Below are 72,089 nucleotides of genomic sequence, written 5' to 3' on the forward strand. Positions count from 1 at the left end.
CTGAAAATCTAGGTACACTACATTCACTGGCTTACCCTCGTCTAACATCCTTGTTACACCCTCAAAAAACTCCAACAGATTAGTCAAGCAGGATTTGTCCTTGGTAAGTTCATGCTTGCTCGGCCTAATCCTATTACTGCCATCAAGATATGCCACTATTTCGTCCTTAATAATGGACTCAAGCATCTTCCCCACGACTGACGATAGGCTAACAGGGCGATAGTTCTCCGTTTTCTCCTTCCCTGCCTTCTTGAAAAGTGGGATAACATTAGCCACTCGCCAATCTTCAGGAACTGATCCTGAATCTAAGGAACATTGGAAAATGAATACCAATGCATCCGCAATTTCCTGAGCCACCTCTTTTAGAACCCTCGGATGCAGACCATCTGGACCCGGGGATTTATTAGCCTTCAGTCCTATCAGTCTACTCATCACAGTTTCTTTCTTAATGTCAATCCGTTTCAATTCCTCCGATATCTTATGACCCTGGCCCATCCGAACATCTGGGAGATTGCTTGTGTCCTCCCTGGTGAAGGCAGATCTAATGTACGCATTAAATTCTGTTGCCATTTCCCTGTTTCCCATAACAATTTCTCCCAATTTATTCTTCAAGGGGCCAACATTGTTCTTAACTATCTTCTTTCTCTTCACATAGCTAAAAAAGCTTTTGCTATCCCCTTTTATATTCCTGGCTAGACTGAGCTCGACCTGATTTTTTCTCTCCGTATTGTTTTTTTAGTTAAGATCTGCTGTTCCTTAAAACTTTCCCAAACATCTGTATTCCCACTCATCTTAGCCCTGTCATACTTCTTTTTCTTTAATGCTATACAATCTCTGACTTCCTTTGTCAACCACTGTGGACCCTTCCCCCTCTTTGAATCCCTTCTCATTGGAATGAACTGCTTTTGCATCTTTTGTATCATCCCCAAGAATATCTGCCACTGCTGATCCACTGTCTTTCCTGCCAGGGCATCCGCCCATTGAACTTTGGCCAGCTCTTCCCTCATGGCTCCGTAGTCTCCTTTATTTAATTGCAACACATAGGAAACACAGCATAGGAAAGGAATGCTGTACTTATATTCCAGATGAGGCTTCTATTATTACATATCTATCTCAGCTTATCACTCGGGAAATCCAGGAAATTAAGGGAATTGGAGAAAAGATGCATGGGCTTACCGATGGTCAGGCAACCTGGCCATGGTCTGTTAACATTTCGGCGACTTCTGGGGAATGGTTCTGTATATAGCTGTGATAATAATTCTAATTATAACCATAGTATTTCTTATAAGATATATTAATCCTCTTATAGTTTGTTGTATACCAAATAGATTACTTTATATTTTATCATCAAATAATAAAAAAGGAGGGAATGATAGTTTTAAACGAATTGGGGTATTCTCAGATTCCTGTAAATAATTGGTTAACGTTGAGTACCGACTGTGTATTCTGATTTCTGAATGGCGACTGCATGTTTACGATAATGTCTCTCAGCTGCTTCTTTGGAGCGAGATAAGGGTTGAAGCTCACACAGATCCACAAAACGCGTCTCCTGACTTTTCACACCTTTTGGGTTCGACAAAAGGTGGTTGCAGTTGGAGATAAGACAGGACGTTCCTTTCTTAGTTAAAGATTAAATTTGGTACAGTCTCTTATCTAAGTTATTAAGTTTTGCTCTATTTGAGTAGCTGGAATGTCTATCGAACTGATTGTTCTTTTTTATAAATTGTAACCATTCTGGATTTCGAGTAGTGAACTTGTTTGAACCGCCAGAGGGATGAGACGCTTCTCCCCTTGATGTCGGGCAAAGTTCCCTCGCCGGCGGAGCTCGACGAAATAAACTGGTGAAAAGATAAATAATGATCTGTTTTCTGCTGTGGTTATTTGGTCCGGTGAATTTAAGTTTACAACCTGGACCAAATGATGTAGACCTTAGAGTTCCGAAAGAGGTGGCTGAAGAGAGTGCACTTACTTTATTTACTTTACCTTATTGTCACCAAACAATTGATACTACAGCGTACAATCATCACAGCGATATCTGACTCAGTGCTTCGCGCTCCCTGAAGTACAAATCGAAGTAAATATAATAAAAAATTAAATTTTAAATCATAATTAGAAAATAGAAAAGGGAAAGTAAGGTAGTGCAAGCCAGGTCTGGATATTTGGAAGTTACGGCCCAGATCCGGGTGGAGATCAGATCAGTGTGGAGATTTAGTGATGATTTTTCAAGAATTAAAGCACTCTGGTATGGTTCTGGAAGACAGGAATGTTGGAAATACCACTTCACCCTTCAAGTAGGCAGAGAGGTAGAAGAAGCGAATTATAGGCCAGTTAGTCTGACCTCACTGGTTGGGAAGATATTGGAGTCAGATTTTGAGGACGTGTTTACAGTGTATTTGAGGCTCATGGTAAAATCCTCGAGGGAAATTCTTGTCTCACAAGTGTGTTGAAATCTTTTCAATGTACAGAAGAATTAACAAGCAAGATATACGAAGGACAATCGGTTGCTGATGTGCGCCTGGACCTTCAGAAGGTCGTTGACAAGGTGCCAGACATGAGCCAATAATATTACAGGGAAGATTTTTGCATGCATTAAGCAGTAGCTGTTTTGCCGGAGGCAAATAATAGTAATAAGGGGTACCTAACGGTGACCAGTGGAGTTCCACAGGGATCTGTGTTGAAACTATTTTTTTTATGTTGTATGGCAATGGCTTGATGACAGAATTGATTACATTGCTGCAAAGTTTGCGGATGATACCATGGTAATTGTAGGGTCAGGCAGTTTTGCGGAAGTAGCGAGGCTGCAAAAGCATCTCGACGTCTGGAGAAATGGGCAAAGTCTTGCAGATGGAATACAGTGGGGAAGTGTATAGTCATGCACTTCGGAAAAAAAAATAAAAGAGTAGAATATTTTCTAAACAGAGAGAAAATTACAAAAACACGATGTGCAAAAGGACTTGGGAGTCCCTGTGCAGGATTCTCTCTATCCAGACCAGCTCTATTGCAGCTTCCATGTTTTTTGCTCTGGACTTATCCCGTCCAAAGTTCATATTTAGATCCAGAAAATATTTCTGCTATTTAAATTAATTGTTCTGCCTTTGATGAAGGAGCGATCGTCTGCCTATAGAGAGTTTCTCAAAATATAATAATATTATTTTATCGTTTCTCAGCTCCAGCTGGTAAAACTTCACGTACGGGCATGGCGAAGCGCACTCATTTCTCAGTTTGCTAGGAACTTTTCTGCTCAAATCGCGGGGATGTCTTCTATATTGGGACATGAGTAGTTAATTTTATCTTTTATAGTGACTATTTCTTCAGATTTCTGGGTTGTACTTTCATTTAAGTTTAGTGGTGTGTACTTCTTATTAGTTTTACATATTCCGGCATGGAGTGCTGCATCCTGGCTTTGTTAAAGTAAGTATATCCTTAGGAGATTGTTTTTATTTCACCTCTTCCACTCTCACTCTTTCACGAATGACTTACCAACTTGTAAAGCTTCTTTCTGTCTCTCCTACACTTCTTACTCTGAATTATCATCTTTGTTTCCCCCAAAAATGCCAAAACCGCCAGTGTGGGGACAGATGTGAGTATAGACGCTATGAATTAGGAGGGAATGTGCGACTCTATAGAAAACTCCAAATGAGGTGATCGCGCTCTTCATGTTTCTGTGTTAGTCTCATAGTCAATTAGCAAACCCATGCTCCACGTTCCCCTCCCTTTCTGCAGCGGCGATTCCACAACCCCTTGTGGAAGTGTTTTCTAATTTTATGTTACAGCTAAGGCTAATAAAATGTCTTCTTAGTTATGCTAAAAGTAAAAACGCTTCTTTGTTATGTTAACTGGTGAGAGAGTGGGTTCTCCCGCAGCTTGTTTGGATTATAGTTACTGATAACGAGAATTGGATTCATTTGTTAACCAATTGGGATAGGTGTTATTCTTTCTTGTGGGGCTGTAGGCTAGTGTTGATGGGCTTTTGGGGAGTCGGCGCGAGGGGTTTAGAGAGAGAAGACGCGATGCTGTAAGCTGGGCGACGGAACGGACCCCGAGCGGGAGTCGGAGGCCCGGCTTTTCGTCGAGCAGAGGAGATGAGGACTTATTCGTGTGGGGCTTCTGCTCGAGCACAGTTGTTGGTCCCAGGCGGCGGGTCGAGGAGGTTGGAGGGGATCGAATGGTGGCAAGAAGACGTCGTTAACTGAGCTCCAACGGTCGTGCAAGAAGTGGTTGGACTTGATAAGTTTGGCGCCTTTTACTTTTCCTTTTATATTGGATCTCTGTTTAGTACATAGTTCCAGTAAGATCTATAAAGTGCTATCATTTAATCGCACATGGTGTACTGTCTATGATTTGGGGGGGGGGAGTGGGGACATCACACAGCAACTATCCACGCTGATTAGCCAGATTGGCGGGGCCAAAGGCTGCTCCCCCTAAAAGGAAGCGATCTGAGCAAGCCTGAGGATAGCCAGCGGGCTACACCTGTTTGCCATCGCACTCCCTTTACACTCTGTTACCCATCCATGTCCATTTTGAAACATCTAAAACACGGAAGGTCCTGAAACCATTCCTGCCCTTGTCACAGTCGAGTGTCTGTGATAGTTCGGAACATACTTTAACCAATGTAACAATCACGCCAGCAGCATTGAGCGTTTTTATTGCTACCTACCTGAACTGTATGAAGTCAGCAATCCTCCGCAAATTCTACAATTCCCGGTTGACCAGGGATATGATTGTTTGAATTAATGACATATTTGCCAAGCCTGTTCATTGTCAAACGGCTTTATTTGAAAATTCGCTGAATTGCCATTAGAGGCGGGCGTTATCTACACAGATGGCCATTTAATGTAAAAACATATGTCATTCCATTCCTCAGCTCTTCTCTGAATTTCCTCTCTGTCAGTGTATAGATACAAGTATTGGTGCACACGCTGAGCATTTGCAACATGAACCCAAATTGCTGTAGGATGTATACCGGGGAACTCAAATATCTGTCCTTGTAAAAATAGTTTTCCGTTTGCCATTTCAGGGTATGGGCTACATTGGGCATCCAAAGTAATATGAAATTAGCTGATATAGAAAACAACAAAATTATCGATTTTCTGCGTTTTTCCACCTCAGCATCTTTCTGATTGTCGCCGCTGTGCCGAAGCTTTCTGCGGACTCTATTTGCCACAACGATATGTCTTACGGTTAACCCTTTAAACACCAGGATTAAGCTGATTGGTATCATTGGTGTTAAAATACTAGTAATTGGTATCCTCTCCACACGGGTTGTCAATGATGACGTAAGGTTCAAGGCCGAAGTATAACGGGACACATCTCTCGCAGCTCACTATAACCACGGTCACGATAACCACCGTCGCTGTTCTCTCGGTGCAGTATCGCTCCCGCAGCTTTCGGCAACATATTGCGATGAAGCGATCGAAGGTAAACATAACCGTGAACCAAACAGAACAGTCCGTCGCTGCGACCCGAAATACAAGTGTCAGAGCGCATACAGGAGTGATGAGCAGGGATCTGGAATACATGTAGATATTGTTGGTCTGTTCCACTAAAGCAACAACGATAACCACCATCAGATCCGCTCTTGCCATTCCAACCAGGTAACGGGTGATGCATTTGGAGAGTCGCATTTTCCCCGAGATAGGATCACAATCGCCGTTAAGTTAACTGCAAGAAATTTGGAAACAAAATAGAAATATGGTCAGCTCCCTGAATGCCCCCATTCTACCGATGCTGTGCAGGGTGTGGTATGTTTGGAAGTGGAAAGCGGGAATCCAGTGTGTGCTGTCTCGGTCGCTGCACTCCGGCTGGAGGACAATGACGGATGTGAGTGTCAGTGGATTGGCGACCTTCCCACAGTTTCGAGCGAGGCATCCGAGTTCCACGACTCACGTACCGGTGAGCAGTCGATCGCTCCTGTAAACAACACCATTTCCGTTATTAGAGGTGAAATAGCTGAAGGGATTGTTTGTAGCCTTGTTTGTAGTGCAGTCAAGGAGATATAAAGCACGAGTTCTCATTTATTAACTTACAGAAGAAAAGACCTACGTGTCGAAAATAGACTGGACCGTCATTTAAATAAGCTGCCGCGTTGTTATAATGTCGAAGTGTCTGTACTGATAGAGACACGGACCTAGAAAAGCAGAGACCGGCATCACTTCAGAAAGCCTAGCGAGGTGAAATTATGAAACAGTGACGATATCGACACTAACGTAATTAACAAGAGAAAAAAACACTGCGATCGAAGTACGAAAAATGAAAATAAAACAACCAGATGCCTGAATCCTCCATTCCGGAAGCACGTTTCAGCCGACGGTAGTATCTGTGCTCAGTAACAGTGCGGATCCCGCAGCAGAGTTACGACAGCACCATACATAAAGTGACCAGCTTCGGCATCTTACCGGGGTCACCAGCCGCGACAAGTGTGGGATAGAAAATTGCCGCGATGTAGTAAATCGCCGGATATCCCATATTCCTCAGAAGCAGCATTCGGTTGTACGGAGCGTTTCAGCTGCTCAGATGGAGTGGTGATCGGTTTAGCAGACTTTTATTGAGGTGAGAGCAATTCCACTGAGGCAATTAGCGTGGCTATCACGTCAGGGGCATTAGTGACAACCAAATGCACAAACACTTATCTTAAACTATTTATACTTACTCTGTCCCTGTGTCATGAATTTGACTCATCAAGGGAGTCTATTACTATAAAATAAAATATGATATATTTTTCACTGTTATTTTCCATGATACCTGGCTTCAGCTATTAAAACAGCATATTGTTATATCATTGTTCTTTTAAAACAGGCATTCATCTTGAAGTCAATCTACTTTGGAACCTTTGACCGTGCACATTCCCTTCTGAAATTGAGGGAAGGAGTTTGTTCTGGCGGGTGAAATAGAGAACACTTCTTTATTACAGGGGAACTTTCGTTCATCTTTTCATTCGTTCATACCAGTCATTCCGGGGTTTTGAGTGATGGAAATCACTGTGACAGCTGACATGTGTTACAATAAAATGCAGTGCACAAATTCTTGCAAACACTTTGAAGATTCACAGCGATATTTCGGAGACCTGTTATCAAAGAGGCAGAGTGTCTTCCGGAAATTAGCGAGGGCTGTGGACAGTTTGAAGAACAATGTTTTCCAGCGCACACATGGGCCGTTCGGCAGGAACCTGACCTCTGCCAGTGAAGGACTTGACCACCCCATTCCCGTGACTTGCCATGGAGGCGATTTAAATTTAAAGATATGCTCACACCTGCCAGAATTCTACCACTATTTCTCCATCCATTCTCTGTTTGAACAAAAGTGTTAAGTCAAATCTGAGAATCCTCCGCAGATTCCCGGGCTGTTCTATTATTTGCCACAAGTTGTCTTTTCTTCCTCCTGATTTACTGTCAGGTATATTGCCTTTTGAGCGTCACTGTGAGTATGTGCAGAATAGCGGATGTGTTCAAGCTGACCTGCCAATCACATTTCTTCCTGCTCCTGCAGCGCACCGCTCCGTGCCGATTGTGGTTCTGGTACCGATGAGCGGGCCTCGGCTTACTAGAGAATGTCTCATCACTCTGTTTCCATTGTGGAACTCGTACTAGTGAGCGGCCCTCGGTTGACTCGAGAATGTATCACCTCTCTGCCTCAAATTCATCCTTCCAAAGTGAATCACTAGTAATCTTCCGCATTGAACTCCGTCTGTAACTTCTCAGCTCTGCTCTGCGTCCTGTCACTGTCCTGTTGTAAACTCTGACTCTCTTCAGCACGAGCCATGATTCCACCAACTTCCACATTATTGCAAATACAATAATTCACCGTTCCACTTACTTATTCACATCATTTTTAAAGCACAAAAATCCGGGGGTCTCACAACAGATCTCACAGGACACCACTGGCACCAACATCCAGGGAGAAAAAGCTCGACCCACAACTACCCTCTGCCTGCTTGGGAGTCAGTTCTGAATCCACAAGCCAACTTTTACAGGGTACCAAGTTCTCTAACGTTCTCAAAGGTCCAACCATGGTTAACCGAAGGATGACCGTCAGATCCTCATAGAATTGAACCAAGGAGGTGAGAAATGATTTGCCCTTCACAAAGCCATACTGATTCTCCCAAATCAGTTACTGCTTCTGGAGGCTCTCGTAAATCCTGTGTCTAAGAATGTTCTCCAATAATTTGCCCGTCACTGAAGTAGGACTCACCGCTTCCCGCAGTCACCCAGGCTTTCTTCCGACCACACAAGAGGACTTACCTATCCTAATGCTTTTTTCAAAAGCTCTAGTACATTCTCTCTCTCTTAACCTCGACATGCTGTCGCATATCGGCCTGTTTAGCGCTCTCCTCACAAATGTCCCTCTCACTGGTGAACACTGAACTGAACAATTCATTCAGGACCTGCCCTTCTTCCCGCGAGTTCAGAGGTTTGTTTCACCTTCTGTCCTCGACCGGTCCTACACTCGCTCTAGTCATCTTTTTCTTCACATACATCTAGAAAGGCTTGTTTTCCTGAAAGTTACTTCAGACCTACCGTAGACGTCTCTAGTTCTCCTAATTCCGTTCTTCATTTTGTCCCCGGCCAATTTGTAAATCTACAGTCATGCCTGATCCCTGTTTTCTAATCCTGAGGTCAGCTTCCTGAAGCTTCTTTGTTTCTCTGGACCAGGTGTATCACGTCTCTTGTCAACCATGGTTCCTTCACCCTGCAGTCCTTCCCCTGTCTGAATGGGGTAAATTTTATATTAGTTTTACACATGCCGGCATGCAGTGCTCAATTCTGGTTTCGTTAAGAAAAAACATATCCTGAGAAGGTACTTTTTAATGAACACCTCCCCTTCTCCCAGTTTCACGGATGAAGTACTTCCCTGTTGTTCTTCCTCTTCTGCCCACTACACTTCTTACTCTGACATATCATCTTCTTTTTCAAAATAAAAAGCCAATAATTCAGGAGTATCGTGGACAGAAGTGAGTATAGATGCCATTACTAATGTGAAAATGTGCTTTGGCGGCTTGAACGCCTGGGGGTAGATAAGACTCCTGGACCAGATGATGTACACTCCAGGGTTCAGAAAGAGGTAGTTGAAGAGTTTGTGAAGTCATTAGAGACACGGAACATGACAACACAGGAAAATGCCTTTTGGCCAGTCTAGTCTGTGCCAAACCATTAGTCTGCCTAGTTCCAGCAACCTCTAACGGGACAACAGTCACCCATTCCCTCCCATCCATATACCGATCAGAACTTCTCTGAAATGTTGAAAATCGACCGTGCCACAAACTCAGGCGGCATATTCCACATTCTCACTGCCCCCTCATGTTTCTCTTAAAAAACCAGTAATCACCTTTCAAGATTGTCTCGATTTTGGAATCTTTTTGCCAAACTAGGAAGTTGCAAATGTCTCCCCAATCTTTAAGAATGAAGGGAGGCAGAAGAAAGGAAATTATAGAACAGTTAGCGAGGGTGCGATACCGTTTGTTTAACTTGAAAGATATTCACAAAACTGCCACAATTCAATCAAAACTGTCATAATTTTTCCATCCATTCTCTCTTTGAACAGAGATAGCAAGTGAAATCTGTGAACAATCCACAGGTTCCCATTCTGTTCTGTTATTTTCCATGAAGTTGTATTTTTTTTCCTGATTTACTGTCAGGTATATTGCCTTTCGAGCGTCACTATGAGTCTGGCACAACACCGGATGTGGTCAAGCTCACCTGTCAATCACACTTCCTTCTTCTCCTGCAGTGCACCGCTCCGTGCCGATTGTGGTTCTCGTAGCGATGAGCGGCCCTCGGCCTATTGGAGAGAGTCCCATCACTCTGTTTACATTGTGGAACTCGTACTAATGTGCGGCCCTCGGTTAACTCCAGAAATTATCACCTCAGCCTTCAAATTCATCCTTCCAACGTGAATCACTCCGTAACGTTCCGGGTTGAGCACCATCTGTAATTTCCCAGCGCTCTTCTGCGTCCTGTCACTGCCCTGTTGTAATCTGTGACTACCTTCTATACTATCCACGTCATTGCAAATATAATAAACCGCTTTTCCACTTCCTTAAACACCATTTTTAAAGCACAAAAATCCGGGGGTCTCAGAACAGATCTCTGCAGGATATCACAGGTTCCAGCATCCAGGGAGAAAATGCTCTATCCACAACTATCTTCTGCCTTCTTGGGCATCCGTCCTGAATCCACAAGCCAGCTTTTCCAGGATACCAAGTCTCCTAACGTTCTGAAGGATCCTACCATGTTTAACCGAAAGATGACCGTCACTTTCTCACAGAATTGAACCAGGCTCGTGAGAGACGATCTGCCTCTCACAAAGCCACAATGATTCTCCCAAATCAGTTACTGATTCTGGAAATTCTCGTAAATCCTGTTTTTAAGAATGTTCCCCAATAATTAGCCCGTCAGTGAAGTAGAACTCACCGCTTCCCGCAGTCACCGAGGAATTCTCCCGACCACACAAGAGTACTTATCTATCCTAATGTTTTATTCTTCAAACGTACGGTACATCCCCTGTCCTAACCTTGGTATGTTGTCGCACATCGACCCGTTTAACGCTTTTCACACAAATGTCCCTCTCACTGGTGAAAACTGAACTGAAGTCTTCTTTCAGGACCTGCACATCCCCCGGCCTCGGGGGCTTGTTTCATCATGTATCCCCGACCAGTCCTACAATCACTCTAGTCATCTTTTTCTTCACATACATCTCCAATGGCTTGGGGTTTTCCTTAAAGCCACTGATGACCTCCTGTAGATGTTTCTAGCCATCTTAATCCCATTCTTCAGTTTGTCCCCGGCTACTTTGTAAATCTACAGTCATGTCTGATCCTTGCTTTCTAATCCTGAGCTCAGCTTCCTAAAGCTTCTTTCTTCTTCTTGACCAGATGTTTCACATCTCTGCTCAACCATGGTTCCTTCATCCTACCATCCATTCCCTGTCTGAATGGGGCAAACTTGCCCAGAACCCCATGTAAGTGCAGCCGAAAATACTTTACACATTTTCGTTGTGCATTTTTCAGGACATATACATTTTCGATTTATGCTTTGATGTTTCAGCCTAATATCTTCATAATTCCATTTACACAGTTAATTACTTCTGAAACTGACACAGAGCTGTGGGACGAGAGCGTGTAGAGTGATTAACTTAGACGCTGACACGGGGTAGTGGACAGAGAGTGAGGCAATGGGATGGGTATGGGGAATGCACGAGCTTGTGGGGACACAGCGGGGCATTGAGATTACTTGGTAACTGACGCGGGCCTGTCTGATTAGTGTATGTAACCGTTTTACGAAAGGAGGGTGCTGGACCCCTTATGATTTGCCTACCGACACAACCGATCGACAGACGGCACAATAGACAATGCTCTACACACCGTCCTTACATATCTGGAGAAGAAGAATGCTTATGTGAGAATGCTATAATGCTATTCTTGGACGACAGTTAAGTATTCAACACCATAATTCCCCCCCCCCCCCCCAGGCTCGACAGGAAGCTCAGAGATCTCGTCCTGACCCTGTCTCTCAGATCGCCAGCAGGTTGTAAGAATGGGCTCCCTCTCCTCTACCCCACTGACTTTCATCACAGGAGCCCCTCAGGGCCATGTACTGAGACCCCTCCCTTACTCCCTATATATCTATGACTGTATCGCCACCCACAGCTCCAATCTGTTAATTAAATTTGCCGACGATACTATGTTGATTGGACTCATCTCAAAAAATAACGAAGTGTCCTACAGGGAAGAAGTTATCTCTCTGACGCACTGACGTCAGGTAAACAACCTCTCCCTCCGTGCCGTAAAAACAAAGGAGCTGATTGTTGATTACCAGAGGAATGGAGACGGGCTAATTCCTATTGACATGAATAAATCTGGGGCTTAGAGGGTAAATAGTTTTAATTTCCTCGGCATCCACTTCGCCGAGGACCTCACGTGGTCTGCAGACACCGGCTGTGAAGTTGAAAAGGCACAACAGCGCCTTTTTCACCTCAGACGGTTGTGGTATGGACACCGAAATCCTAAGAACTTGCTGCCGGGGCACAATTGAGAGCATCCTGACTGGCTGCATCACTGCCTGGTATGGGAACTGCACTTGCCTCAATCGCAGGACTCTGCAGAGAGTGGTGTGGACAGCCCAGCGCATCTGTGAACATCCCACGTTTCAGACATTTCCAAGGACAGTTGTATAGAAATGGCCCGTAGGATCACCCTAACCATAATCTATTCCAGCTGTTACCATCCGGGAAGTGCTTCGTCTGCGACCACTGACATCAGGTGGACTGCCACCCGAATGGCAATCCACTTGTTTGCAAAGGCTGCTGCGGAGAGTTTAAACTGGAATTGCTGGGGGTGGGAACGGAACTGAAGAGACGGGGGAAGAGGCTGATGGCTTACAAACAGAGAATGCTTGTAGACATTACGAGAGAGAAGATAAGCAGGTGATAGAGAAAGGACGCGCTCAGATGGTTTGAGATGTGTCTATTTTAATGCAGCCAGTATTACGTACTTAGTATTATGATCTCAGAGCTTGGAAATATGAGGTTGTGGCTATTACAGAGACTTGGATGGCTTAGGGGCAGGAATAGCTCTATCGAGTGCTAGCCGTTAGATGTTTCAGGACGGAATGGGAGGGAGGCAACAGAGGTGGGGGTTTGTCACTACTGATCAGAGATAGTGTCACGGCTGCAGAAAAGGAGGAAATCAGGAAGCTGCTGTCTACAGAGTCTCTGTGGGTGGAAGTTAGGAAAAGGAAGGGATCAATAACACCAATGGAGTTATCTTCTGGACCACCCAATAGTAAAAGGAAGATCACGGAGCAGATAGGGAGACAGATTCTGGAAATGTGTAAAAATAACAGGGTTGTCGTGGTGGGAGTTTTTAATTTCCCAAATGTTGATTGACACCTCCCTGGATCAAAGGTTTTAGATGGGGTGGAGTTTGTTAGCTGTGTTCAGGAAAATTTCTTGACATAATATGCAGATAAGCTTACAGAAGGAGATGGTGTACCTGATCTGGTATTGCAAAATGAACCTGGTTAGGTGTTAGATCTCTCAGAGAGGGAGATCATAATTTTATCTCCTTTACCATAGTAGTGGAGAGGGACAGGAACAGAGAAGTTAAGAGAGCGTTTAATTGGAATAAAGGGAGATATGAGGCTATCAGGCAGGAACAAGGAATCTTAAAATGGGAGCAGATGTTCTCAGGAAAATGTACGGAAGAAATTTGGCAGACGTTCAGGGTATATTTAGGTGGAGTTCTGCATATGAAAGTTCCAAAGAGACAGGGAATGTATGGTAGGGTACAGGAGCCATGGTGTATCAAGGCGGTTTAAATCTAGTCAAGAAGAAAATGAAACCATACAATAGACAATAAACAATAGACCATTCGACCCTGCGAGCCTGCACCGCCATTCTGACATCATGGCTGATCAACTACTCTCAATACCTGATTCCTGCCTTGTCCCCATATCCCTTGATTCCCCTATCCATAGGATATCTATCCAGCTCCTTCTTGAAAGCATCCAGAGAATTGGCCCTCACGGGCTTCCGAGGCAGTGCATTCTAGGTCCCCACGACTCTCTGGTAGAAGTTTTTTTCTTAACTCTATCGTAAATGACCTACCCCTTATTCTCAAAACATGCCCTCTGGTGCTGGACTCTCCAAACATCTGGAACATATTTCCTGCCTCTATCTTGTCCAATCCCTTAATAATCTATTATGTTGCAATCAGATCCCCTCTCATTCTCCTTAATTCCAGCCTGTACAAGCCCAGTCTCTCTAACCTCTCTGCGTAAGGCAGTCGGGACATCCCAGGAATTAACCTTGTGAATCAACGCTGCACTTCCTCTACAGACAGGATGTCCTTCCTTAACACTGGAGACCAAAACTGTTCACAATACTCCAGGTGTGGTCTCAGCAGGGCCCTGCACAAATGCAAGAGGATTTCCTTGCTCGTGTACTCAATTTCCTTTGTAATAAAGGCCAAAATTCCATTAGCCTTCTTCACTGCCTGCTGCACTTGCTCATTCACCTTCAATGACTGATGAACAAAGACTCCTTGATCTCTTTGTATTTCTCCCTTACCTAACTTTACACCACTCAGGCAATAATCTGCCTTCCTGTTCTTACTCCCAAAGTGGATAAATTCACACTTATTCACATTAAACGTGATCTGCCAAATATCTGCCCACTCACCCAGCCTATTCAGGTCGCCCTGAATTCTCCTAACATCCTCCTCATATGTCACACTGCCATCCAGCTTATTATCATCAGCAAATTTGCTAATATTACTCTGAATACAGTCATCTGAATCGTTGACGTAAATCGTAATCAGCTGTGGTCCCAATACCGAGCCCTATGGCACCCCAGTAGTCACCACCTGCCATTCCGAGAAACACCCATTCACCACTACCCTTTGCTTTTATCCGCCACCAGATTTTTTATCCATGTCAATATCGTCCCCCCAAAGCCCTGAGCTTTGCTTTGACCCACCAATCTCCTATGTGAGACCTTATCCAATGCCTTCTGAAAATCGAGGTACACTACATCCACTGGATCTCCCCCGTCTATCTTACTGGTTACATCCTCGAAAACTCCAACAGATTAGTCAAGCATGATTTATCCTTGTTAAGTCCATGCTGGCTCGGTCCATGCTATCTAGATATGTCACTATTTCATCGTTAATAATGGACTCTTGCATCTTCCCCACTACTGATGTTAGGCTGACAGGTCGATATTTCTCTGTTTTCACCCTCCCTCCGTTCTTAAAAAGCGGGGTAACATTAACCATTCTCCAATCCTCAGGAACTGATCCTGAATCTAAGGAATATTGAAAAATGATTACCAATGCATCCGCAATTTCCTCGGCCATCTCCTTCAGTACCCTAGGATGCAGACCATCTGGACCTAGAGATTTGTCAGCTTTCAGTCCCATCAGTCTACTCATCAACGTTTCCTTCCTAATGACAATCTGTTTCATTTCCTCTGTTACCCCATGTCCTTGGCCCAACCATACGTCTGGGAACAACATAAGAAATGTTGGGAAAAATATCTCGAAGAACTAGCAAGAAGGAGGTTAGGAAGGAAATTAGGAGAGTCAGAAGGGGACATGAGAAGGCCTTGGCGGACAGGCTTAAGGAGATTTCCAAGGCATTCTGTAACAATGTGAAGAGAAAGAGGATAGGACGTCAGAGAATATGACCAATCAAGTGTGACACTGCAGAAGTGTGTATAGAATCGGAGGAGACAGCAGAGGCATTTAACGAATACCTTGATTCAGCATTCACTACGGGAAAGGTTATTTTCTATTGTAGGGATGACTTACAGCGGACTGAAAGGCTTGAACCTATAGATATTAAGAAACAGGATGTGATGGAGCTTTTGAAAAGTATCGATTTGGATAAGTCACAGGGACCAGACGAGATGTACCCCAGGCTACTCAGGGAAGCGAGGGAAGAGATTGCATCGCTTTATCATATATTTTATCCATTATAACTGCGTTGCTATTATATTATTAACTGCACAACACATCCTCCTGGGTCCTGCACCCACAATCCTGAAGCGTTCAGATCCGTTCCTCATAGTCGGGCCACTTTCTTAATGTATAACTAAGAAAGTACTCCCTCCAATAATCCGACCCCACACCTCCGGTTCTTTTCCTCCTTTCGATTTCCGATTTCAATATATTATCTAGTTGGTGGTGCAACTCAAATCTGGAATGCAAAACAGAAATAGACTCTCAAACTTGCTCAAACTCTATCCGTTTCTCTGTCGTCCTACCCTCTGCACCGTTTTTTTTAAATCTCTTCTGCACTCATTTCTGTTCACAGATTAGCTTCAAGTATCACCAAAAACAAAAACACACACACGTCATATGATGATATATGTCGTTGGCATGAACGTTGGGCACAATCCGAAGAAGTGCTATTTTCAGTCCGCAAATGTCGCCATGTCGCAAATGACACCAAAACATCGAATGACCATTTGCTTCAACAAGAAGAGGATTTAACAATCGACCCGAGCTTATAGAATTGTGATATATAGACCACACGGCTAAACTTAAATTAAAGCGCAACTAACAGAAGTAATAAAATCATCACTGCAGAAGGAAGAGTTAACCAACAGAAGAGCAGGACCCTCCAGGGAAGACAATCCCCACCATCTGTGCAGAGTCGATGTCACCAAGGAAATGTCGAAAGCGTAGCGCAGAGTTGGAGACCTCTTGTGGCAAAACAACGCAATGTGGTTAACACAAAAACAACATAAAATACAGAAAAAAATCAACAAATTCAAGATAACAAATAGAGAAACTAACAAGCGACACCAGAGACAATCGAGCACATTACAGGATCTTGCAGCAGTTTAACTTAATCTGACTACTTACACGGGCAAGATCAAGCAGCAAGCATCATTCACCTTAGTCTTGTTTTAAAAAGCTGACTTATAAAAGGTTGCTATCAATGGAATCCTGATCCAGTTTTAGAATCGGAGTCCTACGATTACATTACGGTCAGTCCATTATGACAGAAAGACCAATCCGCGATGTCGGTCCGCGATGTCGGTCTCGAACATAAAAAGTAACAGAGAGTCATTGGAAACCTACACGACATCCATAAATCAATAAGTGAAAAACACCATAGATATGCTGATGAACGAGAAAATTATGCTACATGAACAGGGAACACATTGCCCCAGTATTAATGTCTAAATCTAGTTTCATCGCAATGTCACAACACTGTCGCATTAAACAATTAGGCCGACACTACTACATTTCTGTCAATCTCCTAAAAGCCACAATAATGAACACCACTAGAACAGTCCGAAAGTTCATAGCATTTCAGAAATGAGTGAGCTTGGCCATGCCCGTACCTGAGCTTTTATCAGCTTGAGCTGAGAAAAAGTGAAGATTTACTCAGTACTACCACCACTACCACTACCGCTACTACTACTACTACTAATAATGATAATCCGATAGTACTGTAGAGAACGCAAAGGGTGTTCCCCTTGCTGTTTGCCTGCGTGTACATTATTTTAGAAACCAGTAAGTGAATGACATTGTTTCCTTGAAGCAGTCTTGGCACTGGGGTTTTCCACAAAAGTGTGCACAACTATGAACTGATTGCACGAGTTCTGTTAATAGACAATAGACAATTGGTGCAGAAGTAGACCATTCGGCCCTTCGAGCCTGCACCTCCATTTTGAGATCATGACTGATCATCTACTATCAACATCCGGTTCCTGCCTTGTCCCCATATCCATTGATTCCCCTTTCCATAAGATACCTATCTAGCTCCTTCTTGAAAGCATGCAGTGCATTGTCCCTCACTGCCTTCCCAGACAGTGCATTCCAGACCCCCACAACTCTCTGGGAGAAGACGTTTTTCCTTAACTCTGTCCTAAATGTCCAAATGTCCCTTATTCTCAAAACATGCCGTCTGGTACTGGACTCTCCCAGCATCTGGAACATATTTCCTGTCTCTATCTTGTCCAATCCCTTAATACTCTTATATGTTGCAATCAGATCCCCTCTCAATCTCCTTAATTCCAGCCTGGACAAGCCCAGTCTCTCTAGCCTCTCTGCGTAAGACAGTCCTGACATCCCAGGAATTAACCTTGTGAATCTACGCTGCATTTCCTCTACAGCCAGGATGTCCTTCCTTAACCCTGGAGACCAAAACTGTACACAATACTCCAGGTGTGGTCTCACCAGGGCTCTGTACAAATGCAAGAGGATTTCCTTGCTCTTGTACTCAATTTTCTTTGTAATAAAGGCCAACATTCCATTAGCCTTCTTCACTGCCTGTTATACTTGCTCATTCACCTTTAGTGACTGATGAACAAGGACTCCTAGATCTCTTTGTATTTCTCCCTTTCCTTATTTTACACCGTTCAGAAAATAATCTGCCTTCCTGTTCTTACTCCCAAAGTGGATAACCTCACACTGACTCACATTAAATGTCATCTGCCAAGTATCTGCCAACTCACTCAGCCTATCCAAGTCACCCTGAATTCTCCTAACATCCTCATGACATGTCACACTGCCACCCAGCTTGTTATCATCAGCAAACTTGCTGATGTTATTCTCAATGCCTTCATCTAAATCGTTGACATAAATCGTAAACTGCCGTGGTCCCAATACCGAGCCCTGTGGCACCCCACTAGTCACCACCTGCCATTCCGAGAAACCCTACCCTTTGCTTTCTATCTGCCAGCCCGTTTTCTATCCATGTCAATGTCTTCCCCCCAATGCCATGAGCTTTCATTTTACCCACCAATCTCCTATGTGGGACCTTATCAAATGCCTTCTGTTATGCATGTCATTAAAAGAGGTTTAACTAAAGCGAAGGACAGGTACAGTGTTAAATGTAAGACGTGATGACAGTTAACTTTCTTTTGTGTTTCACTCTAATGCTTATGACTGAAGCAACTAGCAGGCGGTGTTTCTGCCTGCTTGGTCAGCTACACGTACCAGTTGTACTCGATCCACAAGAGTGGGAGGGAACTCGTAGGAAACAGCCAAAGTAATGTTGCTAATTGTGTGAGGTAATATCCAGGCCATGTTCCGCCTCCCACTAATCTATAATCTCGGTAATTAAATGTGTCACCTGTCTCACTTCTTCCAAGTAACTGCTCAGCAGTTGCTACAACGTGGTTGGAGTTCAGAAACACGGAAATAATATTATTTATGTACAAAGTATTTTGATGCAGGAAGTCACATAATTAATGTCTCACAATTACTGTATCTTACTTTCTGCTCAATTCATTAATCCGCCGGGAATTGTGCAATCTTATTGGACCAGGCTTTTGGAGATTGGGGAAAGGGAAAGGAGAGGGATGGAGCAGCCAAAACCGGGCAGACATTTTGCAAAGATCAATAAACAAATTGTTTGTAATCAAATGTCCTTGCCTAGTGTATCAAGGCTAGGTATGTCAGCACTGCGTAGCCCCTCCCTCCCTCCTCCTGGCACTAATATTCTGCCGCCTGTCCTACACCCCTCCCTCCCGGAGCGCTCCACCTTGCCCGTTCCCACCATGCTTTGTTCCAGACAGATTTACAAGGACACAAGAGATACTTCAGACGCTAGAGATACACGCCAATGTGCAGTGGGAGTTCAGCAGGTCAGATATCATCTATGGATGGAAATACGCAGTCGACGCTTCGGGCCGAGATCCTTCATCAGGACTGGAAAGGCAGAGGGAATGACTAGAAAGGAAAATTTATAATCTCGCTCTCCTCTCCACGTTAACAAATACAGGACTATGCAAGGTCTCAGGCACCCTAGCCACATGAATATGCCGCTGACTTTTGCACAGAACTTTATATGCGTGCATTGTATATTTGGGGTAAATAGTAATTTCGAGCTTTGGTATGGAACATGGGTGTGGAATAGACATCGTTAGCCTTAACTGTGAGCTCTGTGTATAACTACAGGGAATGATTGGAGTATTAAATGAATGCATTTCATCTATGTCTACTAGTGAGACAGACATAGTCTGTGAGTTCACTGGATAGGACAGTGCACATCAACAGTGGAACGGATGAAGTGTTGGAGTTCGCAATTAATGTTCTCTGATCCCGGCCATCTTCATCACAGGATATTATGGGAATCAGGAGCAGGGATTCTTGTAAATTTGACAGAGATCTTTGTGCCCTCCTTATCAAAATGTACTGTATCGAAAGGCCGAAAAAAGCTAAATTTCTGTCTTTACACAAGGAAATCAGCGACAAGCCAGTGGACTACTGGGAGATGAGTTTTACAACATTGGAGAGTCGGGTTATGGATGGGATTCAGATAGACAGGCTATGCCTGCAGAGGCAAGTAATGTCGCTGGGAAGGGGTCAGTTCGACAACGTGGGCAAAGTGGCGGTGGAATACAACGTATGGAGGTGTGGTGTGTGAACTTTGTAACAAACGATTAATGTATTCAAAGGTGTCTGAATGGGGAGAAAATTCAGAAATACGAGACGTTAATGGACATATGAGTCTTGTTCTGGATTCCCTGAGGGCTAAGCTGGAGGTCACCTCGGTAGTGACGTAGGCAAATGCAATATGTGCATTAATTTCAGGAGCACTTGCATTTGATGCAATGGGAGATGGAGATACGAAGTCATTGGATATAGTGAAGAAAAAGGTTAAACGATTCTGGGAGATGAAAGGAGATTGGGGTTGAGGGACAGAGCAGGGAGAGGCAGAGCAGGGAGAACTCGATTGAACGAAAGGACCAGTTCTGTCCCTATACCCTGTTGTTTAGTGGTGCTAACCCATGCGATTTCACAGTATAAATTAACCATTGAGACTTCGCCCAAAACTGCACTAAAGTGCACATTGACAGTTTCCATCGTGTTGCGTTCATTAAAATTCTTCGTTATGTCCTGATTAACACCTAGGAAGATGAGGAAGATAGACGCGTTCCTCACAATGTCCAGCAAGACAGTTTTAGAAACAGACGTTCTGCAGATAATAATTAGACTTTGTCAACCAATTCCCTGTACAGTTGAACAAATCACAACATTGATACCAACCCACTGGACACAAGTAAACTTGCCAATTGAAGATAGGATCCACATAAAGGTGCTCGTTGTCTGCTCATAGAGTGTTGACCGACGTGACAATACTGGATGTAATCCGCTAAATCTCTTTCCTGCGCTGTCTTTCATTGCGACCATCGACCAGACCCGAGCTGAACTCCGGGACGCTCAATGCGAATTCAGCCGGATCTGATCGTGACGGCAGAGTTTCCGACAGATGTTCTGTTCCCTCTCTGTCACCGAGAAGCAACGGCTCTGGGCCGATGAACATTTACGCTGGAGTGCGGGATTTACTGTTGAAAGTGGCTCAGCGGTGACGAGCCGGGATATTATGAAAATAGCTAGAAGGCAGGATGAATGTAACAACTGGTTCGAGGTGGAGCTCGTAGCTGCGGTTGCTTGAGTCCCTGTTCTCCTACTGTGTCTCTCTCGGGCTCTGAACTAGTGCGAGATTTACTGTTGAAAGTGGCTCAGCGGTGACGAGCCGGCATATTATGAAAATAACTAGAAGGCAGGATGAGTTTAACAATTGTTTGGCGGTGGATGTCGCGGCTGCCGTTGCCGAAGTCTCAGTTCCGGCGTTGTGTCTCTGAAATCGTATTCTCGCTGCTGCCAGGTTTTCTGATGACCGGCAGTCTGTATTCTTAAAATGTAAAACCCTGTGACCGCCTATGAGAAAAACTTAGATAGATTGTTTATTTATTAATTAGTTGATTAATTGACAAGAGCGGATATTTCGTTGCGCTGATGAACTGCTCTCTGAAATTGGACTGAGTTACCCCGTAAATAAACGTGTTTGTGCAGCAACTTAATATCATCAGCATCTCTCCGGAGTGTTGAAATATGTATTCCGAATCGTTGTAATTATTTGGATCCAATCCGGCGATGATGTAATAAAGGAATTCGGCAACAGTCACTGACCACAGGATGATGAAGCTTCCGGAGATGGTGAGAAGTAAGATCACAGACCTTCTCCTGCTCTCCATCTCCGGGTCACTGCGGTTCTCCGCCTTGCTCTGACCCCTCATCCTCTTACGGACGCGACTGGTCACTAAAATGTGTCTGACTGTCAGAGCGTTGAGCAGGAGTATTAACACGAACGGGAGTAATGGAGTTAGAACGGTAGATAACCATCTATATCCCACCCACCCTAGATCTGTATAGGCGTCTGGCTTTGGAATACAGTCCCAAGGAATATTGTCAATCAGTTTCGTCGGATGATATATAAACAAGTGGGGCACATTATGTAAACAGAACAGAACTCCGGCTGTTGACAAAACCACAGCCGCAGTTTTCCCGGTGCAATACTTTGCTCTCCGCTTCTGGCAGCATATCGCGACAAATCGGTCAAACGTAAAACTAACAGTAAACCAGACAGAATAGTCTGTGGCTGCCGTTGCCACGGCAGAGATCACACTGCACACGGGGGTAATGTCCAGGAATGTACCGGGGAAGTAATAATAACTGATCCGCCACAATATTACACGAAAGATAATGGTCAGTAGATCCGCCGTTGCCATGGTTACCAGATAGAGCGTGGTGCAGGTGGAGAGGCCGCACTTGCCCCGGGAGAGGATCACAATCGCCACTAAATTCACTGGGGGAACAGAAAAAAGAATAAGTGAACTACTGTCTCGCCGCTCCCTGAGCATAGGTAATTTAGAAAATGAGAACAATCAAATTCTTCAGGCAACTCATTTCGGGAGGTTTAAAAGGTGTAAAGGCGAATTCACAAATACTTCACAAGAAAATGCATGTAGGGTGAAACGGTGCGGTATTCTGTACTGGGAGAAGAACAGAGTTTGGAAAGGACGTATTGTGAAATGATCGCCAAGGCGCTTTGGAATCATAGAAACATAGAAAACCTACAGCACAATACAGCCCCTTCGACCCGCAAAGTTGTAACGAACACGTCCTTACCTTAGAACTACCTGGACTTACCCATAGCTATTTTTCTGAGCTGCATGTACCCATCCAAGAGTCTGTTAAAAGACCCTATCATTTCCGCTTCCAGCACCACTGCTTGCAGCCTATTCCACGCACTCACTACTCTCTGCCTAAATGACTTACCCCTGAAATCTCCTCCGTACCTGCTTCTAAGCACCTTAAAACTGCGCCCTCTCGTGCTAGCCATTTTAGCCTTTGAAAAAAAAACTTCTGACTATCCACAGATCAATGCTTCTCATCATCTTATACACCTCTATCATGTCATCTCTCATCCTCCATCGCTACAAGGCGAAAAGGCCGAGTTACACAACCTATTCTCATAAGGCATTCTGCCCAATCCAAGCAAAACCTTTTTAAATCTCCTCTATACCCTTCCTGTGGTTCCACTTTCTTCCTGCAGTGAGGCGACTAGATTTGAGCACAGTACTCCAAGTGGGATCTGACCAGGTTCCCATATAGCTGCAACATTACCTCTTGGCTCTTAAACACAATTCCACGATTGATGAAGGCCAATACACCGTACGCCTTCTAACAGCAGCGTCAACCTGCGCAGCAACTTTGAGTGTCCAATGGTCTTAGACCCCAAGATCCCCCGATCCTCCACACTGCCGAGTCTTACCATTCATGCTATATTTTATCTACCAATAAAAACCACATAACACTTATCTAGGTTGAACTCCATCTACCACTTCTCAGCCCAGTTTTTCATCCTATTAATGTCCCGCTGTAACCTCTGACAGCCCTCCACACTATCCAGAACGCCCCCAACCGTTGTGTCATTAACAAATTTTCAAATCCTTTCCTCGACTTCCTCATCCAGGTCATTTATAAAAATCACAAACAGAAGAGGTCCTGGAACCGATTCCCGAGGCACACCACTGGTCACCGGCCTCCATGCAGAATATGACCCATCCACAACCACTCTTTGTCTTCTGTGGGCAAGGCAGTTCTGGATCCACAAAGCAATGTCCCCTTGGATCCCATGCCTCCTTACTTTAGAGAAAGCAATGTAAGTTTCCTCCGTCAGGTTTTGGACCTCGGCAAATTTCTTAGCTGTGGTGATTGCCGCGATCCTGCCACCGATGTTCTGGCAAATTTCACGCTCCAGCATTTACAAAGTTCAAAGCGAAATGATTTTCACTGCGTCCTCCTAGACTCCCGATTTGTCACTCGCCAACAGGTCCACGCTTGGGTCACGTCTTTTAAATTCAGTAACTGCCTTTGGCTGAGTTTTCTCAAATAATCCGATCAGAATGCTCAAAATGTACCTCTTAAGGATTCTGAATGACTTGCCGAACTTTCTGTTAAGTATTTTGCACGTGAGTGCTTAATACATCAAAGGCAATACTTACAAACATCTGCCTCTTTCGGGGTTGCTCCAAATTACAGCAGTTTATTGATTCAAACCGGTGTATCGAAGGAACCTTACCCCATTTGACCCCCAACTGACACCGCTGGATTGGCTCTTAACTCCAGGGATAACAGGCCCTGGACACAAGTCCTGCGACAATAAAACGCACACAGAGTCCGGTTTGACTTTATAATCGTTCGGAGTACACATTACAAGTGATGTCTACCACGCTCCCATGAATCTCAAAGGCGATTCGTTTACCGTCTCCCCTTTCAATTTGCAGTAGTTTCTTGGAATAGAATACCATGAAAACATGTTTCGTTATTGATAGGTAATAAAAGTAAGCAGCAGGGAAAAGTTGACGAGCTCGCTGGATTATCGGAGTTTACTCTGACAGCGGCTTTGCAATGGTAATTTAAAACTGTCTGTCATGAATCCACAGAATGAATCCATCTTTCCGATTCTCGATTGTTCTTTTCATTCAACTGTCGGTTGACTCTGTAAACTGCAAGGGAACTTTCGACCGAAAACAATGGATCCACAAAATAAGTCTATCTCATCGATCTTCCTGCTTACTTCTGTTTCAGCAGCCGATTTATTTTCAGCCGAATGATGGATTAAACTGAAAGGGAACTTCTGAACGAACGCAGAGTTTTGACACAATGTCTGCACCACACTCACTGATACACCGGCATCTCAGCAACAGAACGCACAGAACTACAAACCTAAGATCGCCCCTGTTCTTACCTGGAACGCCAATAACGGCAATGATCATGTAATATATCTTTCTCACACTGTACAATGTTTGAAGCATGCTGTGAGAGATTCAGCCTGACTTCTGGCTGCCAGAGATCTCGCTGAAGAAACTCTGAGCTGATGAATCTCCACGGTCATTCATTTATACTCGCTGCAGCTCGTTGAATATTCAATACCACACAAGGCTGATGTGTCTTCCAACAGCTGGGGTAAAGATAAACATGACGTAATTCGAGTAAAATCCCAATTGTGATGATGTATGGATAGCTTGACACGAAATTGCGAAATCTGAAAGACGAAGGAATGACGATCCGAGAAGACTGTGAGTGCTGTTTTGAACACTCTAAGGCGGATCTCTCGCTTTCATGTTGGTTATTGTTGAGCCTGTGCATTCCTAAACCCCATGGGTTTATCAAGATGGACCAAAGCTCTCCTGTCATTGTGCTGCTCTTTTTCACTCTGGAAATTGCCCCGGTTATAGATCTTGCAATCAGAATATATAAAGAAGGATTTGTTAGTCCGTAGCCACTTCTGCTGCTGTGGTGAGGCCACACAGTATGGAGGAGCAAAGATATATTCCGTCTGGATAGACTCCAAACGGATGGCAAGATCATCGATTTATCAAATTTCCATTATTTTACCCGCCCACCTTGCCATCCCCATTCCCGTTTCCCTCTCTCACCTCATCCCCTTACCTGTCCATCAACTCCCTATGTTACTCCTCCCCCTTCCCTTATGTCACCGTATTGTCTTCTCTCCTATCAGATCCCTTCCTCTCCAGCACCGGAATACCAATACAGTTCTTTAGTAGAGCAATGCTGAATACGTGGAATCCAGTACCACATGAAATGTTGATGCCAAATCATTGAGTTTAGTTAAAGCGGATTTTGCTTAAAAATCTTGACTTGTAAGGGTGTCAATAGTTACTGGAAGAAGGCAGGAGATTTTACTTTCAATTAGTTAGAGATGTGGCGCAGAACAGGCCCTTAGAGATGAATGATCCGTCACCCCACCCCCCAGAATCCCACCTATTGTTTCCCAGCCGAATCACGGTCTGCAGGGCGAATGCTGTCACATCAGTAGCTTCGCTAACAAGGTCAGGAGAAAGAAGGAATTAATTCCGGATTCGGGAAACGAGAGGGAATACACCGGTTCTCATACAGTGGTCTGTTGTGGGAAGAGTGAGCAACTTTAGGTTGCTGGGCGTGAGCATCTCAAATGGTTTATCTGGGCCCAACAATATGATGACGCGCCTTCGAGGAAGGTACGCCAGCAACTCCACGTCCCTACTTCATTAGCAGCCGGAGCAGATTTGTTCAGTCACTGAAGGTTCTTAAAAATATACACAGATGTATGGCGGAGTGTGTTCTCACGGATCTCGTCACACACTGATATTCTGTAAATGACAGGATTGCAAGTACTAATAGACTGTTTACCCTGTTTCAGCACGGCTCAACCGGAAATGACATGTTTAAATGAGAGCATCGCAGGTATTTACAGAGAGTTTACCCTCTTTCAGCACGGCTCAACCTGATAAGACATGTTTAAATGGCAACATCGCAATTATTTACAGAGAGTTTACCCTGTTTCAGCACGGCTACGTCCTGACATGACGTCTGTGAGTGAGAGGATCGCAAGTATTTACAGAACGTTAGGCCATAAATATAGGAGCAGAAGTAGACCAATCGGCCCATCAAGACTGCTCCGAGCCTGTTGAGCCGGGTTCATCACGGTCACATCCTGATATTCTGTAAATCACAAGATCGTAATTACTTATAGAGTGTTTACAATGTTTCATCATTCACACAATATTCTCCGCCATCAAAGTTATCTTCAATAGACCGTCTGATGTAGGCAGCATTCAAAAATAAGTATTCTCACCATGCAGGTCATGCTCTCGTCTCGTTACCGCCATAGGATGGGAGTTACATATCGACAATCGGCGTTCTAAGAACCGTTTCATCTCTACACACTCAGACTTCTGAATGGACAATGAACTCATGCGCAACACTTAAATATTTAATTTTCAACTATTTATTTGTTTTTGGGAACTTGGGTAACCTGATATCTTACACTGCAATATTTCCGCAAAGAAACAATTTTGACGACGTACATATGTCAGCAATGATAAACCTAATTGCAATACTCATTAAATGTTACAATGATAATGGGTACTTGGATCTGCGAGTACATGGGAAAATTAAGACGGGATTGGACTGCAAGAATAATGAAGACGGGTTTTATTGAAACCTGCCGGATACTGAAAGGAGAACGACAGATTTGCCAGAACAGCCTCGGACTGAAGCCTCGTCCATTAGATCTCAGACAGGATGAAGATTCTTGAGACATGGAGTGTTGTACCTGTGGAATGTGTTTTCAAAGAGGACCTTGGAAGCTAACTCATTATGTTTATTGAAGATAGAGATGGACAAAGGAGCTAGCTCTTACTCTGACTAGGCAGGAGACTGGTTTTGAAGAACGTATCAGCTGTCAGTAAAAGAACACATACAAAATGTTGCAGGCAGCTAGCTTGTCTACAACACCTATTTATACATATAAAAGTTCGAAGTTTCGGGCCTAGAGTCTTGTTCTGGACTGGAAGGGAAGGGGAAAGACCCAGGGGTTATGAAAGGTGAATGGAGGGTACAATAACTAGAAGGTAACAGCTGAAGTCAGGTTAGTCGGAAAGATAACGGTCTGGTGACGAAGAATTCTGATAGGACAGGAGTAACGGCCATAGGATAGATATCGGAGGGAGGTGTCCCGGGGGGAATGATAAGCAGGTGTGAAGCGGGAAAGTGTGGGGAATAGAAGCAGAGGGAAGAAGCAGGTTTATTATTTTTTTTCCTAAACGAAAGGCGAAATCTATATTAACGTCATTAGTTTGGATGCTACACAGACTGTATGTAAGTTCTTGCTCCTCATCTTGATACAGGAGAAGAACACCGTCCGACATGTCGGAAAGGGAAAAGCTATCGGAATTAAAATATTTGGCCTCCTCTACAAAACAAGTGTAGTCTGTGACCCTGTTTAGAAAGTATATTAGACTAAGGAAGCACCAAGTTGCTCAGCGGATTTGTAAAATGACAGAAGCAGTTGTCCATTTTTGTAGGTAACATATCTGAGAAAACTTCTGATGTGTTCAGCTGGACATGTGTTCATGAAGCAACATTCTCTCTGCTTCGTCAATTTATAAAGTTTAGAGTTCGAATCAAATTTATTTCCCCCAAGTTTATGCCTCAGTCTCTTCTGCGACTCCCCCGTTTCTCAAACGCCACCAGAAGTCCCACTTGACGCGCTTCTTTAAAGATCTGCTGCTATTCTTGGGCGCGTATCGAGCAGACTACATCAAGGAATCCGATGAGAAAATTCTCATTCTCGTTTTTAAATACACAGACTGACCCATCGAAGTTTCAAGTATTTCAGACGAGAATGCATAAACCATCCAATTTCTTAAGAAAGTATAATGTAATTGTTTCAAAATATCTGCCTCCCCTCCCTCGGGTTTGCTCCAAGGAACTGCGGCATTATTCCAAATGCTTCGATGTTTATTAATAGACAATAGACAAAAGACAATAGGTGCAGAAGTAGACCATTCGGCCCCTCGAGTCTGCACCTCCATTCTGAGATCATGGCTGATCATTCACTATCAATACCCAGTCCCTGCCTTGTCCCCATATCCTTTGATTCCCCTATCCATCAGATATCTATCTAGCTCCTTCTTGAAAGCATCTAGAGAATTGGCCTCCACTGTCTTCCGAGGCAGTGCATTCCATACCTCCACATCTCTCTGGGAGAAGAAGCTCTTCCTCAACTCTGTTTTAAATAACTGACCTCTTATTCTCAATCCATGCCCTCTGGTACTGGACTCTCCCAACATCTGGAACATATTTCCTGCCTCAATCCAATCAAATCCTTTAATTATCTTAATCGTTTCAATCAGATCCCCTCTCAATCTCCTCAATTCCAGCGTGTACAAGCCCAATCTCTCCAATCTCTCTGCGTAAGACAGCCCTGCCATCCCAGGAATCAACCTAGTGAATTCACGCTGCACTTCCTCAATTGCCAGAATGTCCTTCCTTAAACCTGGAGAGCAGAACTGTACACAATATTCCAGGTGTGGTCTCACCAGGGTCCTGTACAAATGCAAAAGGACATCCCTGCTCTTGTATTCAATTCCCCTTGTAACAAAGGCCAACATTCCATTTGCCCTCTTCACTGCCTGTTGCACTTGCTCATTCACCTTCATTGACTGGTGAACTAGGATTCCTAGGTCTCTTTGCATTTCTCCCGTACCTAACTACTCCGTTCAGACAATATTCTGCCCTCTTGTGCCTGCTTCCAAAGTGGATAACTTCACATTTATTCACATTGAATGACGTCTGCCAAGTATCTGCCCACTCACCCAGCCTATCCAAGTCTCCCTGTACTCTCCTAACGTCCTCTTCGCATGTCACACTGCCACCCAGTTTAGTATCGTCTGCAAACTTGCTGATATAGTTTTCAAAGCCCTCATCTAAATCATTGACATAAATCATAAAGAGCTGTGGTCCCAATACAGAGCCCTGTGGTACCCCACTAGTCACCTCCAGCCAGTCCGAGAAACACCCATTCACTGCTACCCTTTGCTTTCTATCTGCCAACCAGTTTTCTATCCATGTTGAAACCCTGCCCCCAATGCCATGAGCTCTGATTTTACTCACCAATCTCCTATGTGGCACCTTATCGAATGCCTTCTGAAAATCTAGGTACACAACATCCACTGGCTTACCCTCGTCTAACATCCTTGTTACACCCTCAAAAAACTCCAACAGATTAGTCAAGCATGATTTGCCCTTTGTAAATCCATGCTGGCTCGGCCTAATCCTATTTCTGCCATCAAGATGTGCCACTATTTCGTCCTTAATAATGGACTCAAGCATCTTCCCCACGACTGACGTTAGGCTAACAGGGCGATAGTTCTCCGTTTTCTCCTTCCTTCCCTTCCTGAAAAGTGGGATAACATTAGCCACTCTCCAATCTTCAGGAACTGATCCTGAATCTAAGGAACATTAGAAAATGATTACCAATGCATCCGCAATTTCCTGAGCCACCTCTTTTAGAACCCTCGGATGCAGACCATCTGGACCCGGGGATTTATTAGCCTTCAGTCCTACCAGTCTACTCATCACAGTTTCTTTCCTAATGTCAATCTGTCTCAATTCCTCTGATATCTTATGAACCTGGCCCATCCATACATCTGGGAGATTGCTTGTGTCCTCCCTGGTGAAGACAGATCTAAAGTCCGCATTACATTCTGTTGCCATTTCCCTGTTTCCCAGAACAATTTCTCCCAATTCATTCTTCAGGGGGCCAACATTGTTCTTAACTATCTTCTTTCTCTTCACATAGCTAAAAAAGCTTTTGCTATCCCCTTTTATATTCACAGAGCTCTGTTCCAGAGCAGAGTGTTGCGTGAATGTCTGACCACCAGCGGACTCGGCTGGGTTGGCTCTGAACTCCCTCTGCACTTCACAAAATAGGGCGTGGAGGCAAACACTAAAACGCACAATGACCCTTATCTGAATTTCGAAATTCCCAGTGGTTCCGGTTCTAATACACAAGTGATGTATACCGTTCCTCCCCAGAACTTCGCCGGCGATTGCTTCCCGCATTCCCTTCAAACTTACATTAATTTTTCACAAAGACAGCAGAATAACCTTATATTTGAATACGGAATAACACCAAGTTACCCGTAAGGATGCGGAACAAGCTATATTACTGGAGTTTAATTTGAGCAGCGAGATGCATTGATAAAGCAAAAGTGCTTGCCATGAATCCACAAAATGTATCTATGTCTCCCGTCTTCCAATCTACGTCTGTTTCAACTGCCGATTAATTTTTCGCCGTGGCCACTATTAAAATGAAAGTGAACTTCGGAACCAACACCAGGTTTTGTCACAATGTCTGTTCTGCTTTCACTCAGACAGCCTTTTTACAACGTTGTCGGCAACTAAACTAAACGAGTCCACAGACCGCGCACTCAAAACTGTTCGTTCACTTTTTTTTCTTACCAGGATCACCAATAACGGCAATAATCATGTAAAGTATCTTTGTAAAACCGTTAAATGTTTCAAAAATGCTGAGTGAGATTCAGCCTGTCTTCCACCAGCCCGCGATCTCGCTGAAGAATCTCTGATCTGATGAATTTCCACGGTCATTCATTTATACTCGCTCCAACACACTGAATATTCGATACTACACAAGGCTGACGTGTCTTCCAACAGCTGAAGTAAAAATAAACTCGATGCCTTTGATGTAAAATTCCAATTCGGAAGAGGATTGATGCGAAATCACAAAATATCAAAGGCGAAGAAATGGCATGCAGTGAAGAGAGTTAAAATAAAAGAACTTCCAGGCTTAGGAAGATACTGACCGCAAGCAAACTGTTAATCATTAACAATTAATAATTGTTAACAATTGATCGCGTGCCTCAGCTCTGTGCAGAAAAAAAGCGGGAATTCTTAGAAGACAACTATTTCAGTACATCTGCCGACTCCCTTTGCGACGTACTTGTCCATGGCCTTATCTTGTGACATAATGAGACAACTTTCAGTTTGGATAAGTTACACCTCATAATCTGTGTAGTAACATCTAATCTAATAGAATTAACACCGACTCTTTTAACTTCCGATATTTTACACTAATTCCTTCCCTCTTCCTCATATCTCCACTATTTGCCTCATACCTCTTCTCCTGTCCTGCAAACCTCAATATCCTGGCAAGCACTACTTTCTTTTCCAGCCCTGCTGAAGGGCTATGATACAACACGTAGACTGTTTATTCATTGCCATTCATTGCCTGACATACTGATGATCAGAACTGAGTCTGCCCTCTCATCACACACCAGTTCATTCCGCATCATGTAATCATCCATTCAACCGTTAACATCCCTGCTCATACACCAACCACTTTGCGCAATGATTACTATATCGTTATTACAAACCTTTGTAACCTTCCTCCACACTCCGGTTAATATCATCTCATTCCCTAACATCCTCTTGCTCTACACAACGATTACTACACGAGTGTTACAAACCCAGTCTAAATTTCCTCCACACTCTGATTAATATCTTCTGTCAGAAAACATCCCCTCCCTCCGTGCACCCATTAACCGCCAATGAGTATTGTCACACCTTGCCCTCCATTCGAAAACAATAATTAATTTCGCCGTCGATTCGCACTCTCACTTCGCTCCCGTGCACACATTAATATCTCTTCCTGCATCATGTCACTTCCTCACAGCAGACATGAATTGATACCCGAACCGATAGAATTCCAAACTTTCCTTCATCCACTTTCCCTTGTATACCTCACTTAATGTAATTCCTTAATCTACTTCCCACACACCCCTTAACACTGGACCCAGTATTATTTTTTTCGCCCCTTCCTCAACCCACACACTAATTAAGAATTGTTTATTTAATCTCTGGACTTCATCCACACGGCCATTAATGCAATAATTAGTATAATCTCTCTTCGCCTTTGAAATAACGACAAACTCAATATTTTCCATCATTCTGCACCGTGAAAGACAACAGCAGTTTGCGGATGTCATTAACAGAAGTGAGTGCAGTTGTTATTACGAAGGAGCAGGTGCTGAGAGGCTGAAAAATGTGAAATTAGAATCACTACATCAGCTGGACCAGATGGAGGAGACCAGGATGTTCTGACTTGTTCACTGTTACATTCACTTTTGATCCGTTTGTCGCAATCTGCTGCCAGATGCAAAGTATTGCACCGGGAAAATGGGGCTCTGGATCCGAAACGGCCTGCGCTTTCCGAAAGACCTGGCTGAGAACCGCATCAGCGGTGGAGTTTGAGTAATCATTGGATTTTGGAATAGTCTGAAGAAGTAGAAAGTAGCCAATGTCAATCCACTCTACTCTGAGGAGAGAGGTGGGTAAATGACGGGAAATAATCCGCTGGATAACCTGGCCTGAGTGGTTGTAAAGATGTAGGGCTCCATTGTTAACGCTGAGAATTCTGGTACATGGAGACTCAGGATAAAATAGGGCGGATTTTACCATGGTTTCGAAAGGGGAAATGTAGCGAGGTAAATCTGTTGGAATTCTTTGATGAAATCAAAAGGCAAATTTCATAAAAGAAACTAGTGGATGTTGTTTACTTGGATTTTCAGAACGCTTTTGACTAGATGCCGCACTCGAGAATTCTAAACAAGATAAAACACCTTGACTGCAGACATATGCGATGATAAATGGAAGATTGTCTGAATGGCAGAATGCAAGGAGTGGGACTGAACAGAGTTGATTAGTGGCTTTCGGTAGGGGTCGGCTCTGGTGCCGCCTCTGTTCGCTTTGAGTGAAGGGAAGGTTTTTATTGTCACTAAATATAATCTTCCATGGATCAGGCGGTCAAACTGTGATTTACTCAACTACGGATTTCGTCATGGTGTTTTCCGAAGAAACTTTAACCTGTATTTGCACGTATGTGCTTAGTCATTCTTCCAGCCAACTATTCATATCTCCTTCCTACGCTGCTTCCAGAGTTGTTGCTTGTCTCTCTGAGAGAGGAGGCAATTTTCCCGATATTTAAATCCGCGTGCTGACTCTGCACGGCCCCGTAGTGCTAGATATATCTCAGTACACGGTGGGGAAATGCTGATGTTGTGAGTTGGAACTTCACAGTTCCAATAGCAAGCGTGGTTTAGATCGTTGTCCCTGATGTGAGCGGCGACATTATAGTTGTGAAAGTTCTATTTCATTTTGTGTTTGTCAGCCACCCAGTAAATGGCATGTATATAACTGGAAACGGTGCAACTTAGAATTTGGTCTGAAGAATACAATTTCAGTTTACAAGAAGTAGATACTTCTTTAATCACACAAAAAAATAACATGTTCCCACAGGGTTTCGTCAAGAGCTTGCAGAAAATACCTCACATACAATGTAAACTCGCTCACTGTCATTCATTTTAAAACCCTGGAAACTTCGCAGTTGCAATTCTGCAACTTCTGGCCGGTCCCTCCCCACCGCCCCCCACCCCCCGATTTTTCGTTTTTTTTTATCACAGAAGCAGCGAATATTCTCCGTTTGGTTCTGTTGTTCAACCCGCTTCGTCTCGCTACTCATTGTTGATCATATCCGAACAGGTGGTTTGTTTGCCTGATCTCGGCTTGACTATTCCCCTCAGCTCCCCGTCTTCTCCCAAGTTGAAGCCACGGATCTAACCGTTCCTAAAACCATGGTTCAGAAATAGCTGGAGCACTCGAACTGCGCATCACCTTCACCGTTGTCCTGTTGATTAAATTCACTCAATTCAGGAATGAGGCCAGACACCAAAATACGCCTCTTTGATCCCTTTCAGTGTGACGAAATGCAACTATTGCCTGATTCGGAAAATTGCTTAAGGCACAAACTAATCACAAACTCAATTCATCTCAATCTTTACGATGGTACGTGTTAAGAATTTATATTCGGGCTGCCATCATTCATTATTTTCATGATCGCTCACATTCCGACCCCCCTGGCTCTCGCGGACACCGTCCCTCCACGTGTTACTTTCCCACCCTGTTATTCATTTGTTTTTGGGTGGAACTTCAATGTTGAATTGCAAAGGGTCGAAATGCAGGCAAAGCACGATGTAGTCTGCTCAGCGTAGTGCAGCCGGGAGGTCTATAACGCTTAAATTAGATCTAGTCTCTTGGGTGATGCGGCCTCGAATCCCATCTCTGCCACTACACGATTGTCCTCCTGTGCTTTTTTTTTCGAGAAGCTTCTCATTGGGTGAACAGTCCCGTCGGACATTCACCAATCTCCTTTTGTAGCTAAAACAGCTGATCCTTCTGACTCTCCAGAAAACTGACTCTGTTTTCACTCCGGTGCAGTCATAAGGTGGCTAATACTTTGTCACTGACTTGCATGCAGCTTCTTTCTTCTCAAGTGGAGTCTTAGCGCTGCTTCAGACATCATTGCGCTCATGTTTTAAATCCTTTCGACAAGAGCCGATCATACACACTCCGGCCAGACTGACCGGCATACGCTTCCTTGTTCATAACTCGGTGATAGAGACAATGTTTAATAGGAATCTGTCCCTCATTAACCCGTGGGATACAAATAGCATTAACATTTCCCCTCTGTGCTGCATTTAGCTCTGTTCTGACCGGAATCACTTTCACGCTTCGTTCACGCAATAAATATTTGTTTTGATTAGACGGCGTAAATTAAAGATAAACTTTATGACTTCGATAGCATGCTGCTTGAAGACTTCTGATATTTGATAACAGGAACTAGAATATAGACCGGTCCAGTGCTGTCAGCGTCCAGTTGTCCAGTGACACTGTGAGACACGGTACGGACCAACCAAAGACAAGAGTGCAGTGTTTCCATCTGTCATGGCCCTGACAAGGGGTTCAACTTGTCGACTTCGCCACCCGACTGCAGCTGTCGTAGTGACCCAGTGTCAAGGGAATGTAATCCAGTTTGTCCAGAGCCGGGCAATTCCTTTGTTACTTTTCACACTGAGCCTGCAGCGCACATAGTTCCTCTTTTGGACAGAGTTATGAATCAGTTCCCACGCGTCGCGTGTGATCAGACTCTGACACTTCACTAAGCCTCTGTTGAGGTGGGGAGTTCTTCGCCACTTCTACGGAGATGCTGAGCATCCGTTGGGGATTGCAAGTCCCTTCTCTCTGGATGGCGATCAGTCCACTGGGACCTCTGATCAGACCGACTCAGTGCTGCTGAAAAATGCAACTATTTCTGCTCTCCTGTCATATGCTTCTCGCTTCCTTATGCGTGTTGTGAGTATTATCCTTTCACGATAGGTCGTTTAATAAATAGGCCGCTGATATCTTGGTCTGGTTTAACCAACGGAGCAGATTGAAATATTGTGATTAAAATGGAAATAATGGAACAGGAGTGTGATGGTGTATTTGATGACAGTGCACCTCGATGGGATGAATTGCAATGGTTACGACACACAGCTGCGGGGATCTCACACGTCTCTCTTGCTTTCCCTGTTCCTGTTCACTATAAATGTAACTGCCTTATGATTCAATCCCCTCCTTCAATAAACATCTTACCTGAGCTGAGGAGAACGGAAGAGACTGACGGAGACTGGCGACGAGCTGACCTGGAGCGAGAACTCTCTAATACACCGGTGAATTATTCTGAAGAGGGGAGAGCCAGCCAGTGGTGAGCGACGGACACGGCAATGGCCAAGATGTGTCATAGCCTTGCTTTATATACGTCACATAGTTCGTCACTACGGAATCAGAATCAGGTTTATTATCACAGGCATGTGTGGTGAAATTTGTTACCTTAGCAGCAGTGGTTCAATGCAATACATAATATAGAACAGAAATAGATAAATAAGCAAGCAAACAAGGATCAAATAAATACACACATACATAAAAATGAGTATGCATCAATACATAATTACGGAAATACATATACAAATAAATATATGCATATTCAATAGATTAAAAATCGTGCAAAAATAGTGTTGAATATCCTGGCGTGACCAACACACCACAACAAACGCTTCTTGTTGTTCCTTGTTTCAGAACCCCGGCCGAAGGGGCGATTGTTTTGCAATATATTTTATCTCTTTCTTTTAAGCTTTTACTTAGGGGCAATGTGAGTGAAGGTGACCAGTGTTTGGGGCAACATTATAGACTATTATTGAGGTTGAAGATTCGAGGTACTTCTAAGAACATGATAAAATGCTCCGAACCCATGTTTCGTTTCCAGTAACCTCGGGGGTTGGGACCACTTTTTTTGCGTTCTATGTCAGTGACTTCGATGAAGTTGTTGATGGTCTTATGGCAGATTTAGGGTTGGGACAAAAACAGATGAGGGTCATATTCCATTGAGGTCATAGGAAGGCGAAAGAACGGCACACGGATTAGGGAATGGCAAAAAAGAAATGGCAGATGGAATACAATGCCGAAGGTACATAGGAATTTGGTACATAGGAATTTGGTACATAGGAATTTGGTAGAATAAATAAACGAGTAGACTATTTTATTTGGTACATAGGAATTTGGTACATAGGAATTTGGTACATAGGAATTTGGTAGAATAAATAAACGAGTAGACTATTTTATTAAGTTGTATGTGAAGAAAATGATGACTGGAATGAGTATATGACCTGTCTGGGATAGAAGATGAAACAAGCCCCTGAGGTCGGGGGAAGAAGGGCAGGTGAATGAATGAAGATTTAATTCAGTATTCACCAGTTAAGGGGGATACTTGCGAGGAGAGCGTTAAACGGGCCGACGTGCGACAACATATCGAGATTAAGAGAGAGGTTGTACTGGAACTTTGAAAAAAAAATAGTAGGTTAAATACGCCTTCTTGTGTTGTCGGGAGAATCCCTGGGTGACTGCGGGAAGCGGTGAGTCCTACTTCAGTGACGGGCAAATTATTGGAGAACATTCGTAGCTACAGGATTTACGAGAATTTCCAGAAGCAGTAACTGATTTGGAAGAATCAGTGTGGCTTTGAGAGTGGAAGATCATCTCTCATGTGCTTGAATCAACTCTGTGAGGATGTGACGGTCATCCTTCTGATAAACATGGTATCACCTTTCAGAACTTTAGAAAACTTGGTATCCTGGAAAAGTTGGCTTGCGGATTCCGGACTGACGCCCAGGAAGGCAGAGGGTAGTTGTGGATGGAGCGTTTTCTATTTGCATGTTGGCGCCAGTGTTCTCGCGCAGAGATCTGTTCTGAGACCCCCGGATTTTTGTGCTTTAAAAATGATGTGAAAAAGGAAGTGTAACGGTGAGTTGTTGTATTTCCAATGATGTGGAAGTTGGTGGGATTATGGATAGTATAGAAGATAGTCAGAATTTATAACAGGACAGTGACAGAACGCAGAGCAACGCTGAGAAGTTACAGATGGAGTTCAACCCAGAATGTTACGGACTGCTCACTTTGGGAAGAGTAATTTGAAGGCAGAGGTGATCCTTTCTCGGGTCAACCGAGGGCCGCACATTAGTACGAGTTCCACAATGGAATCAGAGTGGTGAGACTTTCTCCAATAAGCCGAGGGCCGCTCATCGGTACGAGAGCCACAATCGACACGGAGCGCTGCACTGCAAGAGCAGAAGGAAGTGTGATTTACAGGTGAGCTTGAACACTTCTGCTGTTCTGCACATACTCATCGTGACGCTCGAAAGGCAATATAACTGACAGTAAATCAGGAAAGAAAAATACAACTTCGTGGCAAATGATCCAACAGCCTGAGAACCTGCTGATTGATCATAGATTCTGCTTACTATATTTGTTCAAACAGAGAATGGATGGAGAAATAGTGGCAGAATTGTGGCAGGTCTGAGAATATCTTTAAAGTTAAACAGACTGCATCGCACGTCACGGGTATGGGGTGGACAAGTCCTTCACTGTCCTGCCAAACGGCCCATGTGTGTGCGCTGGAAAACATTGTTCTTCAAACTCTCCTCAGCCCTCGCTAATCTCCCGAGGACACGGTCCCTTTTTGACGACAGGTCTCTGGAATATCTCTGTGGATCTTTTAAAATGTTTGGAGGAATTTGTCGTGTATTTTTTTGTAACGTATATCAGCTGTCATTGTGATTTCCATCACTCACACCGCCCGGAATGACAGGAACGAAGGAAGGAAAAGAATGAACGAATGTTTCCCTTGGATGAAGAAGTGTTCTCCATTTCACCAGCCAGAACAAACTCCTTCCCTCAATTTCAGAAGCGACTGTGCTCCGTCAAATGTTCCAAATAAATCGACTTCAAGCTGAATGCCTGATTTAAAAGCAACAATGAAAACATATATCTTTATTTAAATATTTGAAGCCAGGTATCATGGAAAATAACATGGAAAAAAAGCACAACATATTCTGTTTTAAAGGATTTACATTGCAAAATCCCTTGAGGAGTCAAATTCAGGACACGGGGATTGAGTGAGTACAAACAGGCTTACCGTAAGTGTTTGTGCAGTTGGTTGTCACTAATGTCCCTGACGTGATCGCCACGCTAATTACCTGAGTGGAATTGCTTTCACCTCAATAAAAGTCTGCTAAACCGATCACCAGTCCATCTAAGCAGCTGAAACGCTCCGTACAACTGAACGCTGCTTCTGACGGAATATGGGATATCCGGCGATTTACCACATCGCGGCCGTTTTCTATCCCAAACTTGTAGCGGTCGGTGTCCCCGGTAAGATGCCGGAGCTGGTCACTTTATGTATGGTGCCGTCGTTACTCTGCTGCGGTATCCGCACTGTTACTGAGCACAGATGCCACCGTCGGCTGAAACGTGTTTCCGGCATGAAGGATTTAGGCATCTAATAGTTTTATTTTCATTTATCATATTTCGATTGTAATGTTTTCTTCTTTTCTCAATTAAGCTGGTGTCGATATTGTCGTTTTTTCATAATTTGATCGAAGTGATTTTACTTTTATCAATTACGTTCGTGCCGATGTTGACATTGTTTCATAATTTCACCTCGCTAGGCTTTCTGAAGTGATGCTGGTCTCTGCTTTTCTAGGTCCCAGTCTCTATCAGTGCAGACACTCCGTCATTATAGCAACGAGGAAGCTTATTTAAATGACGGTCCAGTCTATTTGCGACACGTAGGTCTGTTCTTCTGTAAGTCAGTAAATGAGAACTCGTGCTTTATATCTCCCTGACTCCAATTTTTCACCGCTACAAACAATCCCATCAGCTATTTCACAGCTAATAATGGAAATGTTATTGTTTACAGGAGTGATCGACTGATCACCGGTTCGTGAGTCGTGGAAATCGGATGCCTCGCTCTAAACTGTGGGAATGTCGCCAATCCACTGACGCTCACATCCGTCATTGTCCTCCAGCCGGAGTGCAGCGACCGAGACCGCACACACTGGATTCCCGCTTTCCACTTCCAAACAGACCATACCCGACATAGCATCGGTAGAATGGGGGCATTCAGAGAGCTGACCATATTTCTATTTTCTTTCCAAATTTTATGCAGTTAATTTAACGGCGATTGTGATCCTTTCTCGGGGAAAATGCGGACTCTCCAAATGCATCACTCGTTACTTGGTTGGAATGGCAACAGCGGATGTGATGGTGGTTATCGTTGTTGCTTTAGTGGATCAGACCAACAATATCTACATTTATTCTAAAACCCTGCTCATCACTCCTGTATGCGCTCTGACAGTTGTATTTGTGGCTGCGACGCAGGACTGCTCTGTTTGGTTCACGGTCAGTTTTACCTTCGATCGCTTCATCGCAATATGTTGCCGAAAGCTGCGGGAGCGATACTGCACCGAGAGAACAGCCACGGTGGTTATCGCGACCGTGGTTATAGTGATCTGTGGGAAATGTGTCCCGTTATACTTTGCCATTGAACCTTACGTCATCATTGACAACACGCCGTGGCGTTGCACCCTCATATACGAATACGCTACTTCACCTGTGTGGAGAGGATACCAATTACTGGACAGTATTTTAACACCATTACTACCAATCGGATTAATCCTGGTGTTTAACGGGTTAACCGTAAGGCATGTCGTTGTGGCAAATAGAGTCCGCAGAAGGCTTCGGCACAGCGGCGACAATCAGAAAGATGCCGAGGTGGAAAAACGCAGAAAATCGATGGTTTTGCTGTTTTCTATATCAGCTAATTTCATATTATTTTGGATGCCCCATGTAGCCCATTCCCTGAAATGGCAAAAGCAAAACTATTTTTACGAGGACAGATATTTGAGTTCCCCGGTATACATCCTACAGCAATTTGGGTCCATGCTGCAAATGCTCAGCGTGTGCACCAATACTTGTATCTATACACTGACACAGAGGAAATTCAGAGAAGACCTGAGGAATGGAATGACGTATGTGTTTACATTAAATGGCCATCTGTGTCAGCGGAGCTGTCAATTAAAGCCGTTTTGCAATTACCAGGTTTGTCAAATATGTCATAAATTCAAACAATCATATGCCTGGTCATCCGGAAATTGCAGAATTGGCGGAAGATTGCTTGTTTCATACAGTTCAGGTAGGTAGCAATACAAACGTTGATTGCTGCTGGCGTGATTGTTACACTGTTTGAAGTATGTTCCGAACTATCATAGACACTCGATTGTCACAAGGCTAGGGATGGCTTCAGGAATTTCCGGGTTTTTGATGTTTCAAAATGGACAGGGTCGGGTAACAGAGTGTAAAGGGAGGGCGATGGGAAACCAGGGATAGTATCACAGCTGCAGAAAGGGAGGATAACGTGGCGCGTTTGTTTGTTGATAGAGTGTGAGGCGAACACAGAAGCATGATAAGCCCACCAGATGAACCAAGTAAGTGCAATGGGAACGGTAAAGAGCAGATCAGGAAGCGGATACTGGACATAGGCCATGTTATCGGCAAGCGTCACTAAAACTTCCGGAATATTCTTTGGCACCTCCCCAGGGTAAAAGGTCTAGGTATGGCATAATTTCTCAGTTGTGTCCAGGAGGGATTCATGTCACTATATGAAGATGGGCAGACTATCGAACAGTCCATACCGGATCTAATATTAGAAAAGGAAACGTATCAGGTGACAGATCTCTCGGTGGATGAGCATTTCAGAGCAATAGGCCAGATCTGCCCTCGACTTACCTCGCACATGGATAGGGCCACCGAGCATTCATTGTGTTTAATTGGCAGTCTGCGAATTATGGTGCTACCTGTCAGAAATTTGGGAACGTACATTGGGAAATGACGTACTCTGGGAAATGCGAAACAGATGTGTGGAGATTGCTTAGCGAGCACTGTCTTGGGGTTCAGTAAGGGTTTGTCTCATTGTCGCAGGGCAAAGATGATAGCATAAGGTAACCCTGGGTGACAATAAAGTTGGAACAAGTCAAAAGGAAGAAAGAAAGGTACTTAAGGTTTAGGGAGAAAGGATCAGAAAGGGTTATGGAAGGTCACAATGCAGACAGGAGAGAGTTTAATAATGGACTTAGAAGAGTTAGAAGGGGAGTTGAGAAGTCCTTGCCGTGTTGCACTGTGAAGAACAGGAGGAGACTGGAGAGAGTGTGGGCAGATCGGAGGTAAAAGTGGAAAACCTGTGCCTGGAATCCAAGGAGGCAGTGAATCTTCTTACAACACATCGATGAAAGTGAACACAGCGTAAGAAGGCAGTTATGCTACAACATGCCGACGCTAAGAGAGAGGATGCACTGGACTCATCAAAAATACTGTGATTGATGATTCCCTGGTGCTGGAAGGGATATAGTCCAGGTGATTTGGGAATGGAAGCGAAGACATTGATGAGCTTTTAGACAGGATATTAGTGTCTTCCCTGGCCACGGAAGTAGTACTAGAAGATTAGAAGTTGGTAAAATATTATTCATTTGTTGAAGCAAGATAATAAGCATACTCGTTGGAAGTATAGACCAGTGAGTCTTTCATCAGTAGTGGGTAAACTATTGTAGAGGATAATTGAAGAGGGAATTTATGAGTATTTGGTTATGGAGAGACAACATGGCTCTTTGAGATGTATGTTGCCCTATCTGAGCCAGATTGGATTATTTGTAAAAGTGAAAATAAAACAAGATAGAGTGAATACTGGCTGGAAGACAGCGGACATCCGCGTCCTGCTAGGAGGGTGGAAGTTTCGGGACATTTTACAACTTTTGGACTCTGCAGTTACCGTGATCCGAGAAATAGGGCTGAGGGAAAAAACAAAAAGACAATTTAATCTGACCACACAGCAGCAGCGGGATAATTTATGTAATTAGGGCTGATGACGTAAGCAAATCGCTGAGCTATTGACTATACCGACACGTTATCTAAACTGACCTGTTTATTACATATTGCAGGACACATGCTACAATGACCGCAAAACAATCTTTTCCGATGGAAATCTACAACTTAAAAACAGCATTTAGAAGTGTTCAGAACAGCTTCTGGTGCTCATTACACTAACCAGCCTTCCAAAATGGCAATTCCATATTCCCAATTCGTGTACTCACCAATTTATCACAATATCTCTGAATCGTGGTTTAATCGTATCGGCTGTACATACGCTCAAACTTCGATCCATTTAACACTAAATCTACGTGGCCGTTGTGAAATCCGCGTCTGCCTCTGAAAGTAATAGTAAATGAAATATACAAAACGACACAAACTAAAAACGCAGCGAGAGCAAAGCGAACACCCGCGCACATACTTGTCTTCTTTCAACACCGTCGCAGGCAAGTGGAGAATACAGAATAAACAACTCCAAAGCAAAAGACCTCAGTGCGTATTCTAAAGAACTTAGGACAGTAAGATGTGGAGTTCTGGGGCTAGCATACATCAGCACTTCACAGAATTTCGGAATGATACGCAGCCTTCGAATTTCGCATCAGTTCCTGGAAATCACTTCTCGCAAGGTGACACAATTTTTTGTCAAGTGCATAGAGAAAAAAATGATTAATCCAGTCAGCCCCCCAACACGAACAAAAGAAACACGCAACTCACATAAAGCCATTCATGGCCGTAAACTTTCACTTCCTCTTCCAATTGAACTCACTTATGTCCAAACCTCGTGCTATATTTTTAAAACTGCAATGCATTCATATTTTCAAAATATCGCAGAAAATGACATGCCCTTATTTGTTCAATGGTTATCACGCATCTGTAATTGGAACCATACAACATTTAGTAAAGCCTTTCGACTCCAAGACAAAGAGACGCAGAAAGTAACTTATCGTCCAGGAAGTAATATTCCACACAATTAAAACATGACGTCTCCAAACATCCAAAGACTTTCCAGGATATCTGACATTTCTGACCAGGGATAGGATTCGGATTACATGTCCCTATGTTGTATAGTATCGGGGCAAATGATCCCTACTACTACCGCTAAAGCAACAGATCTGTTCACTGTACTGGGACCACTGTCACACCCACCTCCAGCCCAGAAGTACACTTTCTACCGCTTTACCTGTAGTTTGATACTCCCTTCATCATTTCACATCTGCGGTTCCAGCTTCTCATGCTATAACCATCCGTTATACTCAGTCTCCATGATTCACTGTGTGCAGGGACAGAGGCCAAATTTGGAATATTGTGTACAGTTCTGGTCACCGAATTATAGGAAAGATATCAATAAATTAGAGAGAGTGCAGAGACGATTTACTAGGATGTTACCTGGGTTTCAGCACTTAAGTTACAGTGAAAGGTTGAACAAGTTAGGTCTCTATTCATTGGAGCGTAGAAGGTTGAGGGGGGATTTGATCGAGGTATTTAAAATTTTGAGAGGGATAGATGGAGTTGACGTGAATAGGCTGTTTCCATTGAGAGTAGGGGAGATTCAAACGAGAGGACATGATTTGAGAGTTAGGGGGCAGAAGTTTAAGGGAAACACGAGGGGTTATTTCTTCACTCAGAGAGTGATAGCTGTGTGGAATGAGCTTCCTGTAGAAGTAGTAGAGGCCAGTTCAGTTGTGTCATTTAAGGTAAAATTGGATAGGTATATGGACAGGAAAGGAGTGGAGGGTTATGGGCTGAGTGCGGGTAGGTGGGACTAGGTGAGATTAAGAGTTCGGCATGGACTAGGAGGGCCGAGATGGCCTGTTTCCGTGCTGTGATTGTTATATGGTTATGTGGGATCGGACAGTAACAACGATTTTCTAGATTGGTCGGTGCTGTGAGATACTAAAGTTCTAACCCAGACATACAGTCAGACAGCCACCGCACAGAAACAGGGTCTCCAGCCCGTCCAGTCAGTGAGGAATTAGTTAAACTGCCTACTGCCACCGACCTAACCCGGACCGTGACCATCCATATCCCTCTCTTCCGTGTACTTCACCAATCATCTTTTAAACGTTGAAATCGGAATCTCAATTACCATTTGCGTTGGCAGTACTGTCTACACTCTGACCACCCTCTGGGTGAAGAGTTTCCCTTCATGTTTCCCTTGAACATTTCACATTTCACCCTTCACCCGTGATCTCCAGTTGTATTCTCGCCCGACATCAGTGGAGAAAGCCCACTTGCATCTGCACTCTATATACGCCTCATAATGTTGTTTACCTCTATCAAATCTCCTCTCAGTCTTCTACCCGCTCGGGAATAAAGTGCTGACATATGTAATGTTTCATTTCAATTCAAAACATTCAGTCCCGGAAATGGCCGTGCTAATTTATTTCTGCATTCTTTCAATCTTATTTGCATCTTTCCTGCAGGTGGTTGAGCCCAACAGCTCACAATATTCCAAACTGGGCCCCAATAAAGCCTTAAACCACAGCAACGTAACATCCCAACTCCTGTACTCCGTACTTTGGTTTATGAAGGCCAATGTGCGAAAAGTTGTTTTTTTTTTACGACCCTGTGTAACTGTGCCGCAACTTTCATTGAATTATGGACCCGCATTCCCAGATTCGTTTGTTCTATCGTAGTCCTCAGTGCCCTATTTCTCATTGTGTCAGACCGACCCTGGCTGGTCCGCCCAAAGTGCAACATCTAACACTTGTTTACGCTATATGCGATCTGACAATTTTCAGCCATTTTGCCAGCTGGTCCAGATCGCGCTTAATGCGACTACACCCGTAATGTTGTTGTCATCGGCAAATTTGCTGATCCAGTTAATGACATTATTATCCAGGTCGTTGATATAGATTACAAACAACAAAGGGCACAACATCGATCCCTTGGGCGCTCTACTCGTCACGTCCCCAGTCAGAGAGACAACCATCCATTACCACACTCCAGCTTCCCCAGCATAGCCAATGGCGAATCCAATTCATTACATCGTGAAAGCCAAGTGACTGAACCATCCCGAGCATCCTCCCATACGGAACCTTGAAAACTCCTTGCTGAAGTCCCAGTAGACGTCATCCACTGCCTTGCCTTCCACACCATTCCTGGTAACTACCTTGTAAAGATCTGTGAGACTGGTTAGACATGCCCTACTACGCATTGGCCCATACAGACTATCGCTAACATTCCTGTTTGTCCAGATACTTCCCTTCATACCCCATGACCGGCACAGTCTGAACACCGAGGACAATACCTCATTTCGTAGTACTTGACGGGTCCCTACCAAGCCAAACTATTGATCTCATTCAGCGGCCGGCACTGACATTTATGGACTATTGTTAAATTCTCCTGTACCTTATTATCCAACGCATTGAGAGTTGTCTGGAAAAGGAAGGCGTCGCAGCTTTAAATAACTGATCGGCTAGACCTACATACTAAGATAAAACACACGAGATAGAGCACAGGACGTAGAATATTGCAGCGCCGTACAGCCCATCGTCTCAGGAGGTTCTGACAGAGTTTCAACTAATTTCTTCAATTTAGCACGTCCCTTTTCATCTGAATCAGAATCAGAACCAGATTTAATATCACAGACATAAGTCACGAAATTGTTAACTTTATGGTAGCAGTACAATGAAATACAGGGTAAATAAATATAGAGAAAACAAAACTGTGATAGAGGTGGCAGCGGGGAAAAAGCTGTTCCTGAATCGCTGAGCCTGAGCTTTCAGGCTTCTGTATCTCCTTCCCGATGGTAACACTGTGTAGAGGGCACGTCCTGTTAGTGGGCAAATTTAATGATGGATGTCACTGTTAAAAGTAGCGCCCCTAGTAATAATGATTAGTGAGGTACAGAGAATCTGTTTTTAACAAGGAGTACCTTTTTTTATTTCAAATATAAAACACGTAGGTTTACACGCTATCTACCTGTGTGCACCCGACCAGATCCTTGAAAGTCCATGCACAGTCAATAAAGAGAAAAGTTATTAGCCGGAAAAGGAGTCGACGCTGGCCAGAGAGACAGAGGGACTGGGGAGAATGTGACGGGGACATAAACTGGTGAGGTAGCGAGAGAAAGGGGAGTGCAGAGAAAGGCCAGGGGGAGGGAGGCCGGGGAAGTTGAGAGATCTGGTGTGTGGAAAGTGATCTGGGATTGGGGAAAGATTTTAGATGGGGAAAGAGATCAGAGTCGAGAATTTGGTGTCGGTACAAAGAGGAAGGGGAACGTCCGGGGAAAGGAGTGAGAAACGCGGAGGGAGAGGGAGATGGGAAAGAGAAGGAGCCGGAAGAATGACTGAATGAGAAAGAGAATGACGGAGAGAACGTCCGGAGGATGGAGAGCGTTTGGAGTAGGTAGAGAGAGAGATGGGAGAGAGAGTTCGGAGCTGTGGAGAGATGGGGTAGTGTGACTGTGAGAGACGGGTGTGTTGGAAAAGAGAGAGAGACAGATACCGCTTCTACCTCTTCCAACGATTCTGAGTGAGGCACAAAGAGATGTTTATTTTTTGACAATTACCTTTATTGTTCAAAACAACAAATACGTGAAATTCGTACACTAAATACCTTGTGTGCACACCTGCTAAGTATCCCTGACTCTCCTGGATACTCAAAGAATAGCAAAGGTATTACCCGGGCAGAGGAATTTACGCTGGCCAGGCGCCCCTTTTTCCTCCTGGTTCCGATTCACTCCCCACGTGTTTCACGAAGGGTTCTTCTCGCTTGTGTCTGCGATGGTTATTCTACGAAGTTACCGCCACCGGCGCACACAAAGCATCCACTTTTATATCCATTGCTTATCAATTCAAATGTCGCATTCCCGTGTCATTGGCCGCAGGTCATCTGTCTGGCCTTTAACACCTGGTCATTGGCTCTGGTCCAAGCCGGCATCCATGTATTGTCCTCTCGCCATCAAGGAACAGTTACTGACTCCTGACTCTTTGTTCTCAGTCAGCAAGGAGCTTGAATCACCTCAGGCATTCACAAGTCTGCATGTTGTAGCCAACCAAAGAACACCTCACAAATAACTCCTTATTTGGAAATGACCTCCAGTCCAGCAGATTACCTTGTCCCTGTGTCTTCTTTGAAACACTAATCAAGTCCAGCATGTCAAGCTCACAAAATGGAGAATCGTGTGTCTTCACAAAATGGCAGCCTCCATCCCCCCAGCACACGGCAAGAACAAAGACCGCTTCCACTGTCATTGATTCATTTGAATTCACTGATTTGATGATTCTTATTCTTTCTGGCCAATGTATCCCTCCTCTTGATCCAAAGATTTATCTTAGGATCACTATCCTCCTCTATTCTATTGACCATCCAGTGGATTGCCATGGATCCCCAGCAGGTATGCTGCACCTACATTCTAACTTTTACTTACTAAATTCATACAATTTTTATACTGGCCATTCGTTTATTCATAGTGCAAAATCATTCCCCTCTACCTTTTGCATAATTTCAGCCTTCCATCTTCTGAGTTGATACACATTAAATAATACAATCATCAGTGTGCATAAAATTAATATTACTGCAACATGTGAGATTATTCTCACCCATGGATGTATTTGAACATTTGGTCCCCAATTCCAAAACTTACCCCAAAAGTCTAAGTCACTCAACATTTCATTTGTCTTCTCAGCATGTGTCTTAATAACTTTTGAATGTTCATCCCACTGATGAATTATTTCCTTTGCCTCATCCACCACTCGTGTCCAGTCTGCAGTCAAATGAGGAATCGGTGGCAACTCAGTTACAACATAGTCCCACAAATATCGATCCTTATCAGTTCGTTGGACTGCAAGACATTCCCCCACTACCTTCTCCACTGCTGGCTTAGGCAAAGTTTGTCCTCCAATAGTCAAATTTAAAGTCACATCCTCAAGTGGAACATTGTGACTTTCCAAAGGACACTCTTTCCATCCTTTGGTATATAAAATCTCCCTTTATCGTCATCACAAGTACCCAGTACCCTATGGAATATTTAATGTTTTATCCACACACATCAAACCATCTGCCCCAGCATAATACAAATTCGAGTCTTCCAGTTCTTCCACATGCACCCGTATTACCCGTATCCGTTGAGAAAAGTTTCTCTTGATCACCAAATAGTCTTCATATAACGACCTTGTTGTTGACAAGTTCATCGGTAGTAACGTTTCGGAAGCACAACCAATCATGACCCCAGTCATGGTCAATTCCATTACCATAAAATGCACTCTTCTCTCCATATTGAATTAAATCTGTAAATACACAAAGAGTAGTATGTGCTCTTATTTCCAGTTCCAATTACTTTAAATCAATGTTTCCATGTTTTCTATCATGTTTTCTTACCAATGCAATCTAAGCTCCCAATTATCTTTGGACTCAAGTCGTCGATCTTTTCTCACCCAAATTCGTTTCAAGACAGGGGAGGCAGCAATCAATGAATCTCTCCTTATTTTATTTACACATCTTCCCTGTTTTTCAAACTGAAAAATTGGAAAACTCCTCCTTGGTCAGATCTGTTGCCATCTTCTTGGAATAACTGTTCCGAATTCAGATCTTCCAAATCAGATCTATTGTGTACATCAATTGTCAAGTTTCCAAAATTGGGACTATCATGTTCATTAATTGTTACATGTCGATGATGATAATTTTCCTGTTTCTCCCCTACCAATTTCAATTAGTTGATGTGGTACCATCCACTTTTATCTGGAGAAGTTAGTACCCTGTATACTAAAGGAATTGCTTTGTCTATGATTTCATAGGGCCCTGCAAACCTTGGATTTAAAAATGAAGTGGGTTAGTGTATTCTAATCAGCACCCTTTGCCATGGGCTTAATTCTATGGAACTGACTTTTGAGTCAAAGTAGGCTTTACTCTGCTGCTTCTTATTTCCTATTTGATGAGCTGCCACATATTTGGCCCCTTTCTCTGTCTCTACAACTGTTGCACCCACGTCTCTGACACAATCCCATCTATTTCAGGTTCTGACAAATCTAACCCTAACAACTCTTCTAACCCCTTCATCTTTCTTCCAGTCATGAGTTTATAAGGGGTGTAAACTGTTGAAGATGCCACTGTATTCCTTATTATCATCAACACATAAGGCAGAACTGCTTGCCATGTTGTTCGATGTTGTTGTACCATTTTGGCCATCATGTTTGTTAAAGTTCGGTTCATTCTTTCCACAATTCCACTAGACTGTGGTCTATAGTGTATATGAAATCTTTGCTTAATTCCTAAAAGTACCATGGCATCTTGCATTATCTGTGCCTCTATCTGACTCTATACTCCGAGGTAATCCCCAACGAGTAAAAACCCTTTCCAATACGATTTTTGCAGTAGCTTTGGTTGTGTCACTCTTAGTTGGGAAAGCTTCCACCCACTAGCTGAAGGTGTCTACCACTACAAGGATATATTTGCACCCTCCTGTGGTTGGTGGCAAGGGTCTATCATAATCTATCTGAAAATTAGTCCAAGGTCCTTTCACTGGTCTGATATGTCGGAGGGCTACTTTCTTTATATTTCCGTCAGGATTATATTGTGCACAAATGAAACAACTCTTGACATGGTGCTCCACATCCTCCTTCATCCTAGACCACCAACACACCTCCTTGATTTTTTCAGCTCCCAGGTGTCTCCATAAATCATGGTACCAGTGGATCATCTGATTTCTTCCTAGCTCTGGAAGCACAAACTTTCCTTCATATAGGACTACTCCATCTTTAACATGTACAGCCTTGTATTCTTCATACATTTCTGACCGTACACCTATTATTATTTTTTTAAAATTCTTTATCCTACTTAAAGCCATAACCTTAATCTGTTGTTCCTTCTGCCTTCCCATCTCCCCAATCTGTGGTTGCCAATCCTGCCTATTTAAAGCACCTTGCTTTGTTAACTCATCAGCCTTCTTATTCCCCTCAGGGAACAATTTAGACTGAGCTTTCACCTTTACAACTCCGTCTTCTTTCCCCTTTGCTTCTTCAAATATATATTGCAGCAGAGCAGCAAATGGAAGGGGTTTTCCATCAACTGAAACAAACCCTCTTGCTTCCCGCAAAGGCAAATGTTCTGTAAAGCTGTTACAAGCATACATACTATCAGAGTGTATGACTGATCCAGGTGGAAAATATTCTGGGTGGCTAACCACGTATGTTACAGCTGCCAATACTGCTGCTTGTGCGCTCATGGTTTTGGTTAGCTTTAAAGTTATGCTATAGCTTTCCTGTCCCTGTTCATCCTCTATTTAAATACCACACCCAGTTTTCCTTTCACCATCCTCGACTGATGAGGAGTCATCCACAAACATTTTAAAATACGGTTTTCCCTTCTCCTTTGTGTCTTTGGTCTCAAGCATTATTTTGTCTGATTTGACTCTACCCCTCCTGTTTGTTTTGAAACAAATGGTCCCTTGGGATAATTTGCTATCAGAACCTGACACTCATGTTCAGCACCTTGGTACACCAGGTTCTCAGCTAACACAGTGGTGGTACTTACTCGCTTTACAGTTATATTTCTTCCTTGCAACAGCAACGTCCACCTGGTAATCCTGTTTTGGCTTACTGAGCCATCTTTAATCCTTCTATCTAACAGTAATTGTATGGGAGTATGTTCTGTCAATATCGCAAGTGGATTAAGTCCCACTATGTAGTTGAAATGTTGTACTGCCCAGAAAAACCGCTAACAAGTGTTTTTCGCATACAGTTATACCCCTGTTCTACTGGTGAGAGCATCCGTGATGCATACGCTACTGGTCTTAACTTCCCATGTGTCGCCTGTAATAGGACTGCTGAGAGGGTGTTAGCAGTTGTAGCCACCTCTAATGAGAATGGTTCATTCGGATTTGGGGTTTCCAAAGCAGGTGCCATGGCCAGTGCTTGCGTCAGAGCTGTGATAGCCTGGGTGTGTTCTGATTTCCACTCCCATGCCACATTCTTTTTCAGTAATTCCATTAAAGGAGCTGCCTCAGTGGAAACTCCATCAATGTGATCCGTACAGTAGCCTATTAGCCCCAGGAAGGACATCAGCCCTTTCACATCTTGAGGAATAGGCAGTTTCATAACCGGCTCTCCTCTTCGTTTACCAATTTCTGTTCTTCCCGGTGTCAAGGTCATTCCCAAATAACGAACTTCTTGTTTCATCACCTCTGCTTTTTAAGGATTTACCTTTAGTCCCAATGCATGAAATAATTGCAACAGTTCTGCTAATAGCTGACAATGTTCCTGCATAGTTTCCGTCTGCAGGAGTAAATCATCTACATATTGGACCAAGCGCTCAGGCTTTGAGAACCCCTTCAAGCCTTCCTTTAAATGCTGGTGAAATATAGATGGGGAATTATGGAACCCCTGTGGTAGGGCAGTCCATGTATATTGCCGTCCCTGAAAGGTAAATGCAAACTTGTATTGACTCTCCCTTTCTAAGGGGATAGACCAAAATCCATTGTTTATGTCTAAAACTGTAAACCACTGCGTTTGCTACAGTTGGGGCTGTTAAAGGGGTTACTTTATTCAGCTCTCGATAGTCTACTGTCAATGTCCAACTACCATCTTGTTTCCTCACTAGCCATATGGGTGATTTATTATTTGAGGCTACGGGCCTCAGTACCCCTTGTTGTACCAAACTCTGTATTACCTTAACCACATCTTCCTCAGCTTTCTTTCGAAATTCATATTGCTTCTGTGGTTTGCGGTCTGGACCTTGTATGTACACACTGCCAGCCATCTTTCCGCAGTCATGCTTGTACCATGCAAATGCCCCTGTTTTGTGTAATGATTTGCTGTACCATGTGATCACTGCTCATCTCCTCTGGTTTTATCCACATTTCCCCCATGGTGCAGATTCTATCCTGATATTCACCTACTGGAATTTGTCTGTGACATGTATCATTCATACTGGTTGGCATTCGCCAAATCATACAGTTAACTGGATCAAAACAAAGTCGCGCTTTGGCCATGTAATCACTCCCCAGTATATGTCCCTGCTCCCGGGGTAATTCAACCAGCACTATGAAATGTTCTAATGGTATGTCTCCTATTCTAACTTCTAAGGCTGCACTCACATGTCCCACTTGTGAATGACCTGTAAGTCCACTTAAGATCATTTTCCCATGTATTTCCCAGTTTGCATTAGTTACATTAGTGGTGTTGACGGTGGTTCGGGATCCTCCAGTGTCCCATAAAAAGGTAACAGGGCGGCTTCTGACACAACCATTTACTAGATGTACTCCAGTTTCGTCCCACCTTGTGTTACACACCTATGTTGATGAGGCCTGGCACCGTCATTGAAGCTCGGGGTAAAATCCCCCAGATGGCGAGGTCTCCACCACATTGTTTTGCGGGCTTGGTCTGTCTGGCCCCTCCAAGGTCACACCTCCTTGCCCTACTCTCCCACTTCTCAGGTTTGCACATTCTCTCTTGATGTGTCCCTGTCAACCACAATTATAGCATTTAAACACTCCACCTCCAAGTCTCCCTGTTCTTGACACTGTTTCAGTTCCTCTGGTTCTCCTAGTCAGTTGATAGTGTGGTGGGGTGATATTTGGAGTAGGTCCCCTACCCTCATTTCTCCAGGCAGTTGCCTTACCTCCAACAGACAGCAATGTCCCATTAGCGGGTTTATTTGGCCTTTGTGTCTCCTTTTCCCGTGTTCTACTCATTTTCCTCAGTATCCACGCCCCATTATGTGTAGGGTCGGTGGGATCAAAAATGTCTAATACCTTTTTAGATTCATCGGAACAGTGAGCCACCGATTAACCATCTATTTAAGGGCTCTGGTCCTAAATGGTCTCGATCTACTGTTGTTCCAGATACTCCTTGGAACACCGTCCATAAACGGGACGCAAACGCCGTGGGATGTTCACCTCTCCTCTGGTAACATTTGGCTATCGCCTCTGTTAATACCCATAACCGTCAATATTGCCGTCTTTAATTCCTCATTTGTGCCCCCAGCTTGTTGTATGCTTGGCAAAGCCGAGTGCATATTTGGATGCAAACACATTACAATCAATATCCTTTCCTCGGCGTCATCTAGACCGTGTATTATTCTCTGAGGATTAATGGCTTGAAACAGTTCCCGAGGATCATCGCCGAACCCACAAATTCCGATATCTTTGGCAATATCTCTGAGCTACTGTACTCCAAACGGAGTAGTGTATGTTATATTCTGGTTTTGATTTCCTTCCCCAGCTCCCCCCTCTCGAATAGTAACTACGGCGGCTAGTGGTACCGTTGGCACCGGCGATTCCTTAGTATTGTATGCGGGCAGGGGATCCTCAGAAAAAAACGCTTGGTCATTATATAGACCATATCTAGTCGCATCATCGGCTAAACCGTTCCAATCTATATCTACATATTCACTCTCCTCCCCCTTTCAGATCCAAAAGTGCGTATTATTCCCCTCTGAGCAGAAAGTTGGTCCTGTAGCTTTTGTATCTGCTTTAAACACTTTGTATGGTCGCTAGTATTACTTCTCTTTTCAGAAACTGATTTCTGTATCACATTTATAGCTGTTTTAAAATCACTGCACTGTTTCTTTAATTCTTCTGCTTGGTTCGGCTAAATTAGCTTCCTTTTCCAGATTACTCTGTTCTTTATCGAGTTTCTCGCATTTCAGCTGAAGCTGATTCATATGCACCAAATCCATACTTCTTTGTCCCTGTAAATCTGTAAAATTTGAGGATTTGTAACTCCTTTCTCAGCACTTTGTTTTCGTTTTCTAACTCCTCTCGGATTCTTTTGTTTTCGTCTGCTAACTTATCTCTCTCAGCATCGGCTTCTATTAATTCCTCAATGAGGCAGGCGACTGCTGCTGGCTTCAGTAGTCGCTTAAATTCCTTGTCCGACAATCTCCCTCCAACGCCTTTACCGCTGAAGTGTCCAGCACACTCCCCGTATTGTGGCCATTTCCCCAGTACGTGCTTCTGGAGGAATTCCCTCCAATCAAAACTATCCAAGTCCTTCGGACGTGCAGATTTCCCTAAATTCTTCATCCTAGGTCTCTACCAACCAGTCACCCAGCCCCGATTTCTCAGTTTCTCACCCACGTGGTCCGGCTCGAGTCTCGTGTTGACTCAACAACCTCGAGCCCAACCAGGGCCGCCAATTCTGTTGGGAAAGAGAGAGAGAGAGAGAGGCCACTTCTACCTCTTCCAACGATTCTGAGTGAGGCACAGAGAGATCGGTATTTACTGACAATTACCCTTATTGTTCAAACTAACAAATACGTGAACTCATACATTAAATACCCTGTGCGCACAACTGCTAAGTACCCCGGACTCTCCTGGATGCTCAAAGAATAGCAAAGGCATTACCCGGGCGGAGGAATTTACGCTGGCCAGGCGCTCCTTGTTCCTCGTGGTCCCGACTCTCCGCCCACGTGTTCACGCAGGCTTTTTCTCGTTTGTGTCTGCGATGATTATTCTTCGAAGTTACCGCCACCAGCACCCACAAAGCATCCACTTTTATATCCATTGCTTATCAATTCAAATTTTGCATTCCCGTGTCATTGGTCGCAGGTCATGTGTCTGGCCTTTAACACCTGGTCATTGGCTCTGGTCCATACCAGCATCAATCTATTGTCCTCTTCCCATCAAGGGACAGTTGCTGACTCATGGCTCTTTGTTCTCAGTCAGCAATGAGCTTGAATCACCTCAGGCATTCACAAGTCTGCATGTTAGAGCCAACCCAAAGAACACCTCACAAACAACTCCTTATTTGGAAACACAGTCCAGCAGATTACCTGAAGTCTTTATATCTTCTTTAAAACACTAATAAGTCCAGCATATCGAGCTCACAAAATGGAGAATCAAGTGTCTGCACAAAATGGCAGACTCCATCCCCCAAGCACACGGCAAGAACAAAGACCGCTTTCACTGTCCTTGATTCATGTCAACTCACAGATTTGAAGACACCGGTTTCCTTCCGGAGTCCAAAGGCGAGCAGGATACTGCTCCTTGTATACACGCATGAAATATATATACAAAATACAGAAAAAAAAGTAGTGATAAACTTTAACCTTAGGGCGTATGCAAATATGAGAACTCTCGTAAAGTGGGAAATTCGGATTGAGAAGGATATTGCTGATAATGCTAAGATTAATTCCAAGAGATTTTGTCAATACCTCAGTCGTATTGAAACTTTAAGTGGGAAGATCAGTTTATTTGGAATAACAGTGGGGTATTAAATTATGCAGAGAAGGACATAGCAGATACTCTTAACTCTTATTTTGCTAAAGTGTTCACATTCAAAGATTTCAGCAATATGCCAGTAAGTGCAGACAAAAATAAAGTTGCTTAAAGTGACTGAGAGATCTTAGAAGAGGCAGCGAAAATTCATGACAACAATAAAGAGGTAAAAATTTTCCTCGAGCTAAAGAGGTAAAAATGTACCTGGACTTTCAGAAGGCTTTTGGCAAGTTACACCACAAAAGATTAATAACCAAATTACAGGATGTAGAGATTCAGGGTATGGTATTCGAATGTGTGTAGAATTGGCTAAAAAACAGAATACAATGAGTTATGGTGAGAGGATCATTTTCACAGCAGGAAAATGTTAAATGTGGGGTTCCATAAGAATATGTTTTGCGGCCGCTTCTGTTTTTAATTTATATTAATGATATGGATAAGCACAGAACTGTTTGATGTAGTTAAGTTTGCAGATGACATAATATTCGAGAGATAGGCTAATAAAATTCTCACAACAGAATCAACAAATGTCGATCGAAGCAAAATTCTGATGTGGGCAGATGAAATTCAATGTAAGTAAATGTAAAATATTACATACAGGAAGTAAATATATTTGACATAGTTATGAAGGATGAACAACTCTGATGGGCTGAAGGGTACATAGTTGCCCATGTGACCCCCCCCCCCCCAGGAGAATCACAAAGTTACTGTTACCACGCGGCTAATGAGAGAGAAAGAGAGACAAAGGGAATGCACACTGGGACTGGAATATCTGCTTCAGATAAGGTAATGATAACACCGGGAGGAGAGAGACTTGTTGACCCACAATATTATGATCCCTGAAAGACTTATGGCTACGGAGAGGGCTGTTTTCTTGGTACCATTCTGTTCATTAAAATTCCTCAGTGGACAGCCGGAGTGGGCTGGTTTGATGGACACAGCCATTCAAAACTGATTGACACTTGAGACCCTGTGAGTAGGGATCAATGTGAGGCCTGGGGAGACACCCCTCAGACACACCAGGAGACACACTAGTGAGCACTGTTTGAGTGTTGGAACCCACGGGAAGGTGTGGGGCATCGGAGACCGAACAAAGAATCGGTCAGTTTAACTTACCGTGATATAACAGGGCCGGTGGGGTTTTGTGTGTGTGTCCGCCCTTGCCTGGGTGACGAGTCCACCATAGAAGAACGGTGCAGCTGAAGGACAGAGTATAGAAGGACAGAATGGTCATACCTGAATGGCCACAACAACACATCGACGGATCAAGAACGTAAAGGAAGGTTTGCCTGACTCTAGCTGTTACTGTTTGCTCGTTCTCTCTCCAACGATTACAATACCACGACCAACATCTACCTCAGCACGTATGAACTGAACTGAACTTTATATTCACATGTGACAATTCATTATCCCCTAGATATCGACAGAGCTTGTTTATTATTGATTATTATTATATCCACACTTTTAGGTTTAGCATTGTTAACGCGTATTATCTATATATTTGCATTGTTGATATTGATTTGTATATTTTACTAATAAACACTGTTTGAAAATAGTACCACCAGACTCCAACGTATACTTCTTTCTCTGCTGATCAGACACCCAGTTCTGGGGTCCGTAAAAAAATAAAAATACAATGTGGGGCCTTGATTAAGGAGGTTGACAGGTACAGAATGAAGCGCACACTCTCTCACTGTACCAGTGACTAGCAGATACAGCAGGAGCATCACAATCCTACACTCTATCCATTGGTTTCTCGCTGACATGCTTTCTCTTTTCTCTCTCCCACCTGAGGATTTATCTCACTCTTGTTTCCCTGTCGTTTACTTCCAGCCACACTGGATCTATTTATCTCCCAATTAGAGTACTGATTTTATTATTTAACCGCGCTGCTCATTAATGTGCCGACTGAAATATTTCTTGTCAATTTCTTTAGACATTTGACAGATTTGAGATGCTCATTGAAGACTATTAGATCAGCGACGTCACTCACAAGATGCTGGAGGAACTCAGAAGAGTTCCCTGTGTTGCCTTGGACTTCCAGCACCAGCAGCAGAATTTCTCCCGTTTATACAATCTGCGCAGTTTTATCTCCTGCATCCACTCATCTGCCTATTTCAAGTACTGTCTTTATTCCTGTAAGCCTTTTTCTTTGCAGATTGAAATATCTCTTCTCAATTCCTTTTGACATCTGATGAGGTTTGAGATGCCCATTAAAGACTGTCACATCACATAAAATTCAGAATTCATTGTGTTGTCTTGGCTTTCCATCATCTGCAAATGTTCTCGTTTCTGTACATTAGCAGCGTGCGCATTTGACCGTTTCCATCCTAATCTCGGTTTCTCTATTGTATCTTTGTCCGGATCTCTGCTTGTGTGTTTTGTATTGTATTGACTTTATTATTTAAATCCTTCATATACTGTAAATGCGGAGTAAAAATCTTTATATCACGTCTCTGTCTAAATGTGCAACTTATAGTAATTTATAATAAATAGAATGTACAATATAGGGCAGTCACTACAACATCGAAATACAACTGTACAATTATTTCTTGTGTGTGTGTGTGTGTGTGTGTGTGTGTGTGTGTGTACAATGGAGAGCGAGAGAGAGAATATCATCAGGAAGAAGCTGAAGGACTGAAGGTCAGTTCAAAATAGGAAACTTCAGGGACAAAGGTAGGGATTGGTCAGTGTAGTTGGGCTCCCTTCAGAGATGAAAATTGTGGCTGCTCCGTGACAAAGCTCAGTCTTTGAAATTAAATCTACCGGCCTATTTCCACCAGAGACACTGCTGCGATAATGGCAAAGAGTTTTGATACATTTGTCTCCAATTGCTCCAATATTTACATTAGAGACAATGGTAACAAATTAAAGTGTTTGTTCAACCAACTGTATCGAAACAAGTTAGTGAGGTGTAAAACCGTATATCTGGAGACAGATCCTCTGTATAAATCAGGGCCGCTTGGAATGCATCAGCTGTCAGCCGGAGCTGTGAATTCAGGAGTAACAGAATTCACAGATTCTCACTGAAATGGTGTATCCAGTCATCTGGCGGATACAGGAAGTTTACTATCCTTTGATTTCAGCCTTTGGAATTCCCGGTAAGCCGCAGTGTCCGCTGCCGTGGGTGGATGTTGAAGTTTAATGTCAGTGTTGTGATTGATTCTGTCGCTGGTGTTAACTGTCACTTTCCAGTGCCGGCATTCGGCATTTCAAGAATGGAGTGGACACACCGGGACTATAGATGCTGGGACTTGGATCTGAAAACAAACCGCTGCAGGAATTCACCGAATCGGACTATTTCTGTGGGACTGAGCGGGTCAGGCAGAGGTTTGTGATCCACAAGGGGATGTTCGCGTCTCTGTGCTTTTGTGCCTGTAGGAGATGCACAGCATTTGCAAATATTGTGTTAATAAGGGTGATTACATCCATTGGTTGTCTGCATTTCTATGTGAGCGGGTTTCAGAGTTCGGTGCAACAATAAAGTATTGACTGGTAGCAAATGTGAGGAGTTCCGTGTTGTACGGAGAAACTGTTGTGGATGTTTAATGAATGTCTACGATGTGACTGGATGCAAAGCGAAAGAAGTTGTTGCTAAGCCAATTAACTGTAGTGTTTCATAGTTATCAACACAGTGAGATGTTTTATATTATATTCACTGTTACAAACATCTGACTACGGCGCCAAGTTTGAATTCCTCTGCCCCGCTTCCCAGTGATGGATTCAGTGGGAGGTGTCCTGTCTGTCTGTGAGGTGGTGTCAGACTGCGCTGTATCTGTTGGAATCAGTCGATGTTCTGTTGTAATGTCAGTGAGGTGGCAAATGCAGGAACAGGAAACAAACTCGAGGAGAGCTGGAAACACTGAGCCCCGAGCAGCTTGAATGGGAAGAGAAACCAGTCAACACTCGTGTCAGGGGTCTCTCTGAAAGCAGTTCTGAGGGGAGATACTTTAACTGGTTTTCCACATACTCTGTTTTGCCTGGATGTGTATTCCTAGCATTTCCTGTCTTTGTTCCGTCCTTCGGCTGTTCTGTCGCTGACAGGGATCGGCATGGAAGTTGATGATTGTCTAATGGAAGAATCCCGCCATCAGCGTCCGGATTTATTCATTTCACGCGTAGGACGCTGGTAGAAAATGTTCCATCCAGTGTTAACTCTGACGAGGTAATTGCCCGGTTTTAGCTTTCCGCTGCCTCTTCACATTTCGCTCATCAGTAAGGGATCGGTATTCAGATCATATGGACTTTATTCTACTGTGTAAACTCCTCCTCAGACTCCCCGAGCTCCGCGCCCTCTCTCGACCCTCCCACCGCTAAATGCAACAATAAAGTGGAAATAATGCAGGGTCGCCTGTTGCATGCTCACAGTCTGAACACGGAGAAGTGGGATGATGTAATGGTCTTGAGAGTGGGATGATCATCCAAACACAGACTTGGAGTGACCGTGGAGTGATGGCATGTTTTAAACCGTATTTAAACCAAGCCGCGGTTTGTGATGTCGTTCTCAGTTTTATTTTTTGTGCACCGTTGTTGTTATTGGTCGGATGTGTGGAGACTCCACGGGTTCAGCTTGTTGCCCGCTTATTTTTCCCTTGCAGTCCAGTATCAGAGAGTTAAGGCTTTACCGGAGTTATCCGAATTCAAATGATTGGATAACGTTAATGTCGTTCAGCGACTCGGGAATGATTGACCTTTTTTTTTACATCGTTCAGGAATTGGTAGGTAAGTCGTTTCGAGACTAGATTGTTCAAACTTCGCGGTGCTGGTATTTAGATCCCTAGCGCCCGCCCTCTCCGGGCGGAAATGACATCGGTTCTGCATTACCAAAGTCTCCCCCCGCGCGCTGGCTATTTGTGAGCCGGTTCGCCTGCGCAGAAAGTGGGTCACCACAACATGCACGTTTGAGTTGAACCCCAGCAAGGTCTGGAAGGCTTGTGCAGTGACCACCCTCCAGTCAAAAGGTCAGTTCCTTTTGCTTCCTCGCGATTTCTGCGAACATGGCATCTCCCGGCTGTGGGATCGGCAGATCGTCGTTACTTCGAAGGAATCGCTTGTTTTGGGGAAGTCTCTCCTTACTGACTGTATAAATCACATGGACTTTTAAATTTATCACTTTAAGTTTGTGCTTGGATGAGAAGTCGTTAGGAACGGTTTCTATGTTTGAATGTTTGTGCCGCCTTCTTGTTAACCCGGTTAAGTTAGTCGTTTGTTTATTTTTCTAAGTTTTGAGCAGAGATTGATGAATGTTGGGACTTGTTTTAAACCCTCTCTCATTTCCATATTCCATTACGGCTGCGGTCGTAACACCACTCAAACTGCTGCACTGGCTTCTGCTCTGTATTTTCTCAGCTTGCTGTTCCCCGTCTCTTTTCCAGCGAACTTGGTGGCGATTGTGATCCTGTCCCGGGGAAGGTGCGGTCTCTCCAGGTGTATCACTCGCTACCTGGTGGGAATGGCCGCGGCCGATCTCATGGTTGTTATCTCCCATCCGCTGCTGAGGAGGGACTGCAATGCTTTATTTTCCCCGATCATTCCTGCGGATCACTCCTGCGTGCAGATTCGGTCTCTGGTTGATTTTTGCGAGCACTGTGACTTCGGTCTGGCTGACTGTCGCTTTCACCGTCGATCGATTTGTGGCTATTTGCTGTGAGAAGCTGAAAACAAAATATTGCACCGAGCGAATGGCGGCTGTGGTTATCGGGACAGTGAGTGTGCTGACCTGTTTTGGAGACGGTCCCGTGGGGATTTATATACGGGCCTGTTGAAATAATCGATGGTGTTCCCTGGGGTTGTGTTCATACACCGAGATACAGGAGCTCTCCATCATGGGCGGCATTTGAGATGTTTCACCTCATTTTGTGTCCTTGTATCCCATTCTTTCTGATTTTGTTGTTCAATATTCTGACGGTCAGGCGGATTCTAGCGGCCAGTCGGGCCCGCAGGGGGCTCCGGGTACAAAAGAGTGGCGAGAATGACAAGGACCGGGAGATGGAGAACCGACACAAATCCATCGTTTTGCTCTTCAGCATAACCGGTAGTTTCTTATTGTTGTGGGCAACATACGTGGTGTTTTATATCTACCGACGGGTTTCAAGGAGTTATACTAATTCTGCCACGGATCCCCGTTACATCACAGCCCACACAGCGGACATGCTGCAGATTCTCAGTTCCTGCACTAACACATGCATTTACGTCCTGACTCAGAGCAAATTCCGAGAGGAACTAAGGAATGCCGTGAATTACCCGTTGACTCGGATTTTGAAACTCACGAAATGTTCGAAATAAATGCTGTAAAATATTACAATTCAGCTGCCTTCATGCTCCCTATTCTATCGCCCAACATGAAAAACAATGTGATGAACAGAGTAACAAAACAGACATGCGAAATCTGCATTCGCTCGAAATACAAAACACCATCGGATCCTGGTGAAGGGTCTCGACACCAAACGTCGACTCTTTACTCCTTTCCTCACACAAAATGTTGGAGGAACTCAGCAGGCCAGGTAGCATTTACGGACAAGAATGAACTGTAGAGGTTTCGGGCCGAGACCCTTCATCAGAGTCCTGTCAGCTGTACACACTATTCCTGTTTTGTGTGTGTTGCCTTCGAGTTACAAAAGAGCTGTTCACAGCTGATCCCGACGGCATCACTGGCCTCACCATCCCAGAGAAATCCCCTTTATATCTCATGTCCCGCACTGTTAAAATGAAGCTTGTGGTGATCCTGTTTCCCCGCTTCCCGGTTCTGACAAAACTGCCCGATCTTGGAGTTCAGTTTCGTCTCGAACAACACTTCTGCTCCCATCAAACCCCGTCCTTTAATTCAGCTTCTTTTTTCTACTCCTTCTCTACTTGTAGGTTTCCTTCTCACTGTCTCTTTAACTATCTTCCTGTGAGAGACTTTTCCTGTTTTACAGTTGAGACAAAGTACCGTTAAGTTCACTCGTCTCTCAGTGCGAGATAGAGCGATAGAGAAAGTGAGCGCGAGCCGGAGACCGCGCGAGGGCTGAGGGGCGCGAGGAAAGGGCGCGCGTGTGAGCACGTGAGGGAGAAAGCGCGAGGGAGAGGGTGCCATGGAGATGACGCTGGAGTGAGAGTGAGTTAGAGGGCGTGAGGGAGAAGTGGCGGGCGATGTTCAGCGCGAGGGGGACGGAGCACGAGGGAGATGGCTTGAGTGAGACGGCGCGAAGGAGACCACGTGAGTGAGAACTCGCGAGGGATAGGACACGAGGAATATGTCGCGACAGTCAGCGCGAAGCAATGACCGTGTGGGATAGGCAGATAAACTAGAATGAGAGAGAAAGAGTGACCGTGCAGCGAATGAGAAATCGTGAGGGAGACAGGGAGGGAGGGGAGAGAGTGAGGAGTGAGAGAGAGAGAGAGAGAGAGAGAGAGAGAGAGAGAGAGAGAGAGAGAGGGAGGGAGAGAGAGAGAGAGAGAGAGAGAGAGAGAGAGAGAGAGAGAGAGAGAGAGAGAGGGAGAGAGAGGGGGGGGGGGGAGGGAGAGGGAGAGAGAGAGAGGGTGGGGGGAGGGAGAGATGGGAGGGAAAGAGGGAGAGACAGACAGAGAGACAGAGAGAGGAAGAGAGGGAAAGAGATAGTGAAGCGACTAAGGCCTCGTGAGTAAGACAGAGGGAGAGGTGGAGAGAGAGAGATAGAGAGAGAGAGAGAGAGAGAGAGAGAGAGAGAGAGAGAGAGAGAGAGAGAGAGAGAGAGAGAGAGGGGGGGAGAGAGAGAGGGAGAGAGAGAGAGAGAGAGAGAGAGAGAGAGAAGAGGGGAGGGAGAGAGGGAGAGAGAGAGAGGGTGGGGGGAGGGAGAGATGGAGGGAAAGAGGGAGAGACAGACAGAGAGACAGAGAGAGGAAGAGAGGGAAAGAGATAGTGAAGCGACTAAGGCCTCGTGAGTAAGACAGAGGGAGAGGTGGAGAGAGAGAGAGAGAGAGAGAGAGAGAGAGAGAGAGAGAGAGAGAGAGAGAGAGAGAGAGAGAGAGGGGGAGAGAGAGGGAGAGAGACAGAGACAGAGAGAGAAAAAAAGAGAGGGGAGACAGAACATTGCCCCATTGTTAACATTACACAGAAGCCATTTCATTATAACATTCCAAAAAAGCTATGTTATAATTGGCAGTTAACATTACAGTTAATATTACTGAGAACCCTACAATTACAAGCAGGCTATTAGAAAACACATAAATACGGGGATGGAAAGATATGAATCAGAAGTATCAAACACTTTCTGCGGGTGCACAGACAGGAGCGTGTGTGTAAATGAGTGAGATTGCAGGATGATGCGTTACTCCGATCATGCCATGTGCAAGGATCTCTGGAAGGTACGGGCCGTTCTGAAAGGGTAGGGTGAACACTCAGAGGCCATGTTCCTTATTAGAACTAACAACAGAAAGATAAGGTCCTGCAAAGAGAACTTAAGGAGTAGTGCAGAAAGTTAGAAAGTAAATCTCGGGTCATGATTTCAGAATTATTTCAGGTGCCACATGCTTGCGAATTGTCTAACAATTTGGGGCAGGAGGGAGGTCAACAGGAACAGGTCTTTGGGCTCTCTTCCCGGACATGTGGGACTGGTGTAACAGGGATTGGTTACAGTGAAGGGGGATGTAATATTCTCACGGGGAAGCTTACTGGAGCAACGCTGACGATTTGTATCGTGTGGCATGTGGAGGGGCCTTTGGGACACAGAACTACAGGTCAGTAAGTAGTATTGAGCAGATGGGGCATTATTTTTTTGGTGTGATCAGGAAGGTTTTAAGAAAAAGGATGCAGATGGTCCACCATGGAGGGAGACATACCTGGCATGGTATTGGGAAATGAACTAGCAAGATGATTGGAGTTTAATTGGGAAAGTTTTATGGATCTTAATTCTGGAGGGGCTCGGATAGTTATTGATAAAATTATATTTGGACCTGCAGGTCGATGATTGTAAAAGTTGTGGAAGAATTGGGCAGGTGTCACAGAGAGTTGTCTGGGAGCTGATGTTACCCGTTGTTACTGGATGGAGCTGAGGTTGGCTGATGTCTGACATGTGAGAGTCACGTACAGCCCAGCCGGTCAGAATTTAGTAGATCCCTGTCCCTGTGAGGAGGGTAGAGAAGGTCAGGGATGGTCAGGGATTGAGGGTGATGAGAGATACTTATTTGTTTAAACATGTAAGAGGAGTCCTATGTAAGGACGAGGAAGATGAAATTGGACAGGGTCTTGCAGGAACATGAAGCAAGAAAACAAGTCACACGGTGAATCAGGAGAGTGAAGAGTGACCAGAAATGTCGTCATTAAGGGAGCTCAATTAGAATCCTAAGTCACCTTATGCATATACAGAAAATAACAGTATAGTGGGGAGAGGACAGGACCACCCTAGGACAAAGGTGGGAGCTTATTCCAAGAGCCAGAGTTAGCACGCGAGGTAGAAAATGAATGCTGGTGTTCTCTAAGGAAAAGGACAAAGAGGGATGAGAAAGGTGGTCTGGTGATGTTCTCTGGGTGTTGATACTAAGGAGGAAGTTCTGTTGAGTCTCTCTGACCATTTCTATGGGTAAGTCCTTGGGGAAATTTAGTACATTGTGAAACGCAGACCACATGCAGTTAAATATGATGTTTAAACTGCCGGCACCGTACTGTAAGAACAGAGATTTTAACAACATCTGACCCGTACTGCAAGGGAAGAGAATGGTCTGGCTCTGCTATAAACATGCCCTGCATATGTCACTGCTCAAGCACAGTCAACATTTGAAGGCAGGGACAGTGAACCTTACAATATCTAGCCCTACTCTGCCAGGACACATAACAATAAAACTCGCAGCGCTGTTCAGTGAGCACACGGTCCTGTACACACCCAGCACTGTACACCATCGTTCTTTTTCTGTTGTCCATCGAGATCCGATGACGACATACACTCCTTTAACCGTGAGATCTCTGATGACCATACAGTCCTGTCCTGGACCCACGAGCTCTATTGCAGGTGGGACATGTACATGTGGTCGTGGTAGTAATGATGGCAACCATGGCTGCATTTCTCCTGGCTCTCTTCTGCTGTCTTCTGGTTGTTCTTTTCATCTCCAGAATACGAACCCTATCCCTACACAGCTGTCGCCAAGTGATACGGTCAGTAGCAACATCCTCCAGGTCCTCGGGTCTCATTTTGCACTCCTTAAATCATTCTTCATCTGAACCTTTTAGCGCTTCTTCGGCCCTCCAGCTGAGCGTCGACCTTGATGTAGCTGGCCGTATAACACTCCGCGGGGTAGCCGACATGGGGACATCCTTATCACGTGCCCCAGCCACTGCAGCTGACGCTGGGTGATCATGGCCTCAATACTCCTGCAGTTGGTCTTCACCAGTATTTCAGTGTGAGGCACCAACTCACGCCAAGTAATTCCCAGGATGCGCTGAAGGCAGCTTATGTGGAAGCGCTCCAAGGACATGATGTGACGGCTGTAGTTTCCCCAAGCTTCACAGCTATAGAGGAGGGTGGTGACACAGACCGCTTGGTATACAACGACCGTTGTGGAGGGACGAAGGCTCCTGTTCTGAAAGACAACGCCGAAGTCTCCCAAAGGCAGCTCATCCCTGTTTAATGCGGCTCCGGATGTCGTTGTCAATGCCGCTATCCTCAGATAGAATCCTGCCCAGATATTTTAAAGATGGAACTACTGACAGCTTTTCATCACCAACAGTGAAGGCAGGTAGGGTGGGTGGAACACTGGTACTCCATTGGCAAACCACTTCTGTCCTGGTGGTATTGACGGTCAGCCCCATCCTGCTGTACGCTCTCACCGCCACAGCAAGGACAGTCTGAAGATCCTCCGGAGTATGGGCCACAGGAGCACAATCATCTGCATACTGCAGCTCCAGGACCCGCTCTCTATGGAGTTTGGTGGTGCCCTGGAGCCGCCTGATGTCAAAGAGGTTGCCATCTGATCTGACGTCCTCTGGCACACCGCTGCTGTCTTCAGTCTCGTTGCGGAGAGGCTTGGCAACACACAGGAGGAAGATGGTAAAGAGCACTGGCACTAGCACACACCCCTGCCTCACCCCTGTGTGTACAAGGAAGGGCTCGGACTCTTGTCCTGCTATGGTCACCCGATCAGTCATCCCATCCTGGAACTGGCGGCGGATGTTAACAAATGCATTGGGACAGCCACACCTGAGGAGGACATCCCATAAAAGCTCTTTGCACTGTGTCGAATGCTTTGGAGAGGTCGACAAAGGCCATAAACGGGTCCTGATGTTGCTCCCGGCACTTTTCCTGAAGCTGCCGGGCTGTGAAGATCATGTCGACCGTGCTCCTGTTCTTCCTAAACCTACACTGCGATTCGGGCAGCATTGACTCAGTGATGCTGCCGATGAGCCTCTGAAGCATCACCTTCGCCAGCAACAAAAAGGAGTGAGATGCCCCTAGTATTGCCACAGATGTCACCCTTGTCCTTATAAATGACAACGGTGTTTGCATTTCTCCATTGCTGCGGGATGTTCTCGTCAGTCCAGGCATCGGTGATGTACTCGTAGAGGGTTCGCCTCCATTCTTCAGTAGCCCTCCATGTGCCCTCCGTTCTTCAGTAGCTCAGCAGGGAGATTGTCAGTGCCAGGGGACTTGTTGTTCTTAAGGGAATGGACAGTTGATAGAACCTCCTGGAAGGTTGGTGGTAGACTGAGGTCGTGGATACGTGGACATTCAGGCAGTTCGTCCAGGATGGTGGGGTCTGCGTCAGAGTCTTGATCAAGCAGGGTGTTAAAATGCTCAGCCCACCTCAGCAGAATGGTATTCTGATTATTCAAAAGTGTTAGACCATCTTCTGTTTTCAGGGGGAGCAATGCATCGATTTATTGGGCCGTAGATGGTTTTGACATAATTGTAAAAAATATGCATGTCATTATTATCGGCAAAGAACTGAATTTCATGTGCCTTTTAGGTCCACCACTCATTTTGTATGGCCCGAATTGCCTTTTGCACTTTCCTCCGAGCTGCCGGCCAATGCTGTCTGATGCTGGTGGATGAGGGGTTGTCTAATGTTGCCCGGTGTGCTTTGTGCATGTCCTTAAGCAAGTTGTGGGTAGTGTCTGAGTTATCGTCAAACCGGTCTTGGTGGTTCCTGCTCTTCTGGCCGATGGATTGGGCTGCTGCCTCATGGAGCGCAGAGCGATATAGGTCCTCTGTCGTTCCATGGTATTTTCTGAGCTGAGACAAGGTACCAGCTTCCTAAGTTTCTCAGCTGGGTTGCGTCGAAACTCATTTCTTGATTCAGTGTTTCTCAGGCGTTTGCAATTTAGCCGCTTTTAATTGAGCTTTTGCAGCCGCAAGGCGGGTGGGGCGCACTTTCATATGGAGCTTGGCCACAATCATCCGATGGTCAGTCCGGCACTCTGCACCTATCACGGCACGGGTGATGAGAACATCCTTGATGTCACTACGTCTCATATTGACGAAGTCGATCATGTGACAATGTTTACAGCGAGGGTGCATCCACGAGGTCTTATATTTTGCCTTCTGCTGGAAGATGGTGTTGGTTATGGTAAGGTTATGCTCAGAGCAAAGAATGAGTAGTCTCGTGCCATTTGCATTGACCTTGCCAATACCATGCCTACCTAGCACTCCACTCCATATCCTGTTGTTCTGTCCCGCCCTGGCGTTGAATTCCTCAACCAAAAAGATCTGACGGTTCTTCGGGATCCGGCAAAGTACTTCATCCCATGTCTGATAAAAGCATCCCTTGGCCTCATTCCCAGATGGCAAAGCTGGTGCACAGGCACTGAGAAGCGTGGCAGAACGTTCCTTTGCCAGGAGGATACGGAGGGTCATTAGTTTTTCACTAATGCCAACATGTGTTTCTGTGAGACTTGGTAGAAAGGTGTTCTCGATGGCCAATCCTACTCCGTGGTGATGTTGTCCACCTGGGGAGAAATCTTTCCAGAAGAAGGTGGAACCCATCTGTTAAAGAGCCCTCACCCAGGCGCCTGGTCTCACTCAGGGCAGCAATGTCGATGTTGTAGAACCCACCCCCTCCTCTGTTAAAGAGCCTCCATCCCGGCGCCTGGTCTCACTCAGGGCAGCAATGTCGATGTTGTAGAACCCACCCCCTCCTCTGTTAAAGAGCCCTCACCCAGGCGCCTGGTCTCACTCAGGGCAGCAATGTCGATGTTGTAGAACCCACCCCCTCCTCTGTTAAAGAGCCTCCATCCCGGCGCCTGGTCTCACTCAGGGCAGCAATGTCGATGTTGTAGAACCCACCCCCTCCTCTGTTAAAGAGCCTCCATCCCGGCGCCTGGTCTCACTCAGGGCAGCAATGTCGATGTTGTAGAACCCACCCCCTCCTCTGTTAAAGAGCCCTCACCCAGGCGCCTGGTCTCACTCAGGGCAGCAATGTCGATGTTGTAGCGCCTCAGCTCAGCAGCGATCGAGGCTGTTCTCCGGTGAGGTCTGTCAGAGATGCCATCCGCGTCCAGGGGAGTCCTTTCATTCCATGCTGTCAGTTTCAGGTTGCATTGTTTCTTATTTCGACCGCAGTGGTGGAATAGCCCGATAGTCGCGGTAACCTATCCAGCTGAGTGATTGAATAGGCAATTTATAATCCACCTTTTCTACGCCCTTCCCGAATTGGGGTGAGCAATGCGGTCCATACATAGGGCTGATCAGTCGCACAGGGGTCTGCCGAAAACAGCTGCCGCTCAGTCCCAGCTGCGAGCGACCAAATACCCTGTGCCGCTGCCGTACAGGGTTCTGACTAGGAGCTCCCAATCCATTCGTACCTGCTGCCGTTGCCAGACGCACCATCGCCGTCAGACGTTAACCTTATGTAAGGTCCACGTATTGTTCACCGTAGTCAGAGGTGGAGACCTGCGCAGGGAAGATAGAGAGGATGTGGAGAGGATGTTTCCTATTGTGGGGGAGTCTAGGACCAGAGGACACAGATAGAGTGGATGGAGAGAGGATGTTTCCTATAGTGGGGGAGTCTAGGACCACAGACAGAGTGGATGTGGAGAGGATGTTTCCTATGATGGGGGAGTCTCGGAACTGAGCACACAGATAGAGTGGATGTGGAGAGGATGTTTCCAGTAGAAGGGGAGACTAGGACCAGAGGATACAGACAGAGTGGATGTGGAGAGGATGTTTTTTTATAGTGGGGGAGTCTAGGACTAGAGGACACATATAGAGTGGATGTGGAGAGGATGTTTCCTATAGTGGGGGAGACTTGGACCAGAAGATACAGACAGAGTGGAAGTGGAGAGGATGTTTCCTATATTGGGGTAGTCGATGACTAGAGGACACAGATAGAGTGGATGTGGAGAGGATGTTTCCTATAGTGGGGGAGTCTAGGACCAGAGGATACAGACAGAGTGGATGTGGAGAGGACGTTTCCTATAGTGGGGGATTCTAGGACCACTGATAGAGTGGATGCGGAGAGAATGTTTCCTATATTGGGGGAGTCTAGGACCAGAGGATACAGCCAGAGTGGATGTGGAGAGGATATTTCCTGCAGTGGGGGAGTCTAGGACCAGAGGATACAGACAGAGTGGATGTGGAGAAGGTGTTTCCTGTAGTGACGGAGTCTAGGACCTGAGGACACAGATAGAGTGGATGTAGAGAGGATGTTTCCTATAGTGGGGGAGTCTAGGACCAGTGGACACAGATAGAGTGGATGTGGAGAGCATGTTTCCTATATTGGGGGAGTCTAGGAACAGAGGACACTGATAGTGTGGATGTGGAGAAGATGTTTCCCATAGTGGGAGCGTCTCGGACCAGAGGATACAGCCTGAGTGGATGTGGAGAGGATATTTCCTGCAGTGGCGGAGTCTAGGACCAGAGGATACAGACAGAGTGGATGTGGAGAAGGTGTTTCCTGTAGTGACGGAGTCTAGGACCAGAGGACACAGATAGAGTGGATGTGGAGAGTTTTTTTCCTACAGTGGAAAGTACTGTGTTCATGACAAGATCTTTAGCAGCGTCGCTGAGCAGAGGGATCTTGCGATCCAAGTTCACAGCTCCTTGAAAGCGGCCACGCAGGTCGATGAGGCGGCTAAGGACGCTCGCTTTTGTTACTCGAGACTTTGAGTTCAAGAGTCAGCGGGTGATGTTGCAACTTTATCAAACTCTGATCAGGCTACATCTGGAGAATTGTGGGCAACTCTGGCCGTCCCAGTACGGGAAGGATGTCGAGGCTTTGGAGAGGGGGCAGAAGAGATTCACCAGGACGCTGCCTGGTTTAGAGGGCACGTGCTGTCACAAGTGGGTGGATAAACGTGGGTTCCTTACGCCGGAGGCGGAGGGGAGATCCGAGAGCAGTTTACAGGATTATGGGAGGCATAGATAGAGTGGACAGGGGGGTATCTCTTTCCCAGGGTTGACATGTCTAGTACCGGAGGGCAGCCACTGAAAGTGTCGGGGGTGCGGATGTGAGGGGTAAGTTTTTTTTTTATTCGGAGAGTGGTGGTTGCCTGATCTGCCGCTAGAGGCAAATACATTAGGGGCTTTCAAGAGACGTTTGGGGAGGCACGTGGAGATGAGGAAGGTGAGTGTTTGGTGTCGTTTTTGATTTGAGTTTCAGCTTTGACGGTACGACATTGTGGGCCCAATGGCCTGTTCTTGATGTACGTTCTATGGTCTATGACACGGGGAGGGGAGTACAAGATGGACTGAGAGAGGTTTTAACGGACAGTACAACGGTTAAAGACCCCTCTTCTCCCTTCCTCCCCCCCCCCCTCAGCCTCTCTCCATGATGCCGATCCCGGCGAAGGCGGACACAACGTTCCTGGTGACGGAGCCGCTGTGCCAGATCCCGGGATTCCCGCCGTCCTCCGCCAGCGCGCAGCTCCCGCCGGGGACCTACGTGATCCCCGGCCAAGAGGAGGAGGCGGCCGAGGCCGAGAGGGAGGCGACCAGGAGGAGACTGAGAAAACCTGGCGGTGGGTGGCCGAGGGATCCGCCGCGGGGCCGTGCCGATATCGGGGGGGGGGGGGGAGGGCCGGGACACTCCCTACCGTTCACTGTCTGTGTCCGACCCGCGTACGCCGAGGTCCCCCCATCTCTCGACACTCCGTTCACGGTGCGTGTCCGACCCTCTTACGCCGAGGTCCCCCCCGCCCCTCGACACTCCCCAACGTTCACGGTGTGTGTCCTACCCTCGTACGCCGAGGTCCCCCCGTCCCTCGACACTCCCACCGTTCACGGTCCGTGTCCTACCCTCGTATGCCGAGGTCCCCCTATCCCTCGACACCCCACCGTTCACGGTGCGTGTCCGACCCTCGTACGTCGAGTTCCCCCTGTCCCCTCGATACCCCCACCGTTCACGGTGCGTGTCCTACCCTCGTACGCCGAGGTCCCCCTGTCCCTCGATACCCCCACCGTTCACGGTGCGTGTCCGACCCTCGTACGCCGAGGTCCCCCCTGTCCCTCGACACTCCCCACCGTTCGCGCTGCGTGTCCCACCCTCGTACGCCGAGGTCCCCCCTGTCCCTCGACACCCCACCGTTCACGGTGCGTGTCCGACCCTCGTACGCCGAGGTCCCCCTGTCCCTCGACTCTCCCGACCGTTCACGGTGCGTGTCCTACCCTCGTACGCCGAGGTCCCCCCTGTCCCTCGACACCCCACCGTTCACGGTGCGTGTCCTACCCTCGTACGCCGAGGTCC

This window comes from Hypanus sabinus, unplaced genomic scaffold (assembly GCF_030144855.1).
Source record: "Hypanus sabinus isolate sHypSab1 unplaced genomic scaffold, sHypSab1.hap1 scaffold_387, whole genome shotgun sequence".
In the NCBI taxonomy this organism is placed as follows: Eukaryota; Metazoa; Chordata; class Chondrichthyes; order Myliobatiformes; family Dasyatidae; genus Hypanus; species Hypanus sabinus.